Consider the following 72,089-nt stretch of genomic DNA (forward strand, 5'->3'; position numbering starts at 1 on the left):
TTTGACAAAGGGCGAGCACAACACATTCATACAGGTCGCAGTGTTACAGCTCTTAACATCTGACAATAGCCCAAAACCCTCAATTAAAAAAAGCCTGTAGTTCCAGCCAGCAGCGAAGTGTTGCGTTCCCCGTCACGTGGATTTTATAACGTCTCTTGCTATCCCATCTTCGATATCAGTTGTGAAGATATTATTAATATAATAAAACTCACTGTTTGTACGCCCCTAGGAGTTATAATGAAAAAATTTAAATTTATGGACTTATATACATCTTCAACAGCTATACAGGGTGTTTCTATAACTACAATTATTAAATTAAATGTTAATACTTAAATATTTATGTTTATTTAAATGTGAATAACATATTAACGTTTATTAAACATATTTAAATAATAAATAATTATATTTCCTAATACGAAAACTAATTTAAACATAAAATTCCCAAAATTGTCTTATAAATAAAGAAGTTCTGAAGTAACTAAGTAAGACTACTTTTTTGACGTCGGTGAAAAAGGAGGGATCGTTTTCCTTTTTTCATACCACAGTGGAGGTAAACACGTATCTATATGGTGTATCTGAGGCAATGAAACAAGGAAACAATGCGCTGAGTTGATTTATTATATGTTACACATACATATTAAAAAAGATATATATATATATAGTAGATATAGTAATTACTTCTTTTTTTATATATACCTATTCTGTTCTTTTTTTTATTTATAACTAGCAGCAATCGCTACTTACTTTTCTAAAATAAATGTAGCCTAAGTTACTCCTTATTATATCAGCTACCTGCCAATACAGTTCCGTCAAACGCGGTCCAGCCATTTCAAAGATTACCCGGAACAAACAGACAGACAGACAAAAAGTTATTTTGGTGTATGTACCGTATTTATATTCATATGCATGTAGTAAAAAACGGTTATTTAAATATTACAAACAGACACTTCAATTTTATTTGTATGTATAATGTGTTGTAAAATGTGTATCTGTTGAACGTAAATAAAGTAAATTATATTTTTATCTATCTGATGGTAAATACATACCGTAGTCTTTATGATATGTTTTATTTTATTTTTATATACATGTAAGTAGCCCGATGAATTGCGACTCTGTAGTGGCAATGGGCGGGGCACATAGCTCGTAGGACAGATGGCCGTGGGGGCAGTAAAGTCCTCGAGTGGCGACCACGGACCGGAAGATGCAGCGTGGGAAGGCCTCCAGCAAGGTGGACCGACGATCTGGTCAAGATCGCTGGAAGGCATTGGATGCGAGCAGCGCAGGACCGATCGTCGTGGAGATCTTTGGGGGAGGCCTATGTCCAGCAGTGGACGTCTTCCAGGCTGCGATGATGATACATGTATGAAACATTACACGTGAGACCCTCACGTGTGCGTTGGTAACACTATGTAATATCGTCTTATCTCTGGTAACACTAAAAGTGTGACGGTCTCGGTAGACTTGCAGTTTAGCACACCGCTTTACTTCCGATAGTTGCGGGTTCGATTCCTCATACGGAGCAATTATTTCTATTCATGAGAATGTTTGTATCGATCTGGGTATTTTCTATCTATATTATGTATTTACAAAAAATTTATTTATATTAGTTGTCTAGTACCCATAATACAGGCTCTGCTTATCTTGGGACTAGATGGCGTTGTGTGAATTATCCAGGTATATTATTATATATATTAAACTTTTTCAAATCTCAAAACAAATTGTGTTAAAACAAACACATTTTTAAATGAAATATAACTTTACTGGATTAACAGACTTAAATGTGTGTTCGAGGAACAAACTGCGCTAATATTTATGATCTCACACATGCTAATGGTAGCTAAATCAAACTAAGTCATAATAAATCCATTAATTAATTGAATGGACATCTACATAATAACCTCTAATTTGATAAAATATGTGTACTTAAAGACTACAAAAAGGTGTAACAGAAATGCAAAATCAAAATGCAATAATTTATTCACGCAAATATCTAAGAACATTTTAGAATATACTCATCGGTAAATTGTACAGAATATTATTGGACTTGCTATCTCTAATCACGATATTTGAGTCAGAATAATAACCCAAATTTATGACTTCATGAGATTCCGCAAAAGATTTTAGGCCTCCGGCTCTCATCACACTGTTAATGTTAAGAGCCCAGAAGTGGTGACCGTTGTACTTTTTGGAGTAGTTGACAGCAGTACTCCCGGACAGTGTGGCATCATAGTCTACCTGAATCTGCATGGTGCCTCGTGTAGCGTAAAGCTCAGCTATAACCTTCTGGCCAGGCTCCAAATGTATTTCCACTCTTGATTCGGATCCTACGGTCACTGTTTCTGATCTGGACACGCTCTCTCCCCATTTGGATGTGTATGAGAATGAGGTTTTACCACCGACGGATAACACTTTAATGTCGAAGCCATACTCGATATCCTGGCCGATGGACAACTCGCCACCCTTCTGCCAAGTGGAGGTGACGGTGTTCTTAACTTCCTGTTTAATTTGGGCCTTGAACGTACCCGATGACGTACTGTTGTTCTCGAAGTGTTGCCTCAAAACAATGCTCGGATTAGAGCTGACCTGTAGAACTCTTGCCCTTCGGGGAGTTAAGGTCCTGGTAACTTGGGGCCAGCCGTATGTTTGGTAGAGATCTCCCCAGGGTGTAGGGCTCCTGAGGAAGGCATCATCGGGACGCTGGCCGAAAAAGGCCCTGACGGCGTCCTTCAAGTTATTGTCGCTAAGTTGGAAGGTGTTCCTTTCCTTGTCGCTGATGATGGCTGTATTGCGTCCAGAAAACTTTACCTCTCTTTCCGCTTCGTTGTCTGAAGCGACAACGTTAACTTTAATATTCGCGTAAACTACTGGTACTAGTAACAGGAGTGCCAGATATTTCGACGCCATTTTGTTCTGAAAATAATTAATTTCAATTAGTATACTAAAAATAAATACATGATATTATTTCACAATAAAATTATTGTAAATATACTAATACATTTATTGTTATTAGGTAACTTATTTACACAAAATTGCCCCCTAAAGTGAACATATATTTATCAAGATCTTTTTCTGGTTTCCTTAACCTTCAGTGTGAAGTGAAATGTGTTTGCTTTAAACAACAAAAACAGTTGTTCGTACAATTAATGTATATGGTGGACTAAACACCTTGAGGACAACCTCATGGTGTTAAGTCCGTCATACATACTAACGTTGTTTAATATATTATTATGATAATTATTATTATTTTATTCATAATAGATTGAGTATTAATAATATTCACTTATTAAATTCATTCGTCCCATTGGGGCACATATTTTCGTAATTTTTTAGCCCTTCTGTTTACCCCTTATTACACAATAAATTCTGTTAAAATTTCTTCCTACTTCCAGCCATTTAAACCGTAATACACAAACAAACAGATAGAGCTTTCGCCTTGTTAAGTTTTACAGTTTTAATATATGTAAAAATTAGTAAAAATGTTAAAAACATTTTTGACACTATAATAAAAATGTAATAAATTACTCACTTCTATTATGTCTGCCCAATGAGTAGAAAAATACTAATGATATACATTTTGTGGCTGTTATATACTCTCCCCATAACTATATACAGGGTGTCCTAAACATTTAGTTAACTCAAATAATGAATAGAATAGAATATAGTAGAGAATCCTTTATTCAAATAAATTTAATTTAAGCACTATTGAATAATCATCACGAATTTTTTAATCTACCGCTAATTCGGAATGTTGTCTCATCACAAGAAGAATGAGCTAGAAACTTGCGTGTTGCTCTTCTAAATAATCGGTGTAACTTTAAATTTTTAAGTCGAAACGTGTGTATACAGACTACCAACTAGCACTAATTTATTAGGGTCAAATATAAATACACCATAATTTAAATCAATCGTAGTGGTTAGAGCAGACCAGTCCCTACAAGCAGCACTCGTTCACGAGCATAACGTATGAACCAGCCATCACTACACTCGACTATATTTTAGGGAGCCCAATTTCTCGGCCCACCACGTCGCCACATATCTGAACATTTTAGCGTGCATGACTAAATCCACTCGACCACGTCATAAAGCTACTTAACTGACGGTTTTTGGGGGTGGCTTGCTAAGAAATTTTGGTGGATGGACCCCTCTATTGATGGAAATGAAATGATAGACATGCCTTCGTTAGCTAAAAGGTCCAGAGTGAGTATACGTCAATGAAAACAAATAAAAGTTTAGTCAATTTCAATTTCACACCTTTTTTGGAGTTGAATTAGTGATTTTAAAAAAAATGGCTAACAAACAATAACAAAAGCAGAATAATTGCGATATAAAAAACTACTTTATAAATTATAGTTTTAATCTTTTTGTTTATAAATAGTTACATTAGAAATGCAAGTACTGTGCCAGCTATTGCAGTTAATTCATCATGAATAAATAATAATGTTTTTTTTTATGTCCATAAATTACATAGTTCCAGTTTCAATTGCCAATGGTAAAAATTGTTTTTTTAATAGCACAATGGACAACCGAGCTTGCGGCTCATCTGGCTGTAAGTTTAGCACAAGGGACAATGGCTCACTTTATGGTAAGTAACCACCGCTCATGAGCACCCGCAACAACTGGGGAATTGAAAGTGCGTTGCGTGTTAAGAAGGAATAAGCTTTTTTTCTTGAAAGTTTCAATACTGTATTGGTTCGGAAATTTCTGGGAGTTATTATTGCTGGAAGGTGATTCCACAATGTGGTTGTGGTTGTGCGAGATAAAAATTGTGAGATGGACATCTGGAGACCAAAGCTGCTTGTCCTGGGGTTATGATGTCTTGGTATCTAAGAAGGCATTAGGCCCCCTCTCATTGATATAGAATTATATTTAGTTTTAAGTTTAAAAGTGAAGTACATAATGTAAATTATCTTAGGTTAATTAATTAAACTGTTTTTTTATATGTTAATTAAGTGACATATAATAAATAAAAAAACAGTGATGTACATAAATAGATGAACGTCTATGAAGATAAAATAATAGCAGAATGGAATTAAAATAATATTGTATACAATAATAATAAGTTTATTGTGCAAACTAGCTCATCCGGCAAACGTTGTTTTTGCCATATAAATTAATATTGATACTAAAAAATAGGGGTTGATGGAGGAAGGGTGACAATTTAGGGTTGTATGTACTTTTAATGCTGTCCATAAATATATTTATGTCATAAATATGAAAATAAATGTGGTGGACCATCCTTATCACTTAGGGGTATAAAAAAATAGTTTACATCCTATTCTCACACCCACAGACTATAGATAAAAAAATCATAAGAATCGGTCAATCCGTTTCGGAGAAGTTTTATTAAACACTGAGACAGGAGAATTTTATGTATTAGATTTCCTTCGAAACTTTTTCTTGTCTACACTAATATCTAATGTAACATTATAAAGAGGTAAATTTGTGAGTTTGCGTGTTTGGAGTTATCTCCGGTACTACTGATCCTTCTAGGTTTTTTTTTAAGTATGATAATGGAATGATGCACTCACCTGCGCTAACGGTTTACGCTGGCGGGGCACCAGTGAAGGATGATAAGATGAGCATGAGGTCAGGTCAGTTAACCCATCGTGACAAATTAGTGAGGAATTTATCACGATGGTTTCCGGGGGGAACCGCGTGGAGGTCAACCTGACATGGTATATTGCTAGCAATGAGATTATCAATGCATATTACTAACAATCTACTTTCCCCTCTTTCCGGCTAGTTCAGGCTATGACCAATAGGAGCGGAGTTGCATTGAAAAATATTAAATAAAAACAGGGAAAATGTGGCGCAGAAGAAGTTCAGCGGGTTAGTAAGTTAATATAAAAAAATATTATATTACGAAACTGAAGAGTTTGTTTGTTTGGTTGATCGCGTTGATGTTGGGAATTGTTGGTTCGAATTAATAAAATAATTTTAGTGTTATTTAGTCCATTATTAATAGATATTATTAACCAGGTCTTAACACGAATAATTTTGTGGTAAATAAAGGTCTCTATAATTCTCAGTCAGTTCGTTCGAGAGAGGTAAATACCTTTATTCTTATTATTATTATTAGTGTTATAAGAGCGAAAGTAACTCTATCAAGAAAGTTTGTGTAGAAAATCGTCATCTATGAAGCTAGGACGACGACACTTTTTCTTTGGCATTTTTGGGTTAGATTTTTGAATATTTTTTGAAGTCGCGGGCACAACTACTATAAAATTATTCATAATAAAACCCGGTTAACAATATAAACAATGGATAAGCCTTTTATTGAGGAAGCTATATAACATCACGCTACGACCAATAGGAGTGGCGCTGCAGTGAGAAATATTGCAAAACAGGCGAAAATATGAAGCTAACCAAGACACACGTGCTATAACATATATAAAATTATGATGATGAACATCATTACTATGACACCACATTTAAAAAACTATTAAAATGGTCATAAAAAACTATTTTTTTATATTTACGACCGTATTATGCTTGGGACTTATGTGAACTTATGTGGCCGTGTGAATTGTCGTGACATATTTTGAAAAAAAATTTCTCCGTCATCCTAAAATGTGAACCCAAAGGCAGACAGTGAAAATTAATAATAAAACAATTTAATCTAGCCCTGTTTCTCTTGTAGTCATGTTTTTTGTAATACTATATATATTTTAAAACTTTGTTGTCTTCCGGTAACAATCAAATTTGGGCATATCAAGTTTTAGGTTCACCACAACATCGATAATTGACGATTCTGACTACCCCTACTTGTATAACGGTTGTGAAGGTTTTTTTTTTTGGACTATTCTAATGCTGTTGGCCGTAGCTGGCCTTTACAGCTTCACCGGACGTTAGGGGCGAGTGCAGATGGCACTCCAAACCCGCGGAATTTATTTTTTATATAGGCCATTTTTTGCCTGACGGATACGACTTTAGTCTGAGGGCACCACTAGGGGTTCGTCGTCGTAATTTCGATCCCCGTTTGAATTGGACGGGGGATCGATCGGAGGGGCGCCGGTTGTTAAGGTATTCTTTGTAGTTAGGAATAGCTATTTTATATATGTACAGGTATTGAGGGCATAAATGTTTATATTATACGTAAAATTCTTGTGTCACAATTTTATTTACCATACTTCTCCGAAACTTTTTGACTGATTTTTATGAAATTTTATATGCATATTCAGTAAGTCTGAGAATCCGCTACAATCTATTTTTCATGCCCGTAAGTGATAAGGATTGTCCACTCCCAATTTATTTTTTATATTTTGGACATTTTTTTATAATGTGGCATTAAAAATTACATATAACCCAAAATTTTCACGCTTCTGTCACCAATCCATATTTTTAATAGCGATTTTAATTTATATGGAAAAACAACGTTTGCGGGTCAGCTAGTATTATCTATTATACTATGACGTATTTTTACCAGATATAGATAGATAGATACATAATTTATTTGCTTGAACATTGTTTTATTTACAGTGTAGGTTTTAAAATGACACAATTGTCAACTGATACAAATAATAAACTGTAAAAAGTCGTCTGCATCCCAGTAACCAACCATGTATTCGAGTTTGCTTTGTAAGTTTGTCATAGGGTTAGATAGTGTTTTGTCATAGGGTGCAAATCAGACAGTGAAATTACAGGTTAAGAGGCATAAGGTTCTCTGGCAACGCATGTTTGGTTACGTTACGTTAAGCGTCGATCATCATTACATAGTATAAAACAAAGTCGCTGTCGCTCTCTATCCGTCCCTATGAATCTTTAAAACTACGTAACGGATTTTGAAGCGGTTTTTTTCAATAGATAGAGTGATTCAAGAAGAAGGTTTACATGTATAATACATGTACACCCGTGCGAAGCCGGGGTGGGTAGCTAGTAATAGTATAATTCAGTTTGAATAAAGACGAGCGATATTGAAATTTCTAGCAATGTGTTAATTATAAGGCTTTTTTGGTACTAATTTCTCAATGTGATAATGGCGATTTTATTACACGTTCGCTTTGCAGTAATAATGTTTTTTTTTATATTTAGCAAAACAGAACAATCACTGGTGAGATCATTAGAAGTATTTTTGTAATATTAAGTTGTAACGATACGGTGAATGAAGTTTACTTATTTTAAATAGTATTTATACATTTTAATATGACTAATAATGTACGTCCAAGTCTACAAAACTTACAATTCAATAAATGGAATACGACCATAAAGAAATATCGTAACTTTTTAAAGACATTATTCCGATAATATAAGTAGGTAATTTAAATAATAATAGACAATGTTCCAAGAAGTTTTTATGAAGATTTAATTCTTAACCGTACTATTAGTTTTAACTGCATCAAAATAGAAAATAAATTAAGTATTGCTATATTTTTTTCAAAAAATATCCAGAAAAATATATTACTTATAGTTTTTTATAATTATAATTTAATAGAAAAAGGAAATAAATAGATGAAAAATTAAAATAAATAAGAAATAGTGGCAATTTATTTAAACGTCCATATTTATGTACATATTAGAAAATGCTCATGGGTAAAGAGTACAGTATAGCGTTAGACTTGGCGTCTCTGATCACAACTTTAGAGCTGGAGTAGTATCCTAGATTGATTACTTCCCGGGACTGTGCTGAGGTGTTCAGGTTATCAGCTCGCATCACTGCGTTGATGTCCAGAGCCCAGAAGTGGTGGCCCTTGTAAGTGTCAGCGTAGTTGACGGCAGTAGAACCGGAGAGAGTTCCCTCATAGTCTACCTGGATCTGCATGGTGCCTCGGGTGGCGAATAGCTCAGCTACCACTCTCTGGCCAGGCTCCAGGGTTATTTCAACGCCTGATTCGGATCCTACGGTCACTGTTTCTGATTTGGACACGCTCTCTCCCCATTTGGATGTGTAAGAGAATGAGGTCTTGCCACCGACGGATACAACTTTAATGTCGAAGCCGTACTCGATTTCCTGGCCGACGGTCAACTCACCTCCCTTTTCCCAAGTGGAAGTGACAGTGTTCTGAACTTCCTGTTTAATTTGGGCCTTGAATGTAGCAGATGTGGTACTGTTGTTCTCGAAGTGTTGCGTCAATACGATGCTTGGGTTCGAGGTGACCTGTAGGACCTTTGCTCTCTGAGGAGCCAAGGATCGGGCGACTTGGGGCCAGCCGTATGTCTGGTAGAGATCGCCCCAGGGTGTTGGGCTCTTGACGTAGGCATCGTCAGGGCGCTTTCCGAAGTAGGACCTGACGGCGTTCTTCAAGTTGTTGTCGCTGAGTTGGAAAGTGTTTCTTTCGGTGTCGCTGATGATGTCCACATTGCTTCCAGAAAGTTCCACAAGGCGTTCTGCCTCGTTGTCTGAAGCGACAACATTGACTTCAATCTTGGCGTAGATTACCGGAAGTACAAACAGGAGTGCCAAAAATTTCGACGCCATTTTGTTCTGAAAAGATAAAAATAAAATGATTAAAACAACATTTAATAATTAATTGATATTACAAGTGCGTTTAAACAAAGAGTCAATACTACTGAAGGTGAGTTAGAAATATCTTCGAATCGAACAAACGATGGTTTTGAAGAAATATTCATTGAATAAATATTGTTCCAAAAATCAGCATCTTAAAATGAGCCGTTAATATTTCCAATTACCGTCTTATAGCTTCCCAATAATGGAATAATTTTTGTCACGAAACGTGAGATTATTATTCGAATTTTATGAATATTAAATTATTCAATATTCAAATGGCTTTCATGGATAACCGTTAGCTATCCACGGATAACTTCGATATACAATTAAGTAAATCCTTATCGATCGTTAAAGAGCCATTAAAAGTGACTCCAATTGGGAAACGATCCAGTGATAATGTAATACTCACTTTGAGGATGTACGCCCTTCGAGTAATAATAAAATTAGATTTTGTGGCTATTATATACCATAATCGTATGATATATGGTACATATAGGCTGTTCTTTATTTTTAATATTTTAATTAAAAAATATAATAACAATAAATCTGGATTATCTGGAAATTTCCAATAGGAATAACAAAGACCAACACAAACAATCATACTCATGAATATAAACGATTGCTTTGCGATCATCAGAAGTAAGACGATGTGATAAACTGCTGCTAGACCAAAGCTATCATCACGAGAGCCTTATGGAATGAGAAAGACCTGGTCCCTCTCATGTTGGAATCATATACCGCAAACTTGGGGACATCATGGATCTAGGACACTTGTAACAGAAATATATATAGTAATTATCTTTATATATTTTGTCAAATCTTGTCGTCGTCGCTACCACAAAGCCTTAACACCAAGATTTATAACCAGTGCGTCCTACCCGTTATGACATACTGTGCCGAAACGTGAACACTGACGATATGACTGGTCCACCAACTAAAGTCGCTCAACGAGCTATGGAAAGAGCTATGCTTGGAGTTTCTCTGAGGGATCAAATCCGAAACGAAGTAATTCGCTAGAGAACTAAGGTCACCAACAAAGCTCTTCGTATTTGTAAGTTATAATGAGCAAATCATATCTGTCACAGAACCGATGCTCGCTGGAGTAGACGTGTTCTAGAGTGGACATTGCGAATTGGCAAACATAGTATAGGACGACCCGTAGCTAGGTGGAGCGATGACATACGTAGGGTTGCGGATAGCAACTGGAAGAGCAGGGCTGAAGCGTGCCCAGTAGCGTGCCTTGGGAGAGGCCTATGTCCAGCAGTGGACTGATGATAATGATTTTATTGAATCATTAGTTATTGTGCGTCTACTTCAGTACTTAATGATTTTGTTAATTCCTAGTGAATTTGCCATGATGAGTTAACTGACCTGACCTCATAACCTCACCTTATCATTCTCCACTGGTGCACCATTTCATTATTGCAGAGCAACAATATATCTCCCTTCTTACTAATGTTATTAACGTGAAAGTTTGTGAGTATAGATGTATAGATAGATGGATGTTTGTTTGTTTGTTCGTTTATTGTTGCAGGCAAAAAATACAAATTTTTATGATGATTTTTATGATTCTTTACAGTACTATATCTTATACATCAGAATAACATAGAGACTATAATTTATAAACTTATTATGTATATTAGGCGAAATATATGATAAATGTCGTGTAAAAGTGAATCAGATGAAGTTGCGAGGATAAGCTAGTGTTATACAAAAAGTGAGGGAAGGGGATTCTTAATAGAAAACCAGACATGTACCATGTCTTGTCGAACACCACGAGGTTCTCCCTAGAAACCATGGTAAATTCCTAGTGAATCTGTCATGATGGGCTAACTGACCTGACCTCATGCTCTTCTTATCATCCTCCACTAGTGCCCCGCCAGCGTAAACCGTTAGCGCAAGCGATTGCACCATTCCATTAAGATCTATTTTAAAAAATACACTAAGTTATAAGTACAAAACGAAGTCTAGACGTTTATTAAATACGTACAAGTAGTTTTTAATAGAAATATATTAATATAATAATTATTTTTATATAAAATGACATGTTACTTTTTAGAACATACTGTATATAGCAGATTTGTTTCAGCTTGCACTGCAATAAGTCGCAAACGATTACTACGCAATTGTTAAGTTGCCAACTTATAATACATGTTTGCAATTTATTGTTCTAATTAATTTTACTTACAAATTATTTATGAAAATAGTTATATCAGTAAATTATTTATAAAACTAGTTATTAGCCCTGACTTTGTCTTCACAATATTTCATTTTTTCTTCCAAATCTGATTTGTCGGCAGCGTTGTTCTAGCGGTTTAAGAGCCGCTTTGCTGTCGATGATCGCGGGTTCGATTCGTCGCACGGTACAAACATTTGTGTTAGTATGATTGTTTATATCAGTCTGGATGTTTTCTATGTATTTAAGTAATTTGTATCGGTTGTCTAATAACCTATAAAACCAGCTCCAATAGAGGGTGCTGTGTAAATTGTCCAGGGTTGTTATTATTATTATAATTACAATTATAAATTATTTTTTAAAGTAAAATAGAACCTATATGATCAATCAGTGATACAGTCTACCTTTATATCAAAATTCATCAGGATCTGTTCAGCCGTTTAGTTGTAAAAAGGTAACAAACAGAGATAGTTACTTTCGAATTTACAATTCTTTTTTAATACCTTAACGGTACATCTGGTAGTGCAATTATAGATCACATTAAAAGTAGCAAATAAATTTATTATTGCATTCATACATACCAGTTAGAATAACCAAAGAAAACCCTATAACAAACTAGCTGTGCCAGGGGTTTACCAGCATGAAATTTATAGCCTATATGTTACTCATATGTTTAAGGGTATATTACTGTAAAGTTTCATCAAAAACCGTGTAGTAGTTTTTGAAAAAATAACTTAAATAATTGAAAGAATAATAAACTTTTTTTTCGGACTACTCTAATGCTGTTGGCCGCAGCTGGCCATTACAGCTTCACCGGACGTTAGGGGGCGAGTGCAGATGGTACTCCAAACCCGCGGAAGGACTTATGGAGCGGCTGAAGGCCAATTCTCGCCTGACGGATACGATTTTAATCTGAGGGCACCGCTAGGGGTTCGAACCTCAGCTCAGACCGTCGTAATTTCGATCCCCGTTTGAATTGGACGGGGGATCCACCCACTCCATCCAAATTCACAAACTTGCGTATATAATATTAGTAACATTTCACTATTTTCATTTTAATACATTTTTGTATTACTGGAACATAAGAATTTACTTCTTTGCATCTCCGGAATTAATATAGTTATTCGCATATTCATGCGAATACTACTGTCGTATCCAGAATTAAATAAATATGATATCAATGTTTTAATCACCCGAGAGCCAGTCAGGAATATATTTTGATATAAAGGTATTGGTGTCAGCTATAAAAATAATAATCTCAGGACCATTCAAACAGCGCCATCATTCCCAATTTAAGATAGCTAAAGCTTGTCTTACTAGATAACTGATACAAATACATAGATTTTTTTCGTAAATACATACACATTAGAAACACCCACACTGATAAAAACAATCATACTCATGAATACAAATGTTTGCACCGTGCGAGGAATGGTACCCGCGACCATCGGACGTAAAGCGGTGTGCTAAACCGCTAAACCACCGAGGTCAAAGCTATTCTTTTAATTCAGGAGTTTTGGATCCAAATCAGGGCCACGATTTCTTAGTAATTTACCTTTTTTTATAGAATTTATATTGTTCATATAGACAAAATGCCATTATTAGAAACCCGAGACAAGTAAAAGTTATCTTGGTCACTTGAGTCTCTGTTACAGCCTCCAAGCAACTGGTTTCGGTTGTAGAGCGTAGATTAGACAGTGAAATTACAGTAAATATGTAATCTAAACACTAATATTAATAATACTCAATATTTAAAAATTGCAAGAAATAACTAAGCTTAACCTTTAGTTGGAAGTTCTTTAAGAAAAGAAAATAAATTAAATATTGCTTATATTTTTATATTATTTATTCAGAAAAAAGTAATAGTTAATTAATAATAGTGATTTAATAGAAAAAGGTAATAAATAAATGAAAATATTATTCATATAATAATGAAGTCAGTCAGTGAAATATAAAGTCGTTTTGGTCACTTCAGCCTCACATATTACAGCAAGCAGCTGGCTTTGTAACATGTGTTTCGATAGTAGGGTGCAATTAGGCAGAGAAATTACAGGGTAAGATAAGATTGACATGAAATTATTTATTTTTATTTTATTTATACTCTTTATTGCACCACAATACACAAATTAAAGTACAAACATAACAATTAAAGTAAATACATTGACTGATACAAAAGGCGGTATTATTACTGGCAATCTCTTCCAGACTACCTTCCTTAGGGTGGATAGAGAAATAAAAGTAATGTCAATGCAGATAAAATATTTAAGAAAAAAATTTAGATTTGTTGAATTTTAAATGATTATTAAAAATGTTGGACATTTCAACCTGATATTGGTAGTTGCACTACTGTTACCCACTCACTAATAGCTATGATTCACTGTTGCGTTGACTGGTAAAGATCTCTTTTAGAGATAAGTCCTATGCTCACTTTGTATATAATTATGTTTACTACTGTATTTTAAAGTGCAATAAAGAATGTATAGTAAAATACTATTATTAGAAACCAGAGGTAAACTGTAAAAAGTTGGCTGTGTATGTACTCAATCTGATCTATTTCAGCCGTCAAGCAGCTTGCTTGATAAGCTGTGCTTCATTTGTAGCATGAAATTAGGCAGTAAAATTACAGGCATGACATGATATTCCTCTGGAATGATAAACTAACCTATAACCACAGATAACATAATATTACCTATAACTAAACGACTACTTGAAACATGAGCGTGAATAGCAATAGTTGTTCGAGCACTGGACTTTCATTTAATGTTAGACATAGACACCTATATATATTTATACATTACATATATACATTGTAAATAAACAGGCTTTTAAAAAGTACCTAATTCAATTGAGTTTCTTGCCAGTTCTTCTCAATTGTATCTAAATACTGAACTGGACAGTAGGGAAAATTATTATAATAGAAAAATTTGACGTTCATAAGCGGCTAAAATGTCCTACATGAATAAAAGATTTTTGAATTTTGATAACGCATGAGTATACAAAACAGGTCAATATAATAATATAATACGGGTATTACATGATAACGTGATATATCCGTAGCAATGAATTATCATGTTCAATATAGGCTTTATATTAAAGAAAAGAAAATTGGTATTACGGGTATTACATGATAACGTGATATCCGTAGTGCTGTTCAATATAGGCTTATCTACCATCAGGTAAAAATGTTGGGGCACTTGATACGACACGACGAACTAATTAATAACATTATTGAAGGAAAAATAGATGGAAAGAGAGGAAGGGGAAGACCAAGACACAGCTATATCAAGCAAGTTAAAGAAAAAGTTGGAGTCGTGTCGTATCAACAGCTAAAAAGACTGATAGAAGATCGTGGAAGGTGGCGGGAGCTCGACAAGAGCACAGCTCTTAAATTATGAATGATTGAACATTGAAGGTAGCCGCAACCATCGTACCATCAGGTAGCCGTCGACCAGTTTGCCATTGAAATTAAATAAATAATTACCTAATAAATTTGTTTCGATTAGTTTAATTAAGGAAACAACAAGTTTAGCTGAAACATTGAAAACTCATATATTGTGTTTTGCAAAATGAATTACTAAATTTTGCCTACACGTTAATATTGCAAGTTTTGCAACAGTTCAAAGTATAAAGTAGTATTTTGGCATTAGAATACATGTTTTATAATACATGATTTTGTTCCCTACTTTACTTGTTATTTAACCTATTCTATACATATAAATAAAATTGGAGTAGGATCTTTTATTTTAGAAAGAAAAATTATTTTAGAAAAATGTTTATAATATTCATATAACCGTTTTTTACTACATGCGTATGAATATAAATACGGTACATACACTAAAATAATATTTTTTACAATTTTTTGTCTGTCTGTCTGTGTTTGTTTTTTCTAATAATATATACAAAGATTTTTTTAGCTATTCTAATTACAGCTTGAAACGAGTTGGACCGATTTGAAGGGACGGGACTTCAGTCTTATTCGAACCTCGGCTCAGGCCGTTGTAATTTCGATCGCCGATTGAATTTGACGGGGGATCGAACTGAGAGAGCAGATTTTGTTCAAGTAAAAGTATAGCCCAGAAACTATGAAATTCTTTCACTGTTTCATAGGTACATTATTGCAATTATATATTTTAACATATGTAATGAAACCTATATAGGTATCTTTAAAAAGTCAGGGCCGGTGCTGTCGCTGTCTGTCCGTCTCTATATATGCTAAAATCTTTAAAACTACGCAACGGATTTTAAAGCGGTTTTTTTAATAGATAGAGTGATTCAAGAGGTTTTTATACATAATATATGTACACCCGTGCGAAGCCGGGGCGAGTAGCTAGTAATTTACATAAAATACATATCTATACATATAAATAAAATTAAGAGTGTCTGTTTGTAATATTGGAATAACCATTTCTTACTATGTAGTAAAAAACGGTTATTTCAATATTACAATACCATATATATATATATGGTACATATAACAAAATAACATTTTTTATAATATTTGTCTGTTTGTCTGTCCGTCTGTTTGTTCCGGCTAATCTCTTAAATGGCTGGACCGATTTTGACGGGACTTTTTTTGGCAGGTAACTGATATAATAAAGAGTAACTTAGGCTGCTTTTATTTTAGAAAATTCTATTATTTTATAAAAATAAAGTTAATTTCCACGCGGACGAAGTCGCGGGAACAGCCAGAAAATACAAATAACAGTTTTTTAATACAAGCATATGAATTTAAACACGGTACATACACCAAAACATTATTACCATTTTTGTCTCTCTGTCTGTCTGTTCGTTCCGGCTAATCTCTGAAGTAGCTGGACGGATTTTGTCGAGACTTTTATTGGCAGATTTCATTTTATAAAAATAAGTAAAACTAATTAACTATTCCACGCGGACGAAGTCGCATGTATAGCTAGTCTAACATACAATTTTAAGTAGAGTCATCGTTGAAAACTCATGTTTGCTAGTAAGCATGTCCTAATTTCATCAAATTGATGTTTTGCTTGCATTATTGAATAAGTTTAGCTGAATTTACTGCACTTGAAAATATCGCAATTCAGTATTATATAGTAATTATGATCAAGTGATGATTATTATGCTACGGTTATATATACCATTTGTAATTTTACAACAATGTCTAGATATTCTATTTTATTCTAGAATATAATAGAACATTCTTGATCAATAAACTTAAATTTAAACACTTTTGAATAGTCATTTTTGTTGTCACAAACTTTATTAGATATTGTTATTTTTACAAATACATCTTATATATAAAATTCTCGTGTCACAGTTTTCGTTCCCATACTCCTCCGAAACGGCTTGACCGATTCTCATGAAATTTTGTGAGCGTATTGAGTAGGTCTGAGAATCGGAATTTTTTTTTTCATTTTTTAGACAAAATTTTTAGTTTCTATTTTTTTATGATACGACATACAAAAATACATACAATCCTAAATTTTCACCCTTCTATCATCAACCCCTATTTTTTTATAGCGTTATTAATTTATATGGCAAAACAACGTTTGCCGGGACAGCTAGTATACATATATAATAAATTTTGAATAGAAATTACAATATCTATTCATATAAATAAAATTGGAGTGTCTGTTTGTAATATTGAAATAACCGTTTTTTACTACATGCATATGAATATGAATACGGTACATACACCAAAATAACATTTTTAACCATTTTTGTCTGTCTGTTTGTTCCGGCTAATGTCTAAAATGGCTGAACCGGTTTTGACGGGACTTTTTTTGGCAGGTAGCTGATGTAATAAAGAGTTATTTAGGCTGCTTTTATTTTAGAAAAATGAAGTTAAATTCCACGCGGGCGAAGTCGCGGGAACAGCTAGTATGAAATATAAAATTATACCTATGGCCAGTACGTCATCAACAAAAATAGAGAGATAGACAAGTTTTATAATTATTTTTTGTTATGGGTACTTTCATTTCACTTTTCATTTAGTAAAAGGCTATTAATTTGAAATTAGAAACAGACGTATGAATTTTATATTTATTTGTACAGATAATAGTAATTACAAAACCCATACAAAGTCAGGGATATTTGCTAGTTTTCATCAATACCTAAACTGTATTAGTATTAATTGAATCTGTAATCAAAACAATATTAGGTACTAAGACGTATTGATAAAGATTTCTTATTACAGACAAAACTCTAATTGTTATTTTATTAATGCTTGACTTAAGATAATTAAAGATCATATAAATCTTGGAACCTATAAAAGACGTTGTTGTTATCAACAACGTCTTTTATAGGTTTAATACTTATGTATTGGAATTTCAACGACATTACTGACGACTCTTTTATAATTCCAATATCTTGCAGATTTATCAAATTTTTATACAATCGGATTGTTCATGAGAATGAGCTAAAGATAGTAATCTCACGACAATTCACACAGCGCCATCTAGACCTAAGTTAAGCTTAGCTAGCTTAACTTAGGTCTAGATGGCGCGTCTAGAAGCTTGTGTTATGAGCACTAGATAACTGACACAAATATATATAGATATATTTTTTCGTAAATACATAGGTACGTAGAAAACTCCCAGACCGATACGAACAATCATACACATGAATACGAATGTTTGTGCCGTGCGAGGAATCGAACCCGCGACCATCGGACGTAAAGTGGTGTGCTAAACCGCTAGAGTCGTCGAGAGGTCGTCAAATATAGGTCCTTTTTTCCTAAAAATCGGGTTTTTCAGTTACGTGTAATTATAAATCAAACTTTGTTAAAAAATAGCCGAGTGTGAAATGTTTAAACTATTTATCTAATACTTATATCTTATCCATGATAAAATTTAATCGAATTTAATTACTTATTGCAGAAAAATGTCATAGTAGCATGTTTTTGCATAGAGAGGGTCATGCAGTCTTAAAGGGTCTCATAAAATGTTTGTGCGTAAAAAGAAGGTACCCAACACTTTTTAGAGATAAAAAGTAGCTATCTTAGGTGTTAATTCAGGCAATGGACTGTCTATGTACCAAAATGAATCAATAATGAAGTTATAAATATAATAGTTATAAAATTCATATACACATACTCGCACACACTCGCGCACTTAAAATATATAATCTGTATTTTTTGTTTCTGTATTTATTATTACCTTTTGTTATATATTATCGGAATTACTATTATATAAACGCAAAATTATTATCATCTGATGGCCGTAACAATGTAACTTGAACAGTTAAACTTGCTTTAACTTCTACGTTTCAGGCATAGTCTAGTGTGGAGTCATAGATAAAATGTTACGTTAAGTTTTCCGAAATAAGCATTATTCTGTTCTATTCAATCTATTCTAAAAATAAGACAAAATTAATGAGTAACAATTATTAAACAGTGATAAAAATATGACTAACAAGAGGCCAAAAGGTCCTGTCTTATTTTTTTGGTTTGAATCCAAATCCATTCAGCCATTTTCGCGTGTGTAATAAAGATTCAAACATAGAAACTTTCACATTTATAATAATAAGATTATCTTTATTTAATTTATTATTAAGTAATAAACCAATTAATGATCACACAATGAAACTGTAATAAATTGTTTTAGTAATTTAAATGTTGTCAAATTATCAACAGATGAGTACTATATAAGCGCGACTGTCCGATGTATAAACGTAAGTCAGTCCTGTATCACTATTCGGGTACTCACTGGGTGTCAGTGAGATCGTACCTACTATGATGTGAGTACTCACTGCTGTGACGTCACTGTGTCAGTGTCAGTCAGTTAGTAAATCATAGAGTATTTGAGAAGGTCCTAAAAAGCTAGCTAATACTAAACCATAGATATGATACATTATTTTTTCTTTTATCTAAAAAAGAACTGGGATTCTAATTTAGTTATTGCTTTAAATAATATATATCTACTCCTGAAACTAATCATCAATATCGATAATTTTTGATACAATTTTATAATTACAAAACAAACAACCAACTCTTTCTCTCCCCTGCTCTTTTACTTGCTGTGCTAAACAGGGTCCGTAATTGTCCTGCTGAATGTAAAGTTAACAACTACTTACTTTTATTTATAAATAAGTTAACTTCTGTATATTTGTGGTTTAAAATATGAGGAATAAATCAATTCATAATATAATTTGAAATATTTCTATTTGTGCATCACAATTTTATAGATTATTTTTTTATTTAAAAATATAATTTCACCGTATTTTTATATTTTATGTTAGAGCAAGTAAGTAGGTTAAAGATTGTTTGTTTGATTGCTAGCAAGTCAACTTCAGAGACCAATGGAGTTTAGCTCCAGATAAGTAAAAATTGTATTTGAAATACTTTTAGTAATAATGTTAATTTTATATCTTTACAGTTTCAAAATGACGTACATAATATTCCTACTTCCGGGGCTTGCTTTAGCGAACATCAACGTGCAAGTCTCCGGGAAGTTTAACCCTGAAGATTCGTCATTGATGACGGTCCTCACATCTGGAAAACAAGTGGGAATTATCACTGACACAGAGCGGAACACCTTCGAATTAAACGACAACAACCTTAAGAACAGCGTCAATTCTTACTTTGGTAAACGTCCCGATGACGCTTACCTTCGCAGTCCTACACCCTGGGGCGATTTATACAAGAGTTACGGCTGGGACCAGGTCAGGAGGACCTTGGTGCCGAGGAACGGCAAAATATTGAGAATCACATCCAAACCAGTTGTTGTTATGGAACAAGTCTTCGAGAATAACAGCACCAGACCCGCTCTCTTCAATGTGGGTATATCGCAAACTGTTGAAAACACCGTAACATCATCTTGGAGCAAAGGTGGGGCACTGTCTATAGGACAAGAGATCAGTTATGGCTTCGATATTGAAGTTGCTAGTGGAGGGGGCACCACTTCTCTTTCATACACTTCATCATGGGGAGAGAACACGGATAAATCAGAGAGTATTACTGTAGGAGCTTCATCAGCTATGGAGATCACATTGCAGCCTGGACAAGCGGTGATAGCTCAATTGCATGCGACTAGGGGCTCTATTGAGGTTGAAGTGGAGTATGAAGCTGCGTTATCTGGTGATACCGCAATCAACTACTCCAAAACTTATAAAGGACATCACTTCTGGGCACTAGGTATAAGAGATGTGATGTCCAGCGGAGGACTAAGCAACAAAAAGGAATCCAAAGAAGTTATCAGCATTGGATTCTATGCAAACTCAAAAGTTGTCGTACATGATAAGTCTGCTGGAAAGAGACTGATGGAATTACGATAATTTTGAATTATACGGATTTTAAATATAAAATTTAATTTAGTATTACATTTTATTGTTTTTTAAAACGAATTTATTTTATACAAGCTGTATTCTACCTATTTATTATGAATCACCAGGAAACTACATAAAATAAGATAAAAAGTATATCTCTGTATATTCTTTACCTCCCAGTAAATATTCAAATATTAAGAAAACACATTAAACATTAGAAATTGAAATAATCTTTATTCAAATAAACTTGATACTAACTCTTTTGAATAGTCATATTTTTTATTCTATCACTTATTCGGAACGCAGACTCATCCCAAGAGAGCAAGAAACTTGTGTGTTGAATAAATGTTATTTTAAATAAATAATTACACAAATATAAGTAAGAGGCATCCGATAATCATAATTAACTGCCATGTAACTGTATTTCATTATATTGTTATGGATAAAATGTATGTCGTACTGTGTTTGCGATGTATAATGATATAAAAATATTATGGACTGTTTGATATAGCTTTCATAAAATCAAGGAAAGTAGTCTTGTAGTGACACGTAATATTCAATATAAAAATATATTTATAAACTAGTTTCGACGTGGGACTGCTCCGCGTTTACTTTTAAAACTACTGAACAGTTTTGGTTGCAATTGAAATCTTAGCTAGTCAACTAACTAGATTCAGATAATGAATATCTCTTATGAGGAAATAATGTTCCACAATGACAAGTCTACGAGTACACCAAAAATTGTAATAAGTGGATTTCTTTCATCGGAATTGTTGGACTCATTTAGTTCGTGTTTTGATAATACTAAAGAAACTCAAATAAGTTTCAAGACGTGAAGTATCCTATGTATTAATAGTAATAGTATATATAACTAAGTGTCTATGCGCAAAATTACAGTCGTTCTTGTGTAAATTAGCGATACAAATAAAAAAAATATACCATTTATAATATATGACTAACCAATATATAACTTTAATTTGCATTAAACGAAACTGCTCTGCAACGATTATAATTTTTTTAACATATACTTGGCCACATTATTAGCAAGTTATATAGGATATATGACATATGGAGAGCTTTGTAAGATTACAACTAGACTTCTCTATATAATAAATAGTGTAAAATGAAGTCGCTTCTGCTGTCTGTTCGCTTAGATGTTTTAAACTACGCAACGAGCTTTGTAGTTTTCAGCAATAGATAGAGTGATTCAAGAAGAAGGTTTATGTTTTTTTCGTATGGGTGTACATGTATTACACCTGTGCGAGAAGTCGGGTATTAAATAAATTTAATTATTTTAGACATTTCTAATATTGTCTAATTTGCAACAAATACCTACAACATAATACCGACTATTCAATATATAAACGTAAGTCAGTCCTGTATCATCATTCGGGTTCTCGCTCGGTGTCAGTGAGATCGAATCTACAACAATGTGAGTACTCACTGCTGTGACGTCACTATGTCAGTGCCTGCCAGTTACAATAACGGCTACGTCATAAAAAATCAGCCTTACAATCAAAAGAAAGGCTAAAAATCAATTAATATATTGATTTAAAATATGAAAATGTTTATGAAACAATTCATATTTTTTAAATTTTATAATTTGTTTTTTTTTTATTTTTACAGGCTGAATATAATAACGTAGTTATTATGCAACGTTCAGTGTATTAATTTTACTTCAAAAACCAATGATAATCATCTACAGATTAGAAATCAAATTAGTATCAAAATATTGACTATTATATTTCTTTACAGTTTCAAAATGGCAGCGTACTTACTGCTCCTATTGCCGGGGCTTGCCTTAGCAAGCATTGACGTCCAAGTCTCCGGAAAGTTCAACGCTGACGATCCATCATCAATGAAGGTGTACACATCCGGCAACCAAGTCGGAATCATCACTGACACGGAGCGAAACACCTTTGGATTGAACGACAATAGTTTGAAAAACGCCGTCGACGCTTACTTCGGCAAACGCCCTGATGATGCGTACCTGCGCAGTCCTACACCTTGGGGTGATTTGTACAAGACTTACGGCTGGGACCAGGTCACCAGGACTCTGGTGCCGAGGAACGGCAAAATACTTGGTATCTCGTCTAAACCTACCATAGTTATGGAGCAGGTCTTCGAGAACAACAGCAGCAAACCAGCAGTCTTCAACGTGGGTATCTCCCAGACTGTTGAGAATACCGTAACCTCTTCGTGGAGCAAGGGTGGAGACCTGTCTATCGGACAAGAAATCAATTACGGTTTCGACATTGAAGTTGCCAATGGAGGAGGTACCACGTCGCTTTCATACACTTCCTCATGGGGAGAAAACACTGAAAAATCTGAGAGCATTACTGTTGGAGCTTCATCAGCTATGGAGATCACGTTGCAGCCTGGTCAGGCTGTGATCGCCCAACTGCAGGCGACCAGAGGCTCCATCCAAGTGGAGGTTGAGTATGATGCATCATTGGCAGGTCAAAGCGCAGTCAACTACGCCGATACCTATAAGGGACATCATTTCTGGGCTCTGGGCATCAGGAGCGTCATGTCCAGCGGTGGACTGAGCAACAGCAAGGTGTCAAAGGAAGTCATCAATATCGGTTTCTACTCGAACTCCAAGGTCGTAGTACACGATAAGACCCTTGGTAACAAAATCATGGAAGTGAGCTTTTAAATGTATGTAAAATAAAAATAAATTATGTTCTGTATTTTATATCGTTGTTTTTTTTTATTAAAGCAAATAATAAAAACCTTGGACTATTCACACAGCGCCATCTAGCGCCAAGCTAAGCAAAGCTTGACTTATGAGCACTAGACAATTAATAGAAATACTTAAATACATACATAATACACATAAGAAACACCCAGACTGATTCTAAACAATTATACTTACTCAGGAATACGAATGTTTGTAGCGTGTGAGGAATCGAACCAGTGACCATCGTAAGTAATGCGGTGTAAACACCACCGAGGCTATCCAATATTTCTCATATAAGCTTTTGCCCGTGGCTTCGCTCGCGTTCTTTATATTATTTTTAGAATCTCATTCCACTCTTTTTAAAGAGTACTGTAAATAGTACACCTAACTTATGTATACATATATATATATATAATGTATTTACAATATACCTAAGTATATCTATCAGTTGTCTAGTAATCAAACACAAGCTCAGCTTAGTTTGGGACTAGATGGCATTGTGTGAAATATACTTACATACAGTGATAATAATATAATAGTTTTAAAAATAATTTTGAGCTTACATTTCTTATTGGCTATTATTTACGACTTCATCTGTTAAAGATGTCTTCATCTGTTGGGATAAAAAGATAGAATAGGATCTGTTCAGCCGTTTAGTAGTGATAAGGTAACAAACGTACAGTCAAGCAGATAATAATATAACTAGCTGACCCCGCAAACGTTATTTTACCATTTACATTAAAATCGCTATTAAAAAATAGGAATTGGTTATAGAAGAGTGAAAAATTAGGGTATGTACCTATTTTTAAAAAAATTGGCTGAAAATTAAATGTTAGGGGTGGACAAACCTTACGACCTCGGTGGTCTAGCGGTCTAGCACACCGCTTTACGACCGATGGTCGCGGGTTCGATTCCTCGCACGGCACAAACATTTGTATCCATGAGTATGATTGTTTGTATCGGTCTGGGTGTTTTCTATGTATAATATGTATGTATTTACAAAAAAAAAATCTATGTATATGTATCAGTTGTCTAGTACCCATAACACAAGCTCTAGCTAGCTTAACTTGGGTCTAGATGGCGCTGTGTGAATTGTCCTGAAATTATTATTATTAATATTATCACTTAGGGCTATGAAAAATAGATAGTACCCGATTTCAGACTTACAGAATATGCATATAACATATCATAAAAATCGGTCAAGTCCTATCGAAGGAGTATGGTAACTAACACAATATTTTTCTTTGCAGTTCCGCTCCTATTGGTCGTAGCGTAATGTTATATAGCTTAAAGCCTTCCTCGATAAATGGACTATCCAATACATAAAAATTTTTAAATTCGAACCAGTAGTTCCTGAGATTAGCGGGTTCAAACAAACAAACTGCAATTATAATATTAGTAGATATAGATTAACTTTATTAGTGGAGTTTCAAACTTCACAGTTTGAAGCCTTAATAAGAACGGAAACATAATGTCTTGACATATAATTATTATAAGTCCAATATTAGAATTTTAACTTTTTCAATATACATAAGACATTTTAACATAGTAGGTATGTGTCAGCATTTTTAGGTGTAGGTGTTTTAGTTTGTAATTTGTTTTATGAAAGTGTCACAATTAATTAATAGGTGTACAATTACATAAATCAGCTTTATTTCATTATGATTTGATTGCATTCTTATTATATTTCAGACTAGCTGTACCCGCGACTTCGTCCGCGTGGAATTTAACTTTATTTTTCTAAAATAGAAGTAGCCTATGTTACTCCATATTACATCAGCTACCTGCCAAAAGTTCCGTAAAAACGGTCCAGCCATTTCAGAGATTAGCCGGAACAAACAGACAGACAGACAAAAATTGTAAAAATTGTTATTTTGGTGTATTTACCGTACACATCGTAAGCATGTAGTAAGAAACGGTTATTTCAATATTACAAACAGATAATCCAATTTTATTTATATGTTCTATAGGTACAAATAAATTTTGAGTATGTGGGTTAAGATTTGTTAATTATATGCCTATATAAATATTGCTTGAACTAGTAATTTTAAAATATTTATTAATTTTATTCACAATTGCACATTTAAAATTATTTCATCTTATACAACTACATATATTAATAATAATGTAATCTTATATATAAAATTCTCGTGTTACAATACTCCTCTGAAACTGCTTGACCGATTTTTATGAAATTTTATATGCATATTCAGTAGATCTGAGAATCGGCTACTATCTATATTTCATACCACTAAGTGATAAGGATTGTCCACCCCTAACATTATTTTTTTATTTTTCGTGCAATTTTTTCTATTATGTATCATTAAAAAATACAACCCTAAATTTTCACCCTTCTATCATCAACCCCTATTTTTTTTATAACGTTATTAATTTATATGGAAAAACGTTTGGCGTTTTAGACAAAAATTATAACATAGTTTTTATATTATACGTCATGCGACCTGTATGGTCGTTTCAATTTTATCTGGGCCTCTTTACCCCTTGGGATATTATCCGACAGATATAATCTTTCTTTATTGCCTACAAAGAAAGACTATTATCAGGATATTGGCCTTCTACACGCATGCAGAAGCTGACAAGAATGCAAGGTATAAGGTCTTCAAACTCTGTTGATATACAGGTACTTTAAACTTGATTCTGTTTTCTTCTTAGAAGTCATTACTGCTGGATTGGAATCTTGTTGGCCATTTCAATCCCATAAAAAACTTTATAATTTAAAAATATACAGGTAGTTTCATATTTTATTTGGTTTCTTTTTACTCCTTCTTAGAATATTATTCCACTGCCAGATTGGAATCTTTCTCTATAACACAGGTAATGGACCGTCAGCTTGTTTACCATTCATTTGGAATCATAAAAAAACTACTAAACTTTTTCACAAATATACAGGTTGTTTATATTTTTATCTGGATTCTCTTTACTCCATAGGATGTCATCCGACTGCCAGATCTAGTCTTTCTTTATTGCCTATAAAGAAATATTGTATAGGAGCAGAATATCCTTCTAAACACATTCAGAAGCTGGTAAGAATACAAGGTATGTTTCAAACTCAGTGTACAGGTCGTTTAAATTTTTATCTGGATTGTCTTCACTCCTTAGGATGCCATCCGACTGCCAGATAGTTTTTTTTATTGGTTATAAAGAAGGATGAGGATATTGGTCATCTAAACGCAAGCATAAGCCAGTCAGAAGGTAAGGTATAAGGTTTTCTTACAAGATAAAAACAACATCAGAATGTTCTTATTAAATTTAATTATTTACGTCATCTACAATATGAGTTATAAATAATACATAGGATTATGTAAGATGAGATACCAACACGATATTGTGTGGTAAATTTTACCACAATGATACGAAAATATAAATTATAACGAATTATTTATAAAAAAGAATTAAGTAACGTGGTAATTATACCAGCGTATTCAATAGCGCATTAACTATCAGTAATATACTGCAATTACACTAACTAGCATGTTACCGTGGGATACAAAAACTAACCGACGCAGTATACCGCTAGATAAACACGAATTTTACCTGTGGTATTTTGTTCCGTTACCGCTATAACAATATAAGGGCCATCCAATAATCACGTGATTTTTTTAGCATTTATAACCATCCCCCTCTTTTGGTAATACGTAGTAAGGTTAACATCAGAATATTAACCCCCCCACCCCCAAATCATGTGTATCTAGTATTATCTATTTAGTACCTACAAAGAATCTTAAAATTTTTACATATTTAAATACAGGTATGAATAATAATATACCTAGATAGTTCACACAGCGCCATCTAGTCCCAAGATAAGCAGAGCTTGTGTTATGGGTACTAGACAACTGATAGCTTACTTAGGTATATTTTATGTACATAGAAAACACCCTGAACGATACAAACAATCGTACTCATGAATACAATGTTTGTACCGTGCGAGGAATCGACCCACGACCATCGGATAGTAAAGCAGTGTGGTAAAGCACTAGACCACCGAGGCTGTCATAATAATGTATAATCTAATTTTATTCTAGAGAAATTAAGGTCACACTACACTAAGCGTTTCGTTTCATCAAAAATCATTTATTCATCGTCTCGTCATTTTTTTGGATCAATATTTTTTCCCTACTGTTTAGGAATCACGCGTTTGATTGAAAAATAACACATGTAATATCTTACTACACTCCTACATCCCCTATTTTTATCGACCCCCTCCCCTGTGGAGAAGGGGATTGTTAGTAATGTGGACTAATGATCCCAATGCCAGCAATGTACCCTGTCAGATCGACCTCCAAGCCGTTCCCCCTGGAAACCATCGTGATACATTCCCGGTGAATTTGTCACGTTGGGCTAACCGATCTGACCTCATGCTCATCTTATCATCCTCCACTGGTGCCCCGCCAGCGTAAACCGTTAGCGCAGGCGGGCGCACCATTCCATTATCATCCTTTAAAAAAAAAGACCCTCCCTATAGAGCCTCACGTGTTTAATGGACGGCCCCTGTGTCCAACCAGTGTGGTAATCTCTCTCATACTAATTACCACACCGGTTGGAATTACCACTAGCTCTGCTATCCTCACAACGGCGTGCCAAACGGAACTGTCTATGTAAAGCTATAATCACAAACACTTAATCTGTCTGTCTGTCATGAACAAGGCTCATATGAGTCCGTGACGTTTCTTGTACTCCTCCAAATTTAGGGACCGTTTCGGCCCAGTCTCTTTCACTTTTGTCGTCAGCTGCTTAGGTTGAGATGTCACCACTTCTGTAAAAAAATATGATACTATAATCGTATTTTTAATTAGACGAAGCTAACTGACAGTAACTAATGTCACTTTGTAAAATAATGTTGCCATATTTAAAGTAATTATAAAAAAATTACTTTAATTATGGAAATTTTGAATAGATGTTTTTTTTATATAAATAATTACAGTATAACAAGTAAGAGGCATGCGATAATCAACATAGAAATCGCTACGCACTCATTATTAGTGTAATCAGATAATATTGTCAGTGCTATGGATTTAAAGTTTTTCTATAAAAACATTATTATCGTTAACGAATTCTTCAATTTTATAGTAAGCTTTTTTGCAAAAGAACTGTTTTATTTGACATTTAAATCTTTTTTCTGGCAGATTAATAACCGACTCTGGTATTTTATTGTAACATCTTACGCAATTGCCATAAAACGAATTACTAACTTTAGCCAAACGACATTTAGGTAAAATCAGTTTGTTATTGTTACGTAAGCTTTTATTGGTGCAATCACTAACTCTTTTGAAACTGTCTATATTCTTCCTGGCATACATGATATTTTCATAAATGTATTGAGAAGCAACGGTAAGAATATTTGATTCCTTAAAGCACTCTCGCAATGACTCCCTTCACTACTAAAATTCTCTACAACCGAAACACATTTCACTAATCCGTTTGGCGGCTGAAATAGGTGAGATCGAGGTACTCAAACGACTTTATACAAAGCGTAGCGTCTTAAAGTGATAAGTATGTAATGTGTAAACTTACTAGGTACGGGTAAATCCAATTCTATATTGATGTCAAAATCGTGCAGTGAATATAAGCTGGCGTTGTCTGTTGAACTTGGCTTATCTTTATCCTTAATTTTTGTTTTATCTTCTTGTTCTTGCTGTAAAATAAGAAAAACATATATATAGAGTTCTTCTTTAATTTTTGGGCTATTGTCAGATGTTTTAGACATAGATCTATTGTGCTCGCCCTTTTTCAGAGTTCGCTACCTAGATCCATCAGGGACAAGAATTGAAGGATATTCTTAGGAGCGATTGTTTTTATCTCAAGATTGTGTGTACTTTCCAAAGGAGATATTTCGTTTATGCATGAGTGGGCTACAACCATATAGGATGTGTAATGGCGTAAGACTTCAGCTTTGCAAAATCTACTTAGATCTAGATAAAATATACTTTTATTTGCATTATTTAAAAGAGCAATACCCAAGTTTCTTGCTCTTTCTTCTTGTAACAAGACTGAATTCCGAATGAGTGGTAGAACTAAAAAATATGGCTATTTAAAAGTGTTCAGATTAATTCTTCTAATGGACATTACTCACTGCAACAAGTCTCTCCTTCTCCTGTCTCTCTTTAGCCATCCTCTCGTCTTTTTCTCTCTGTTTCTGCGCTTCCAATTCTGCTTCTTCATTCCTTAACAGTTCCTAAAAACAAGAATTATATTATAGCTTGAATCAAATCAAATTATCTTTATTCGTGTAGGTCAGTTTTGATAAGAAATGAGCTCGATCGATAAGCTGATCAAATGAGCTTGTAAAAACAAAAACAAACACCCAGACCGACACAAACAATCATACTCATGAATACAAATGTTTGTGCTGTGCGAGGAATCGAACCCGCGACCAACCCGCGACCATCTGAAATAGTAGAATTGATATTGCATAAATGTATTTCACTTAGCGGCTACCTACCTGCATTGCTAAACCACCGAGGTCGTCAAATATATAATAAAGATTTAATTAATAATTTGATGTTTTATAATTACAGTGGACCCCCGGTAGTCCGACAATCATTTTGCAGGGCAGTGTCGGACCACCGAATTTGTTAGATTATAGACTACTGTCTAAGAGGGGGACCCTATTGTCCAGAATTTTTTACAAAAGAGTACCTTATAATACGACAAATTATAGATCCAGTGATGATTCTTTATATTATATACATATACAGTGGACCCCCGGTTATCCGACAAACGTTTTGCAGAACAGTGTCGGACCTTCGTATTTGTCGGATTATAGAGTGCTGCTTAAGGGTCCTCTGCTTATATTCCGGAATTGTTTACAAAAGAGTATCTTGTCATCCGACAAATTACAGATCCAGTGATAAGATTCTATGTTATATATGTATGTATGTATATGCACTCTGAAGTATATTGTCAAAGTAATATTCAATAACAAATAATAGACAATGTCGGATTACAAGGGGGGCCGGATTACCGCGGGTCCACTGTATTTGCAACGAAGAAATCCACGCAACTCGTTGAGATTCACACAGTGAATACTAACCTGGCTCCTGTTGCCCTGGTGTGATTTGAAATTCATAACCGGCTTCGTGTGCCGCCTGGTGAACGGGTCGTCAGTCTTTTTACCTTTGTTAGCTTTAACCTGTCGAGTAAAAGGAATTTTTTTTTTCTTATCATTTTTTACTTTAGTTTTTTTTATTTTTATTTATTTTATACAGTTGCCTATAAGACTATATGAAAATTTGCCACGCACATGTATATTGTAGAATCACTGTTTAAATCATCATTAGATGACGCTGTTCAATTTGTGATATGTTTTCGTTTTGTAGTTACTGAGGAGTTGTAAGAATTATTATTAGTTGGAAGCTTTTGATCTGTGTACATATTGTTTTTCTTATTGTGGTAATTACTTTTGTCGTATTCTTCTGGCTTTGAAATGTACTTGTGAAGGAACGGCTAGTGTATAATCACCTTCCAGCAATGGTATTTTCCATAAGATATTGAAACCTTCAAGAAAGGAACTGATTCCTTCTTAAAAGGCTGGCCAACGCACTTACAATTCAGGAATTCAGGGGATTCCAGGAATCCAGGGGAATCCAGGAATCCAGGGGAATCCAGGAATCCAGGAATACAGGGGAATCCAGGAATACAGGGGAATCCAGGAATCCAGGGAAATCCAGGAATCCAGGGGAATTGTAAGTGCGTGCGTACTTACAATTCCCCTGGTGAAGGTGTGTGTAGGTTTTAATTCGGCCGAGTTATACTGTGTCATGCGTTTTAGTTCTCCAATCTTGCAGAAAATATTATGTTGAAAAAAGTATATGTTTTTATTGAAATTACGAGTTGTATAAAAAGTTTTGTTGTAGTTATGGATTTTGTATAAATATACATAGGTATGGATATGTCTAGTAAGACTTTATAAATTAAATACAAACTTCGCGTTCGGCTATATATGTAACAAAACGCCAAAGTTTAGTGTTGCCAGAGAGAACCAAGCATTACATATCTTACTTTCTTAAGCAAATTTTTAAGCATTTGCTCAAGTAAGTAATGTGTATTTCTCGTCTATAAAACATAATATCATTGGTAAGAGTTCTATTAGAAGTGATCAAGTAACAAGTAATTACTCGTTTATAAATACGAGTGGAAGTGCTTAACAAGTGATACAGTGCAAGAAACACATCCTATGGACCCTGATACGTGCTGGAGAACATTGCAACCCTTGGAGCATCGAAAGCCACGACTGACCTATACAACCTTACACACTTCCACTTTATCCCTATTTTTTTTACCTACATAGATCTACTGACTTTATCCCTAACACCTATACTTTTTTTAAAGAGATCTATTTACCTCTTCCATGATGGCCTTCTCAGCAGTCTCGACGTTGAGTTTCCTATTTCTATTGTTAATGTACGAAATACTTTGTATTGAGGATGTCCTCGTCTTGTCCAGTTGGTTGGCACGGTCTTCCAGCTCTTGGATCTTCGCATTCAAATCCATGACAAGTTCATCGTCGCCTCTAAAATAAAATTCATTGGTTATTTGACGGCCTCGGTGGTCTAGCGGTTTGGCACACCGCCTTATTATGGTCGCGGGTTCGATTTCTCCCACGGTACACATATGTATTCATGAGTATGATTGTTTGTATCGATCTGGGTGTTTTCGTTTTCGATGTATAATATGTATGTATTTAGAAAACAAAAACTGTATTTGTATCAGTTATCTAGTATCCACCACAACACAAACTTTAGCTAGGTTAAATTGGGACTGGATGGCGCTGTGTGTAGTGTCCTAAGATTATTATTATTATTATTTACTTATTCGACATGCTTTATTAGAATAGAATAGAAAATTCTTCATTCAAATAAACTTACATTTAAGCACTTAAATTTGAATCAATTTGAAAATTGACTATCAGTTCCATTTTTTTTAATCTACGCCTCATTCAGAAAGCTATCATAACACGCAATTTTCTCGCTTGTTCTTCTCATTACAAGAAGAACGAGCAAGAAACTTGCGCGTTGCTCTTTTTTAGTTTCGTGTGTCGTTACGTTAGCTGAGGTCTTCGTAGATACGAAAAACAACTATTTAATGTACCCTCTATGTATACATTTTTTAACATATTGGCTGAAGGGTGTGGTGTATCGGCGCTACCGTGGCAGATAACACCGTCAGTGCCGTAATTACACAGACAATTTCAATATCTAAATTTTACATTATTTCATATGTATGTTAGTCTATAAGGTATTTATAATATGGGCCTAGTGGCCTGAAATAAATAAATATACAAAAAGCTGATATAACATACCTGAGTTGTGCCACATCCCTCTCTTTCATCAGCTGTGTTTTCTTCATGGCATAATTGGTTGGGTACGCTCTAAACCTCTCCTTCTCTGCTACCATTTTCTCTATATCTTCTTCCTGCACACAAATGCAATAATCTTACCTACACTGCTATAAAAAAATATATATATAATAATCACACTTTATTGAATGAATTGATTTCAATGCAATTATATTTACATATACATCATATTCTGTTTTAACACATAGTACATTTTAAAATATATATGTTATCAATTTATAATGCAAAATAGATCTACGTATGTCGCAGTGCTGTATGTCCAAGCACCTGACAATAGTCCAAACACTAATATATCAATTTCTTTTATTTTATTACCATCTTTTTTCTCAATTAACGCAAAAGATTTGGTTAAAAATACCTTTGTGACATATTGATTTTCTGCTTTTAACTGAATTTCCGATATCTTATATATAAAAATTACGTGTAACATTGTTTGTCCGTGATGGACTTCTGAACTACTGAACAGATTGCAAATTTGATTTGCACATTGTGTGCAATTTGATCCAACTTCAAAGATAGGATAGCTTACATCACAATTTATGGTCGCAATATTATTTTATTCAAGAACCTTAGCCACAGAAACCTGTCTACCAGTATTAAATAGACATACACTACTTGAACTCTTTATATATATATATATATATATATATATATATATTTTAATATTGAAACTTAAAACAGTTAGATTTTATAGTTTCAATATATAATTCTACTTATGGAGACTGGTCTGTTTGGGTTACGAACACTGACTATTAAACTTAGTGTTCATAACCCGTAAATAGTAAAATGAATCTGTATTATTGTAACATTTATTTGAAAAGAATACGAGCTGAGTTTCTTGTCAGTTCTTCTCATCTCGAAATCATTCCGAACTGATGGTGGATTTGATATATCATAAGAGTCTGTAATAGACCTACATGAATAAAGATATTTTGAATTTAAATTTAAAATTTGATTTGATCAGTCATGTACACAGACAAAATACATACCTTAAACTCATACATAAGTGCTTCCTTTACATCACTAATCTTATTTCTAACGAAGTCCATTGTGGGTGGTTTCTTATTGGCCTCTTTTATAGCTTTATGCCATTTTTGAAACTCGCTGTCTGTGAATTCCTAAAAAAAAATTTGCTACATTATTTACTGTAAATACAAATGTATTATTTTTTGTTATATATTACTATTATCATCATATAGGACAATTATCACAGCGTCATCTAGACCCAAGTTAAGTAAGCTAGAGCTTGTGTTATGGGTACTAGACAACGGATACAAATATATAGATATATATTTTCTTAAATACATACATATTATACATAGAAAACACCCAGACCGATACAATCATATTTATGAATACAAAGGTCAGTACCGGAATCGAACCCGCGACAATCGGAAGTAAGGTGGTGTGCTACATCGCTAGACCACCAAGGCCGTCGAATAATATCGTATTACTGTTAGTTAGTCCTAATAATAAAAAAAATGCTACCTAGATACTTCTTACACATAAATACACATTTGAGCGTGGTTCAAAAGTTTCTAACAGTATATTTACCTGATTACTAACAAATTCCAGTCTGAACACCCGGTCCTGGGTGCCGTGTCGCAGCTTGAGACCCTTGTTTGTTCTCGTACTGCCCAAGTTATACACTTTTGCCGTTTCGTACACGTCGATTATTTCTGCAACCTGCGGCAAAGTTATATCATTACTAGATGATCAGCAAACGTTATTTATTTATGTAAACCTACATCAGTGTACGGTTTGATGCAGTCCTGACTCCCAAACTAGCGTGAACTGTATACCAGGAGTCAGTTTCTTCCCAAAACATTTTTTTTTGGTATTTAGGTATATGCAATCAGTACTGGTACTATAAGCAGGTGAGTTGTTAGAAGCAGGCGACGGAGGAACTCTATCCTTTGACAAGGTCCCCATGTTTCAGCTAGCTAGAAATCCTTCATCCAGCTCAAGGATATTTGATCTTTTTACCCTTTTTGCTGGGTTGTTGACTAGAAGCTTCTGAGCTAATTCGTTTGGGTGAATAGTAAGGTATTTGTATCAGTTATCGTATATAGCTTAACTTGGGACTAGATGGCGCTGTGTGAATTGTCCTGAGATTATTATTTTATGTGCTTGCGATATGATATAACAATATGAATATTCCCCGAATCCCAGAATTTGTTTTTTAAGTAAGCTATTTACGCCTTAGGGAGTAACCAAAACCAAAGCAAGGACTTATGGAGCGGCTGAAGGTCAACTCTCGTCTGACGGATACGACTTTAGTCTGAGGGCCCCGCTAGGGATTCCAAGCTCGGCTCAGGCCGTCGTAATTTCGACCCCCGTTTGAATTGGACGAGGGATCGATCGGAGGGGTAGTAAAATGTAAAATTGGTAACTGTCACCCGCACCATACTACAGCGCACACAGTATAAACAGCTCTACCTACTTCGATCAGTGGTAATGCGGTACTCACCCTATACACTGGATTTCCATTGTTGTTCCCTATCCCGATCCTCACGTAACACCCGGTGACGACACGAGCGAAGAACGGCAAGTGTACCAGCCGCTCTAGTTTGAACCTGGACAATAATTATTTATTTATTAAAACAAGATGATCCATTAGTGTAATTAACAGACACGAGCGAAGAACGGTTGTGATCGGCGTAATATGTTTCTCTCCCATTCATCCCTGTTCACAGTCATCTCATTATTTACTTACTTTCTTACCACATTATCTTTCACACAGTTTATCCATTTATTTTTCGACCTTCCTCTGACCTTATAAGCATCCACATTCTTATGTATGTAAGAAGCACTTATAGATGATGACGATTAGGCTTTGAAGCCGGCTACCGCAAGGGAAACCCCAAGTAGCGCCCGTGACTTGTGACACGAGTGTAGAATAGAAAATCATTTATTCAAATAAACTTAATTTAAGCACTTTTGAATAGTCATAACAATTTGTTTTTTATCTACCACTCGTTCGGAAAGCTGTCTCATCACAAGAAGAACGAGCAAGAAACTTGTGTGTTGCTCTTTTAAATAATCCTTGTAAGTTTACATTTATAAGTTGAAACGTGTGAATACAAACTACCAACCAGCATAAATTTTTTGGGTCAAATATAAATATGCAGTAAGATTAAATCAGTCGTAGTGATAAGAGCAGATCAGTCCTTCCCAGCAAGCAGCACGAGTTTGACGGATGAGCCAGTCATCACTGCGCTCGACCATATTTATAGGAGTCAATGAGTAGGGCCCACCACGCCGCCACATGTAGTGGACATTTTACAGTGAGCATGACTACTCATTCCACACGACCACTTTTCAATATCAAAAATTACTATATGCTTTATAGTCTTAAATAACCAATAGATTAACAATAGAACAGAGAAACAGTGTCAAACAGTTATTTCACACATTTTAAACACATGACGACCTCGGTGGTCTATCGGTTTAGCACATCGCTTTACCTCCAATGGTCGCGGGTTCGATTCCTCGCACGGTGCAAACATTTGTACTCATGACTATGATTGTGTGTATCGGTCTGACTGTTTTCTATGTATGTTATGTATTTACAATAAAAAATATCTAAGTATTTATATCAGTTGTCTAGTACCCATAACACTAGATCATACCATGGGACTAGATGGCGCTGTGTTAATTGTCCAGGATTATTTATATATATACCACATACCTGCTTAACCTAAGTTTGTTTATCTGCTCCCGTGTGTCCGCATATTTGATTTCAACTTCTTCACGTTTCTTTTCCTCTTCTTCTCCGCCCGACGAGGAAGAACTTGTTGAACTGCGGCGGCCTGTAATTTAGATCCGTGATTAGACGTGCATGGATATGAGAGAGATAGAGATAGACGATTCAAGTACTTCAATTTGAACATGAGACTAAGCAAGTGTAAAGATTCCCTCTAATATTATTGTATGTGTGTATGTGTTTAGTTAGGTAGTACAGGGAGCCTTTATCGTGGTGTAGCCACGATAAAGGCCACGCTCATCTATACTTATTAATAAAATTGGAGTGTCTGTATGTAATATTGAAATAACCGTTTATTACTACATGTATATGAATATAAATACGGTACATACACCGAAATAACATTATTTACAATTTTTGTCTGTATGTTTGTTTGTTCCGGCTAATCTCTGAAACGGCTGGACCAATTTTAATGGGACTTTTATTCGCAGGTAGCTGATGTAATAAGGAGTAACTTAAGCTACTTTTTTTTTAGAAAAATGAAGTTATATTATCGCGGATGAAGTCGCGGGTACAGCTCGTAGCATATAATATTAATGAGTGAATATGTAGAAAAATAAAGGTATAATAATTATTATTCACCTTGAGATTTGTTGTCCTCTGAATCTGATCCGGAATCGTCCGAGTATATATCGGATGCTTTCAACTTGACGCTCTGTTTGCTGGTGCCACCAATGATTTCTGCATCTGCGTCCTGTAATCAAAAGACATACACAAAAAACTATTATACAAACAGACAGATAGATATTTATATATTACTAGCTGTCCCGGAAAACGTTGTTTTGCCTTAAAATAAAAAAAAATTTAGGCGTGGACTACCCCTAACATTTGGGGGGATAAAAAATAGATGTTGGCCGATTTTTAGACCTACTCAATACGCTCAAAAAATTTCATGAGAATCGGTCAAGCCGTTTCGGAGGAGTATGGGAGCGAAAACTGTGACACGAGAATTTTATATATAAGATTGACGGCTTCGGTGATCTAGCGGTCTCACACCGCTTCACTTCCTATGGTCGCGGGTTCGATACCTTGCACGGTACAAACATTTGTATTCATGAGTATGATTGTCTAGTACCCATAAAACAAGCTCTGCTTAGCTTGAGTAGTCCCAAGCTCTCCAAAGCTCCCAACCTCAGGACAGTTCACGCAGCGCCATTACTAGATGGCGCTGCGTGAACTGTGTATCATTATTATTATATTATTGTATACGTAATTTATTTATATATTATATGTGGATATATTTTATATATTACTGTTATTATTTATGTATATTTCACTCCATCATGCGCCATCCACCACCTTCTGTCTTTTCTCCTCTACCCAAAGGTTGTCTGGCAGAGATCTCTAAAGAGATAAAAACCGAAATATTCTCCATACAGTGTTCCTATACACTTACATCGTCGTCCTCCTTGTCCTTGTTCTTCTCCTCCTCGAGGCGCCTCCGCTGTCGGTTGTGCTCGTCCCTGGTAGCCCTGGAGTGACTACTCTCGTAGGGCTGTTTGTTTGTTTGCACTTACATCGTCGTCCTCCTTGTCCTTGTTCTTCTCCTCCTCGAGGCGCCTCCGCTGTCGGTTGTGCTCGTCCCTGGTAGCCCTGGAGTGACATTACTCTCGTAGGGCTGTCACCTATAGTGTTTGTATGCACTTACGTCGTCATCCTCCTTGTCCTTGTTCTTCTCCTCCTCGAGGCGCCTCCGCTGTCGGTTGTGCTCGTCCCTGGTAGCCCTGGAGTGACATTACTCTCGTAGGGCTGTCACCTATAGTGTTTGTATGCACTTACATCGTCGTCCTCCTTGTCCTTGTTCTTCTCCTCCTCGAGGCGCCTCCGCTGTCGGTTGTGCTCGTCCCTGGTAGCCCTGGAGTGACATTACTCTCGTAGGGCTGTCGTGTTTGTGCTTACATCGTCGTCCTCCTTGTCCTTGTTCTTCTCCTCCTCGAGGCGCCTCCGCTGTCGGTTGTGCTCGTCCCTGGTAGCCCTGGCGTCACGTTGCGCTCGTAGGGCTGCCATAGCGTTCTGCCGTCGATCGTCCACGTTCCTTTTTCGTTCTGTCTTCGCACCGAAGAGCGGACTCGCCGCGCGTTCTGACGACTCTGGATTAGAGAAAGTTGTAGTTATAATCTTACTAATATCTATTATAAATTTTACGGCTTTGGTGGTCTAGCGGATTACATCGCCTTACATCCTATGGTCTCGGGTTCGATTCCTTGCATGTAACAAACATGAGGTGTAATAATTGTGTTTGATTGTATTTTATTATCACCCGTTCTGTCATAGCTTATCAAAAAAGTTACTTATATGTGGAGTACATAAACATCAGTATAACAATATGATTATTAATGTAAAACTCTTTTAATCCATAATATTGTGAGTGTTTGTATTGATCTGGATGTTATATATGTACATAATGTATATATTTATTAGTATATTGAAGTATATCTATCAGTTGTCTAATACCCATAACACTAGATCTATTTAACTTGAGACTAGATGGCGCTGTGTGAATTGTCCAGGATTATTATTATTATACACTCCTCCTTATAACTTTGTGGAATCATGCCTTTATGGGTAAATTAGTTTTACCATATACCATAGAGACTCTTGCCAGTTCTTAACGTAGCTAAACTGGATGGTAAATATAAAATATTGACATTCACAAGTGAAATATGTCCTATATAAATAAATTAACTCAAGCACATGTTTGTCGATCACATATCAATTTAAAAAATATAAATTATATTATATATAAATAAATAATATAATTAAAAATAAGACACCCATTCGTCTATGAGTAATCTTATGATGCACTGCATTATGTTCCTTCTGCATTTGTAGATGGGTCTCTTACACCACTATATATTTTCTCTTCTCTGTCTCGTTCTCTTTTTGTATATTCTTATTTTATTTCCGAATTTATACCTAATTTTGATATGAAGTAATTTTTAATTTAAATATGTCTTTTTATATATTATTATGTAGTATATATTATTTCAGGATATCACCTAAAATACTGCTTCAATACTTATATATACACATATATATAAAACTCCAGAAATTTCTCAAAATTATGTTTAAGCAAGTTAAAAACCATTATCTTAAAATATTTTTTGGTGCTTTTTGTTTTTTTTTTAGTGTTTTTTCTCTATGTATTGTATTTATTAATTTATTGTTATATAAATCACGTCAAGGTTGAAATGACAACAATAAATAAATAAATATATGTTTTAAAAATGTCTGTATGATTTGATTTGATTTTTTTTATATTTTTCCTCAATTTCTCCATCTCTCGTACCCTTACACTTGTTATATTGAAACTCCTCCAAGCTTATTCTTCACCATGGTTACCTGCATCTTTAGCATCGTCGAGAATTTCTCCGGGACTGGGTGGTGTATTGTCTTTCTCTACTTCCGGCTCTTTAGGCTGGTCATCCTCAGTTTCTATATAGGGAAAGTCTTTTTCGTTTAATAACTTTATATATATAATACTTATATTTAAAACCAAGTAGATTTAATAACTAAAAAAAAGGGTAAGCCGACTATTGTCCATTAAAATGTAAAATATAATTGAAACAAAAAATATAAATAAAGTATGTTTTTCAATGGCAAATTACCAGACTGCTAGTCATGGCAATCGCCTATACACATGATCAGCATCGACTTCAATAAATACATTGACGCGCTGCTATTCCTGAGTTAGCTTCACAGAACAGAGAAGTAAGTAGAGGTTCACAGAACAAAGTAAGTAGAAGTAATAAGTGGGCGTAACCCATAAGTATGCAATCATACATACTTAGATTTGCGTGTCAGTCTGTGAGGCGTAGCTATATTTCGAGGCAGTTAAGTGTTACATTTGAGTAAATTTATATTAATACAAGCTGTACCCGCGACATCCCGCGGCTTCGTCCGCGTGTTATTGACCTTGACCAAATAATGAAAAAATATTCCTATTCTCGCAAAATTGGTATTCAAAATCAGACTTATTGTAATATACAAGTACTTTTGAAAACAATAAGAACTGAGTTTCTTGTCAATTCTTAGCTCAAAAGCACTGAACTGACGGCAAATTTGATATATCAAGAGAGTCTGGATTAGACCTACATGAATAAAGATATTTTAATTTGATTTTGATTTCAAAACTCTCGTCTTTGATGAGGCGAGAGTATATATATATGAGTAATTTCTTATAAATTCATTATTATACAGGGTGTAACTGAAAGGGTCAAGCCAAAGGGATCAGATACAGCTAGTTATTTAAAACCTATCTATTTTATCTATTATTATATATCTACTTACTCCTTTGTTCTGTGGTTTTCTTAACAAGCCTTCTTACCCTGTAATTCCACTACCATATCTCACTCAAGCGAAACACAAACTTACAAAGCTGCAGCCAACTTTCAAGATATAACTCTGGTATAACATTAAAACTGATTATAATAAAATTACCACGTTTCTCCAGTCGTTGCCTCTCCTTCTCCTTCTCCCGTTGGCGGGAGTCGCGCATGGCTTTCCTGCGTTTCCTTGCGTCTCGTCTCCGTGCGATCTCCCCTGGTGAAGCAGAACGTTCCGCGGCTGTACGTTTCGCGAGACGCAGCTTCCGTTCTATCTCCCATCTGAAAGTGGAAGCATTTTTTTTCTTGCCAGTTCTCAATTGAATCGGTATATTAAACTGCAGATGTTAACTTTAAACTATGTTTCAATAATTGGACTATATTTCCAATATTATAATAATATCTTACGATTCTTCACACAGCGCCATCTAGTCGCAAGGTAAGCAGAGCTTGTGTTGTGAGTATGTACTAGACAATTGTTATAAATACATAGATACATTTTTTTGTAAATTTTGTAAATACATACATCTATTTCTATTTCAATACACATAGAAAACACCCAGACCGATTCAGACACACAACATGAATACAAATGTTTGTACCGTGCGAAGAATCGAACCCGCAACCATCAGACGTAAAGCGGTGTGCGAAACCGCTAGACCACCGAGGTCATCAAAATATCATCGAAATGTCGTCGAATTATTCCCGTGAATTATGAATAAACAGACAAAACCAGGTAACCAGGTAAGAGCTAGTTTGTATAATATACCTGGTCTTCAGCAGATCCCTCCTCTCGATTCTTTTGAATATCTCCTGCTCCCTCTCCTTTTCAGACATGGCCGCCAGACGTTTTCTGTCTTCTTCATCACCCATGAGATTCTCATCATAGCTGAAGAACATGAAATAAAAATATTAACCGTTTTTTTTTATTTGAATGGCTAATACTGTCGTTTGATGGTAAGTGGCAACTGTCTCTTTCATACATGAACAGCAGAGATATACTACAGCTGGCTACATTACTTGAGAAGAATGGACACGACGTGGAAAGGTGATTGTTAGTAATGTGGATTGATGACCCCATTACTAGCAATGTATCATATCAGGTTGACCTCCACGCGGTTCCCTCTGGAAACCATTATGATAAATTCCTGATGAATTTGCATTATGGGCTAACTGACCTGAACTCATGTTCATCTTATCATCGTCCACTGGTGCCCCGCCAGCGCAGGCGGGTGAATCATTCCATTATCATACACTAAAAAAATTGTATAAGAAACTCAACTGCGCGTATCTTTATTTAAATAATTTAATATATACTATTTTAAATTTGATGCGGCCATTATTTATACTTATGTATAAATATAAATTAGGAAAAATCAATAGTAGTAACAAAACGAAGACGTTTGAAGGTAGACGAATATGTCTGCCCATAAAAGATTTTATTTACGTTTTTATATTTTTATTTACGTTTGTACGTAAAACTCTAATATATGAATTCAAATTCAAATTCAAAAATCATTTATTCAAGTTTTTACATTATATTTTTTTTCCCTACCGTCCAGTTCTGTATATAGATCCAATTGAGAAGAACTGCCAAGAAACTCAATTGAATTACTTTTTTTAAATCCATTTTATTTACAATGCATAGGTATTTATATAGGTGTCTACGTCTAACATTAAATGAAAATCCCGAACATGAAAACTATTGCCATGCACGCTCGTCATTCAAGTAATCGTTTAGTGAGTTTAACGTGTTAAGTATATTTGATAATAATAAAAAACATATTTACCCGTCATTAAACTCTTCTTCAGAATCAAGGGAGTCATTGTCGGATGAATGTGACGACACTTCACCTGTTAATAAAACAAAAAAATATATATTTTTATATACTACTGTATATATTGTTATAGTTCTAGGACTAATTGCAGATAGGAAGAGAAAAGAAGAAGAAAAAATATACTACTGTGGTGACAAACAAGCATACGGCACATCTGATGGTAAATGGTTACTGTAGCCTATGGACGCTTGAGACATCAGGGTTGTCACGTGCGCGTTGCTGACCCTTAAGAAACCTTAATATACACTTCTTGAAAAACCCCATGCTGTAGTCTCGTGAGAAAACCTCGGCAGGTAGTTCATTCCACAATCTAAGTGTACGCTGGAGGAAACTCCTCCGAGACCACATAGGTTCTAGCGTGTGGGGATGAATTACCGGTCGATGGCGAGCGGTGCGATCGTAAAAATTATTGGGCATCATTGTAGAACAACTCCTCAGAATACAGTCCGTTATATATTCGGTAGAAAACACAAAGCGAAGCGGAGTCTAATTTTTATGTAACTAGTCTAGAAAACATGCTGACGGCCCATCTTGTGAAGAAATGGCAATGATTGTTAACCACGATGAGAGTTTCAAGACGTTTGTGGCACGGGTCCCCACCAATATGCTGCCCACCTTCATGACGGAGGACTACTGGCCGAAGGGGGTTTGCCACCAGTTGTAGTATAATAAAACAAATTAAAACTTTTTCCGGACTACTTTAATCTGTTGGCCGCAGCTGGCCTTTACAACTTTATCAAACGATAGGGGGCGAGTGCAGATGGCACTCAAAACCAAAGGAAGGACTTATGGAGCGGCTGAAAGCCAACTCCCACCTGATACGATTCTAGTCTGAAGTCACCATTAGGTTCCCATCTCGGCTCAAGCTGTAATGCACAACCACATTGAGGAATCACCTTCCAGCAATGGTATTTCCGAACCGATACGATATTGAAACCTTCAAGAAAAGAGCTTATTCTTTTTTAAAAGGCCGACAACGTACTTGTAATTCCCCTGGTGTTGCGGGTGCTCATGGGCGGCGGTAATCACTTACCATCAGGTGAGCCGATGGTCGTTTGTCCCCTGCGTTATAAAAAAAAAACCGATCCCCGTTTGAATTGGACGTGTATCGATTGGTGGTGTGACGGTGCTACCGTGGCAGATTATCGTGATCTTCTTACTACTCCACAACTTGTAATTTCAGAGAATAAATTTGCAACAACTTCTTACCTTCTTCAGGCTCACTATACACATCTTTCTTCTTTCCTGATCCAGCACTATCTGTACTCTGTCTCAGTTCACTCTTCTTAGGTTCTGGTTTCTTTCTTGCGTCATCTGAATGTTCTGATGATGCCTTCCTACTGCTTCTTGATTGACCTGTTGATTTTTTACTCGACGCGTTACTGCCGGCGTCACTTTCGGACCCTGAGCTGGATGATGATGATGATTTGGCTGTAAAATAATGGATCGTTTAATAATTGTAATTATTACATGTAATTTTTTTGGGCGACACAAAAATATAGCATATTGCTGGTATAATTAGGAACTAAATAAACAATAAATACTAAATTCTTTCTTTCTTTCTAAATATATATTTATTAATATTTTCTGATAATGTGTGTGACCTTGAATTGAATTGAATTATAATCTAAAAACTTGACGTTCATAAGCGGCTAAAATGTCCTACATGAATAAATGATTTTTGAATTTGAATTTGACCTATCTACTTAAATCTCATTTACAATAATAAAGTGTGGAAAAGATGTGTCATTACCACTTACCATCAGAGCCTACCTGATGGCATTGTCATTCCAGTTAAACAAAAAATAATAATAACAACCCTGAACAATTCACACACTACCATCTAGTCCCAAGTTAAGCAAATCTTTAGTTATGGGTACTGGACAACTTATAGAATTACTTAAATATACTGCTTTTTGTAAATATATACATAACCTATATAAAAAAACTCTCAAATAAATAATAATAATTATGTGTGAGGAATCGAACTAATAATCATTGGAAGAAAGTGTTCTAAACAACTAGGCCAGTGAGTCCCAAAGTGGTCTATATCAACCCCCAGGGTTCTATGACAAACTGCAAGGGGTCTATGACAGCGGTCATCTTGTTGTTTTTACATTATGTTTTTATCACTAAACTTTACTACAGTTAGAAATAGGTAAGATTGGGGGGTCTATCCAAAACCGAAACATACAGCAAGGGGTCCACGACACAAAAAAGTTTGGGAACCTCTGAACTACACAATGGAGTCCATAACATTGGAAATAACTACAGAATACTCACATTTCTTTTTATTATCATCATCATCCCATTCAGATTCACTGTCCGATGACTGTCCCTTAGATTTGGAAGGTGGTGGTGAATCACCTTTCTTTTTCTTCTTTGCCAAGTTCAGGAATTGCTGGAATTAAAAACAATATAAGTCAATTTCGTATAAGCATTTACTGATGATAATTTAACACCCAGATGTGGCAACAAATTCAAATTCTAAATATCTTTATTCATGTAGGTCCATTATAGACACTTGTGACAAGTTTAATTCTATTAATTATAATTAATCTATGGTGTATGAATGTGATAGTGTAATAATTACACTATTACTTTGAGAATATCTTAAATTCAAATACAAAAATAATTTATTCATGTAGGACATTTTAGGCACTTATGAACATCAAATTTTTTATATAATAAATATTTTCCCTAACATCCAGTATATAGATCCAATTGAAAAGAACTGGCAAGAAACCCAATTGATTTTTTTTAAGTCAATTTATTTACCATGTGTATATATAGGTGTCTATGTCTAACCTTCCCGTGCATGAACAACTATTGCCATGCATACTTGTCTTAGCTCAACATAACTAATATATTGAGAAACTTTATTATAGATTATCATAACCTAATACTGTATACTCTATAAATCTTTGCCTTGCTATATACCTATGGAATATTTAAAAAAAATATATTCTATATTCAAATAATAAAATACAGAAATAGGCCACATTTTGGTGAATGCTCAACTATCCAAACTGAGAATAATTTGGGAAGTGTGACAAAAATAAACATTATTGGAAAATTTACTTTAAAGATTACATCTTAAAGTTGATTTTCAATTCACAATTTTTAAAGTTAATACAATTCATTTTTAAATATACCATATATCAATTTTTATAGATTCTTTTACTTATATATGTAGACGTTGTAACTATTCCCATAGGATATAAAGTATAAAAAAAAACAAATAAATATACAATTTTGTATAATAACTACAAGTAAATATACAAACTCATTTTGAGTATTACAAACAAAACATACAGAGATTAAAAGAAGGATGTATATGTTCATAGCAGCTGCATCTACTGAAAAGACAAAGGAAAAAGAGAAAGTTTACACCCCAAGTTATATAATATAAGTATTGTTAACATAAAAACATGTTGATTATCTAACATAACAGGTTTCTTTGTTAGATTAATCAAAGGGACATGAATCATGTATCATAACAAATCAATATCTATCCATTTATCAAATATCAATATCTATAACATATTTTGATGCTCATTTTAGATCAAAATTACATGACTCACGCGTTTCATGTCATTTTACTTAAGATTTGAAACGTAAATATTGAAAATGCTGTAGCATATACCAATAACGTTTGAATTAAGAATTTAGAAGCTAAACTGGCAGTGTACAATTGAATATTTCAATAAATGCGCATTAGACGGATATAGAAGTGTGAAGCATTGATCTTGGCCTTAATAAGCATGTAGATGTTTCCAAGAAATTATGTCGTCGAAATATATTGTGATCTAACCTAGGAATTTTAATGTATCAACTTACCGAGTCTAAATCTGAACATTCGCTACTGGAATCAGAGTCGATTAACGGCTTATTTTTCCTTTTAGCCATTTTAAAACACTGTGAAAGTCAAAAAACTGTACGAATGTATAGATAATTGTAAAAAATTGTGATAGCTTGGTTTTTTCTTTTCTGAAGTTGTCGAAGTTGACCACAGCAGTGTGACCATCTTCAAATTTCAATTCTTACCAGTTTGTGCGCGAAAGATGCTAAAAATGTATAAATTGATATTAAATAATACATTGAAAATTAATGAAGTTTATTGCGTAACAAATTCGTTTATCACTGTCAGATTTATTGCAAAAATTTAAATATCTATGTTGTTTTATTAATTCAAATTTAACGTTCTAATCTAATAATAAATATATTTTACTAATAACCATATGTTACAACGTATGAAGTACGACTACTATAGAAAAAATAATAAATATCATATTCACGACACTAAGGAAAATAACATATTATTGTAATATGAATTGAACTGAATTATTCAAATTATTAGGCTTTAACTAAAAAATTGTACATAGTTATATAAGACACGACAATTTTATAACTAAAATATTGTTTTAATATGAAATGTCTACAATACAGCTATTTTTGTATTTACATTATTTTGTAATACCATGTATCCAACATGTAATGGTTTCATTTTATTGAACAGTAAATAAAATAAGATATAGCAAACAAAGGGACTATCATTTAATTCAATTGGAACTAAAAATATTTCATTGCTCGTTAAGCCATTTTATTAGAAAACTTTTTGCCACACAAAACTTTTAAAATAAATTATTTTTCACATATAGTTAAAATAATGCCAAAAAGGCAAGAAACTGCTAATGACAAGGAATAAAAAATTGTAAGTACTGAAGAAAAAAAATTGAGGAGCAAATGTGTTCGGATACAATTAAGAAGACATGAAGAAACATTTTTGAGTCATAGATCAACATGTATGTATAAATAGAACAATAATTTGATTTTATCAAAAGTTCAATTTAAAAGACTTTAATAGAATATCTATTTAATTTAAATACCTTTATAAGTTTTAAAAAGATTTAAAAAAACGTATTCAATTTGCTATCTTCAAATTTCAAACCTATTGTATTCTGTGGGTCTGTCAATCAATCAGTCATTACATATTTCATTATCATTCCAGTAATTTGTCATTCTAATTGTTTCTTCCTATAATGTAAAATTGATTGTATCATTTTATCGTTTAGAGTTATTATTTATGTGGTTATCCATTCACAAAATACGTAATTAAAAATAATACTTCATTTTATAAGTTACATCTGAGTAAGCTGCCATAAATAAATTTTAATAGCTGAATTATATTTTTTTAAACTGTACTAGTGTAAATTAGGCAAGAGAACTAGATCCAATAACGGTAGACGCCGTTCTATTTTGTGTCAACAAAAAATTATTATGCCTCATGATTTAAAAGAGCTGAGCGTGCGAAAAGCGCTAATGGTAAGTTTAAACTAAAATAATGTACAATAACTTATTGGATAGTAGGTGAAACTTGTTTTCTAGACTTTTCTGTGCTGAAAGTTGGATGTTGTATTTGGAGGTAGAGGTGTTTGATGGGTACAGTGAGGTGCCATGTTATTACCTAGCATATGAATATTCAGTGAAGAATTGATAATTTTAACAGTCAATAATCATTGTACAAATATACTACCAGTGTAATAGTAGTTATGAACCCAGGACAAGTCACTCAGTCTAACAACTTATATAAATACTTAAACGATTTTCATTTCACTAGTTGTCTAGATTACTTACTAAATGATTACTTAAATGACAAATGTGCATTGCATGTTTATTCATCCAGGGAATTTTCTTTTAATATTAAACATAGGCATCTATTTATCTTTTTTTTTCATTAAGGGGTTTGAGTTAAGTTTGTCTAGCGGTTTAGCACACAGCTTATCTTTCAGTGGCCACACATTTGATTCCTGGCATGGTACAAACATTTGTATTCATGAGTATGATTGTTTGTATCGGTCTGTGTATTTTCTATATATATTATCAATTTAAATATGTATATATTTGCTACCCACAGGCTCCACTTTCGCCAACACCATGTGCAGAGATCAGTGATGATGAGCTGGTCTCCATCTCTGTGCGAGACCTGAACCGGCAGTTAAAGATGAGGGGCCTCACAAGAGATCAGATTGTTAGGTATTTACAATTGAATATCAGCCTACTGAGTATTACAATGTGAATAGTATTTTATGGATGATAATGGAATGGTGCACCCGCCTGTGCTAACGGTTTACGCTAACAGGACACCAGTGGGGGATGATAAGATGAGGTCAGGTCAGTTAGCACATCATGACAAACTCATCAGGAATTTATCACAATGGTTTCCAGGGGGAACCGTGGGGAGGTCAACCTGACATGGTACATTGCTAGTAATGGGGTCTTGAGTCTTGTGTCCATATTACTAACAATTCCCTTCCCCCTGTGAATCGTATTACAATACTAATTTTTAATGAGGCACCATAAGTTACACTCTTTCCCGAGGAGATAAAAACTATCGCTCCTAAGAATATCCTTCAATTCTTGTCCGTGACGGGTCTAGGTAGCAAACTTTTAAAAAGGGCGAGCACAATAGATCTATGTAGGTGCAATGCTACAGGTGCTACAAACATCTGATAATAGCCTAAACAACCCAATAAAAAAAAAATAAAAATAAGTTATTTTGATAAATACCTAAATCAAATTTCTTTATATTTTTTTCTTTTAGCAATTCTCCTATCAAAGTCTCATTCCTTTAACATTATTTGTTTATTATTATTCTTAAATGTTTAGTAAAATGTGTAATACTCTTAAATGTTCTGATCGACCCCGTCCAATTCAACGGGGATCGATGTTACGACGGCCTGAGCCGAGGTTCGAACCCCTAGTTCGAGCCCTCAGACTAAACTCGTATCTGTTAACCAGGAGTTTGCCTTCAGCCGCTCCATAAGTCCTTCCGCGGGTTTGGAGTGCCATCTGCACTCGCCCCCTATCGTCCGGTGAAGCTGTAAAGGCCATCTGCGGCCAACAGCATTAGAGTAGTCCAAAAAAAAATGATTTGTTTACTGTTATTGCAGAATGAAACAACGTCGCCGAACATTGAAAAACCGTGGCTACGCAGCCTCGTGTCGCATCAAACGAATAGAACAGAAAGACGAGCTGGAAACTGAGAAAAGTCAAGTGAGTTCGACCATATATAACCTTCTAGTTTTAGTATGACGATACTTCCATATAAACTTTCGTCTCCCCTTTCAACCCCTAACAATATTTTTTTCGCATTAAAAAGTAGCTTATGTAAAGTACATAGGGTGAACTATCTGTGTATTTTTTATATTTTTTTGTGTAGATGTTTAATTCTGCGACCACACTATATTTTATTATAGTGTATATATTTTTTATATTTTTATATATGTATATAATTTATTATATATACAGAATTTATAATACAGTTTTGTAGTATAACATATGCTAATGGTAGCTGAGTAAACAAAATAATATTAATCTATTGAGTAATGAAACGAACTTCCACAGAGTAACACATAATTAGAAAAATTAAATAGCAATGCCCGCGGTTTCATCCGCGGTAAGTTTAAATGTAAAATATAGCCGATGTGTTATTCTGATGCATAAGCTATATTACTGTAAAGTTTAATTAAAATCCGTCCAGTAGATTTGGCGTGAAAGAGTAACAAACATCCATACTTATAGACATAATAGTCAAATATTACTGAACGGATTTTGGTGAAACTACAAATATAGCTTACAAGCTACTCGCCCCGGCTTCAAACGGGTGTACATGTATTATATGTATAAACCTTCCGCTATAATCACTCTATCTATTAAAAAAACCGCTTCAAAATCAGTTGCGTAGTTTTAAAGATTTAAGCATACATAGGGATGGACAGGCAGCGATCGCGACTTTGTTTTATACTATCTAATAATGATTAAAATGATAATCCTTACCTACTCCAGGAGTGGCACGACATGGAGATGATGCAGGAGGAAAACACTAGGATCCGGGAGGAGATCGACGCACTCAGAGGGAAATATGATGCACTGAAAAGATTTGCAATAATGAAAAACATACCCTTACCACCAGAACTAGAAATGGTCCCATGAAATTTTATTCCTCCCATAGACATAAATATTGGTTAAGACGTATTAAGAGATGATGGTTTAATTTGTATGTTTAATGCTAATTAAATAGATAATAATTGTATATATATTTGACGGCCTCAGTGGTGTAGCGGTTAAGCAAACCATATTACTACCGATGTTTGCAGGTTCTATTCCTCGCACGCTACAAACTTTTGTATTAATGATTGTATTGGTCTGGGTGTTTTCTACGTATATTATGTATGTATTTAAAAAAATGTATTAAATTATTTATATCACTTGTCTAGTACTCACAATACAAGCTCTGCATAGCTTGGGACTAGGTGCTGTCTGAATTTTTAAGGGATATTATTAATGTATGCCAGTAAAAGCAATTCTATTATATTTAGACTATAGACTAACTAACTAGACTATATTACATATAATAACTTTGTGAAAAGTCCTCTGCGTAAAAAAAAACAAACATTCACAAATTCGACACACACATAAATAAGAAACATAGATAATGACTATAACTATACTATAGTGGTCTCCCAATGGTCTAAATTCGACCATAATTAATTTAAATTATAAGTTTGAACATTATTAATTAAGGTTCTATTGTATGCCAGTCAAAACTAGGCCTATGCATAACAAAAATCTGCAGATTCTGCCAAACTGAAGAGGAAACGCTACACTACACATCCTATGTGGTTGTAGCCCACTCATGCATAAACGAAATATCTCCTTTGGAAAGTTTACACTCTTTCCCGAGGAGATAAAAACCATCGCTCCTGAGAATATCCTTCAATTCTTGTCCCTGATTGGTTTAGGTAGTGAACTCTGACAAAAAGGCGAGCACAATAGATCTATGTAGATCGCAGACAATAGCCTAAACAACCAAATAAAAAATATCAAAATAAAAAAGAAGGTTCTATTGTCAAAGACTTGAAAACATACCTCAATAATCTCAGGCACAGGCAATAAACAAAAAGAGTATATACACGTGTGTATATCGAATACATGGTGTTTTTTTTATTGATATAAAGCATATTTATGTTTTTATTTTAAGTTTTTATTAACTTATAATAATTTACAAAACAGTTATAAAACAAAATGTTGGTATTTACATAAACTATAAGTGTGTGAATAAAACGACCCAAGTCCGTAGTCTCCGTTTTTGGCCATTGAATATATGCGTAACATAAAATGATTATAAGGCGATAACAAAAAAATAGATAATGTTAACCTCTAAGTTTTAATTTTAATATTTAGCGTAAGTGGTATATATTTATTCAATAAAATACATGTAATAAGAAATAAATTTGTATCTATTTCATCCTATGAATTAAAAAAGTAGAACGAAGTTATTCCTTTCTCGAGTTTTTTTTATTTATATCCTGCAATCAGTCTTCCAGATTATAAAAAAATTGGCCGTTGTAAAATCTTATGAGAGGTGATTCTCTAATGAAAGTCCAGTCTTAGATATCCCATCTTACGCCAGAAGTCTGGTATTTTACGTCTATTAAGACGAGCCATATAATCAGGCAGTATCAGTTGAAGTAGCCCTGAATCTACATTGGAGGCAACACGGGGTCCGGGTGACATGTTCTGGGGGTAAATTCGAACTTAGATGAATACACTGCTCATCATTATAGCACCTTTGCCTTGATTATTGAGACGTTAAGTAAATTATATTTAATTTTTTGCCTCGCCTCGTAAATAATAATTATCCGGGGGTTTGTAGTTGAGTTTGTTGTAAGATTTTATTATTTTGGTACACAGCGACATCTATGCTTAAACTATGCAAAGTCCATTTTAGATTTTGTTATTGTATTTATGTAGAAAAGAAACAATTTTACGAGTAACGCGGACGATGTCTTTGATAAAGAAACGTATTCTTCTATATATAAAAAAAATCTACTCTATATCATTATCCAGGGAGAAACCTGGATAATGATATAAAGAGTAGATTTTTTTCCACAAAAAGTACATTTGTTATTACCAAAGTTAGGGAAGTTTTTTGATATTGAATGCTATTATAATATAAAGAGCTGTATGTAGGTATAAAGAATATTAATTTATTTTTACACTTTACATCAATTGTTATAGACAAAATGTTTAACAGCAATCTTTGCAGTGAGCTCAAGGCTTGTGTCGCAGGAATCAGAAATCTTTAAGTACAGAAACTAACTTAATACAGGCTTCCAGTACAACAAGGTACAAAATTAACCAATATTATATAGGTAAGTACTTTACAAAAAAAAAAAAAATAACTAGGTAAAGTTTGCGTGTAGACTAGGTATGAGAGCGTGCGTGCATTGTATTTATATATATGTTGTAGTGTATATACGGTGCAGAAACATGGACACTAACCGTAGGCCTACTTCATAAATTAAAAGTCGCACAGAGGGCGATGGAGAGAGCTATACTCGGAGTGTCTCTAAGGGACATGATCCGAAACGAGGAAATTCGACGGAGAACCAAAGTGGACGTCATAGCTCTCAAAGAATGTTTGCTGAAGTGGCAGTGGGCTGGGCATATCAGTAGAATCAGCGATGATAGATGGGGAAGAAAGGTTATGGAGTGGAGGCTGCGTATGGGTCGACGGAGTGTCGAAGATGGACCGACGATGACATAAGGTGGCCGGGAGTGGATGGATGCGGAAATGCGGAAGGCGGAAGAGCGCACATGGTGGAAGTCTCTGGGAAAGGCCTATGTCCAACAGTGGACAGACACAGGCTGCTGATGATGATATGTTGTAGACAGGTCTGCTCTTACAAATATGTTTTGTTTCTTTCTCTTTTTAATTCTCTCCTTTAATTTGAATGGCTTTCGCGAAACAAAGTCGGTGTTTTAGCCAGTGTCGTGTCAATTTTGCTATTTAACAGTTCGTAGTTACACAATATCTTAAAAATGTAATGCTAAACGACATATTTAAAAGTGCAACACTCAAATTTCCTGTTTATTGTAAAAAGAATGTGACAGAATGCAGACTCATCACAAAGTGACGAGTCAGCGTTTTAAATGAGTGGTAGAATAAAACAAAAATGACTATTTAAAAGTGCGTATATTAAGTTTATTTGAATGAAGGTTATTTCTATTTCTATTTCTATTCTAATATGCCTACCATTATAAGGACTTGGTGGGAAATTAGATAGTCAAGTTTATAAACTGGTAATATAATCTCATATTATGTACAGATGCTGCAATTTTTTTTTTATTTGGGTTGTTTGGGCTATTGTCAGTTGCCTGTAGCACCTGCAGCACTGCGACCTACATAGATCTATTGTGCTCGCCCTTTTTTCAAAGTTCGCTGCCTAGACCCGTCAGGGACAAGAATTGAAGATATTCTTAGGAGCGATGGTTTTTATCTCCTCGGGAAAGAGTGTAAACTTTCCAAAGGAGATATTTCGTTTATGCATGAGTGGGCTACAACCACATAGGATGTGTAGTGGCGTTTCTTCAGTTTGGTAAATTTATTTTCTTAAAGGACAGTTCGCATAGAGTGCTAGCGTTTATTTCCAATAAATATTTCATTGGTGAACCAGCTCAAAAAGCACTCGATGGGGTCACTTATACCTTACTCGCTGTAATTGCGTTGGGGTTATCGAGACGTACCCGAGGCGTATACGAAAGCAAAATGGTCTTACTTATTCTGATACTCATATTATTGTAATTTGCCCTGTAGGGAAATCTATCCTTAGTAATATTATAAACTAGCTGTACATGCGACATCGTCCGCGTGGAATTTAACTTTATTTTTCAAAGATAAAAGTAATTTTCTAAAATATAAGTAGTTATTCCTTATTACATCTCTCTGCCAAAAAAAGTCAGACAGACAAACAAAAATTGTAATAAATGTTATTTTGGTGTATGTACCGTATTTATATTCATATGCATGAAGTAAAAAACGATTATTTCAATATTACAAACAGACACTCTAATTTTATTTATGCGTATAGATTTCATACTCTTCCATTCGCGCAATTTTCTTAAAAAAGGGTACAAAATTTTTGCGTCAGTTTTATTATTTTAATATTGCTAACAATTGAGTGATATAATTTGTTGAAAATAAATGAAACTGAAATCTCTAGGAATACTAACCGTATCGAATAGATTGCTCTGTTCATCCCAACGTTTTGTATCAAAGGAAACTAAGGAAAATTAACTTTATTTGTCTAAAATATAAGTAGCCTAGTTACTCCTTATTACATCGGCTACCTGCCAAAAAATGTTCTGTCAAAATCAGTCCAGCCATTCCAGAGATTAGGCGGAACAAACAGACAGACAGAGAAAAATTGTAAAAAATGTTATTTTTGTGTATGTACCGTATTTATATTCCTATGTATGTAGTAAAAGACAGTTATTTCAATATTACAAACAGACACTCTAATTTTATTTATATGTATAGATTTCATACTCTTCCATTCGCGCAATTTTCTTAAAAAAGGGTACAAAATTTTTGCTTCATTTTTATTATTTTAATATTGCTAACAATTGAGTGATATAATTTGTTGAAAATAAATGAAACTGAAATCACTAGGAATACTAACCGTATCGAATAGATTGCTCTGTTCATCCCAACGTTTTGTATCAAAGGAAACGTAAACAACAAGACAAGGAACTCGGGCGGGGTTAAATTGGACACTGGGGGTGCTGCGGTTGGTCTCGTTAGCACAACAATGTGTCAAACGTGACGTCAATCGATTGATTTCAGTAGTTAAGAGGAGTGTGTGCAATAAAATTACTATTGTTGTATTGTAGGTATCCGTTTTACAAATATCTTAATATAAATATATATAACTCAAAGGTGATTCACATAGTGATCTATCAATGCACAGCCCAAACCACTGGACGGATCGGGCTGAAATTTGGCATGCAGGTAGATGTTATGACGTAGGCATCCGCTAAGAAAGGATTTTGATAAATTCCACCCCCAAGGGGATAAAATAGGGGATGAAAGTTTGTATGAAACTTTGTCAATTTTAAACCGATCGGGCTGAGACTTTGCATGCATAAAGCTACTATGACGTAGGCATCTCTTAAGAAAGAATTTTGATAAATTCCACCCCTAAGGGGATAAATTAACGCAAGCGAAGCCGCGGGCAAAAGTTAGTTATATCACAGATAATATAATAAACGTGAAAGTTTATAACTATGGATGTTTGTTACTCTTTCACGTAAAAACTACTGAACGGATTTTTTAACTTCACAGTAATATAGCTTATGCATCAGAGCAAAACGTCGATTAAATAGAAAGATACGTTATTGTCATGTGTGTGTATATATATATAGTTCCACCACTCCACAATTCCTTTCAGTCATTCAAAGTTTGACTGGAAGAAATCCCTCATTTGGGATAAGTCCGTCATTGTATATCTTATATATATATTTTAAGATCGTTGTATCTTTAGTTAATTTAAATGTATTTATTGTGCAATAGTGTTACAAACAAACAAACATTTTTCAAAACTAGAAGCTAGAATTGTCTCCTTTTATATAAGTCAATTAAATTAACCACGCCGTCTTGATCATTATCTAAATACTTTTAAAATGTTATATCATACTTCTGTGTAAATTTTAAACTTTAAAGGAAAGAATAAGTTAAATAAATTTAAAAACTTTCAAATATATTTTGATGCTTGTCTTGTAAAACATGTACATTTTGAATACTGCCATTTTTTTATTTAACCGACGATTTGGCTATTATGTTTTATTGAAATTTAACGAAGATGAAACCGCGGACATAGCTAGTACGCCATATCTAAAAAATCACATAGAAACCAAATGGCAATTGTAAGTAGCTTTGACGTGGACATTTTAGTGAGCATGACTACTCAAAACACTAGAGTGTTGGCGGCGTGGTGGGCCGAGTCATTGGGCTCCCTAAAATCTGGTCGAGCGCAGTGATGGCTGGCTCATCCGTCATACTCGTGAACGGGTGCTGCTTGTAGGGACTGGTCTGCTCTAATCACTATGACTGATTTCCTATTATTAATTGTTTAACCAGTGTATTATATATTAAATATTTTTGAAAGAAATATATAAAGAAAGAGCTTATTCCTTGTTAAAAACGGTAATGCACTTGCAATTCCTTTGGTGTTGCGGGTGCTCATGGGCGGCGGTAATCACTTACCATCAGATGAGCCGCAGGCTCGTTTGTCGCCTGTGCTATAGAAAAAAATATAAATAAAATGTATTCAAATAAACTTAATATATAAGAATAGAACAGAAGAATAGAAATCATTTATTCAAATAAACTTACATTGAAGCACTTTTTAATAGTCATCACTTTTTTTTTTATTAATCTACCGCTCTTTCGGAAACCTGCCTCATCACAAGAAGAACGAGCAAGAAACTAGCGTGTTGCTATTTAAAATAATTTTATTGTTACTTTACATTTTAAGTTGTGTGTGAATGCGAACTACAAATTACTATTATAAGATTATAATAGTAATTGGAGACTTACGGAGATCCGTAAGTCTGTTGCAAGCTGATTCTGTAGGAGAGAAGTCGCGGCAAGCAGCCTCCCTTCCGATCTATCCTCCGTCCAACTCAAACGGGGATCGAAATTACGACGGCATGAGCCGAGGTTCGAACCCCTAGTGGTGCCCTCAGACTAAAGTCGTATCCGTCAGGCGGGAGTTGGCCTTCAGCTGCTCCATAAGTCCGTCCGCGGGTTTGGAGTGCAATCTGCACTCGCCTCATAACGTCCGGTGGAGCTGTAAAGGCCAGCTGCGGCCTTTACATTATGGTAGTCCGAAAAGAAAAGGCAAGCAGCCTGTATTTACAACATAAGAAGTAAATTAATTAAGCACAAGCCAGCAGTTATTCAAAACAAACGCAATGTGATCGCTCTGCGACGCCTGGAGCTGATCTGAGACTCTTATTTTTGCCAAAGGAATTAATTAATATTTTCACAATGCTCGCCTTGAATCATTTGTTACGCATGAAATGGCCACGGAGACTACGGACTTGGGTCGCTTTATTAATTCACATTTATGTAAATACCAACATTTTGTTTTATAACTGTTTTGTAAATTATTATAAGTTAGTTGATGAATCGACAACTTGCGTCTTCCCTTGCATATATGGCGGGTGCATCATTCCATTATTATCAATAAAAAAACCGTACATATATGCAAATTATATATATATATATATATATATACGCTTACGGTCCTACACTGATGCCCCGCCATACGCTGGCGGGGCATCAGTGTAGGATGATGAGATGAACATGAAGTCAGCTCAGTTAGCCCATCTTGGCAAATGACAATTCACCACAATAGTTTCCAGAGGGAATCGCGAGGAGGTCAACCTCACAACCAACCAAACCTGACCAAAACAACTAAATATAAATATCATATATAAAATACATAACTATTCTTATATATAAAATTTTCGTGTCACAATGTTAGTTCCATACTCCTCCCAAACGGCTTGATCGATTTTTATGAAATTTTATATGCATATCGGTAGGTCTGAGAATCGGCTACTATCTATTTTCTTACCCCTAAGTGATAAGGGTTGTCCACCCCTAACAATTATTTTTATTTTTTTGGCAAAATTTTTTATTTAAATATTTTTTTTTATATGTCATTAAAAAATACATACAACACTAAATTTTCACCTAGCTTCTTCTTCTTGCCGGGTCAGCTAGTACATATATAATAATAGGTGTAATAGGTATTTAGAAAACAAAATTATACGCCCAGGACCATAGTTTTCGTGCTCTGACCCAGTGAACCAGTCAAAGACAAATTACTTTATTTCTTCTCCGTATTTATTTATTGTGCCTCCTTCTGCTCTCATTATTTTTTGTTTATAACTGTCCCCCTACTTGCCGAGTTCACTGTGAATCCCTTTGTATACACCTCTTTATAATATATATAGTGATCTACGTTAATTACTTTCGTTTCTACAACGAAAATGCTTAATTAAGAGGAGACCATTGTATTTATGCGGATGTCGGCTTTCCCGCGATTTTCTTGTTTTTTTTTAAATGTAATATTGAAGATTAAGGACACTCGTTTATACTGATATACATCTGTGGACAGTTACTTTCATGTTCTCGATATTTATACGAATTGATATAGAGTTTGCCCTACTTATATTTTTTAATTAAATTACTTAATATCTTATTGGAATGCAAAAAGGTTTGATTTGTAATTTTACTGCCTAATATGTACAGAACAAAAGTACAGCTTAGCAAGTTTCTTGGCGGCTAAAATAAGTGAGACTGATGTACCTACACAGATAACTTCTTATTGTCTACCTCTACTGAAAAATCGATTAAGTAGTACGTACTAATATTGAATTTATGAAGTTATATTTAGTAGTAATTATATATTTTATATACGTATATTAGTATGTTTATATATTTGGAAACACATATTTAATAATTTACATTAAGATAATCAATTATTTGCTTTGTTTTTTATTTAATATAGGTAACGAATTACAGATTATAGAGACTTCGTAGTTTTAAAAATATATGTCCTAGTAAATGACAGAAACAATTAACTTATTAAAACTCACGTAACCAAGATGGCGGCCATTATGCGGCTTTGGCGCGAAATTTTTACATCGTGCATTTAGTTATGAAATACAGGTGTTAGGATAATTTTAAACTTTGCGAAGATTTTGGGGGAAGGCTGGCCAACTTTTGGCGACTTTCCTTCACATTATGAAGTTTTTTTGTATCGTAACAACTTAGTTATGGCAACACCGTAACATTTTGTGTTTTACTGACTTTGAAAAGAAGTTTAACGATTTATTAGCTAATGCATATTGGTGCCTTATTTTTTTGTGTATAATAAAATAAAGGCTCATATAGTGTAAAGTAACAGTCGTTTATGTACACGAATAGTACTACGGATATCACGTAATCAACTGATCACGAATCATGATTATTTATTTTTTTATTTAACTTCAATGCACATAATACAAAATATAGACACATAATATATTTTCTACCAGTCAACCATAGGTGGTGTAGAGAATAATTGTTGGCGGTGCAAATATAATAAATGATAAACAAAATACAACAAAATAGAAACGGAACGAAAAAAAAACCTAAGAGATACAATAATATATTATGTAAATATATACATATAACTAGCTGTCACGGCAAACGTTGTTTTGGCTTAAAATAAAAAAAAATAGGGGTGGACTACCCCTAACATTTAGGGGGATGTTGTAAATAGATGTTGGCCGATTCTCAGACCTCACAAAAATACGCTCACAAAATTTCATGAGAATCGGTCAAGCCGTTTCGGAGGAGTATGGGAACTAAAACTGTGACACGAGAATTTTATATATAAGCTAATCTAAATATCTACCAAACAGTCTAACAGTCATAGAACTAAAGAGAGTAAAATAGAAAATAAAAATGGAAGAAAGAGAACTGAGAGGAGACGAAAAGTTTCAAATTCAGATTATATTCCCGTAATTTACGTTTAAAAGAAAATTTATTCGTAGCGATTATCATGACCATCGCCTTGCGATACTTGTGATTCCTCTCTTATTCTTGGACTTACTCTGTTATTTTACTGAATCTAGAAAATAGGAATATAGCTTACAAGGCAAGCTTGGCTGCAGATATAGGTGAGAAATACCCACGCAGACTTTGTAGATAAGATGAAACCGGCGGATATACTGTGTATTATTTATCAGATTTGAAGCAAGATATTTGTTCAACGTTCTCCGGACAAAACATGACATTTTTCTCTTTTATCTACAGTTCCTTTGTACAGTTCATACAGCTTTGATTTTGTCCCCGTTTTAACTTTTTTTTAAGTTCGTTAAAGCGAAGGACCGACAATCAACAGCCCTGGATGGAAGGACTGTTTGCAGTCTTTGCGATATGTTTCTAGAATGAATTATAGGTGTATAGATAGGTATTTCTCTGTGCGAAGTCAGATATGGACTCGGTATATAATATTTTTAATAATTAGATGTTGTTAGCGCTATTTATTGATTAATTTCGCTAGAGAACTAAGGTCACCGACATAGAAAGAAAGAAAGAAAATAGTTTATTTGGTACATAACAATAATAAAAATAATTTTTAAATTTTAATTTACATACTGGTTTTAATTACATAGTACCAAATAGGTCTCCGTAGGATATGTCGTGACGGGGTGCAACAAAACTGGTATTCTGCGGATACCTTCATACATATAATAAATATAATTATAATAATATACATATACATACATAAATCTAGGCGGATAACACAGAGTAAACATTTACGATATACTACCATATATAAATAAACATCAATCATAATACATACATACAATACATTGAAACGTAAAATAATCATAATGATCTGGTGACACTAGCAGGCAGTCATCTTGCATTACCCTGCATTTGGAGTTCATACATATCATAGCACAGTTTTTCGAGTAAGAAGTAGTAATTTAAATTATTTTTAAAAATCTCTCGTAAATAGTTCTTCGTATGTAAGTTGAAGTGGCAGTGGGCTGGTCATATCTGAATGGCGATTGATGATCACCAGACCATCTGATGGTAAATGATAGTCGCCTATATATGTACATATATTTATGTAGGATATTACAGCCACTTATAAACGGCAATTTTTTTAATATGTTTTCCTATAATTTCTAACACAAGTAACGTAGACATTTTGTATTGGTTTTACTATTATTCATTTATATTTATGTACTTAAAAACTTACTACATTGTATGTGAAACTGTTTATATCCTAAATTAAATAAATAAATATACGTATAATAATTATAAAATAACAAATAAGGTTATATATTTCTTCTTGTATCTTGGACTATGTAATTAAAGGTTTATTTATAGGTTGCAAAGCCCCTTGAGGCCGGCGCTGTATTAAATAGAAGTTACCTGTAAAAAGTATTCCTGTTTACAAACTCAAAGGATCTTTTGTCTTTTGTTTGTTACTGTTCACTGTGCTCCCAATTTTTATTTTTCTGTTTGTCTCGTTCGAGCTATGGAGTGGTTAATTATAGTGATTATGGACTTGGTCCGTCATAATTGCAATATTCATTCTAAATAGTTTTAATTTTTAAACTAGTGTAGCCAGCGTTGTTTTGCCATATAAATAGAAGCACTAATAATGCTATAAAAAAACGGGTTGATCGTAAAAGGGTGACAATTTGAAGTTGTATGTATTTTTATTGGTAAAGCAGAGGCTTTAGCCTGCTTTTAGCGGGCTTTAGAATTTTTATTTTTCTGTTTGTCTCGCTCGAGCTATGGAGTAGTTAATTATAGTGATTATGGACTTGGTCCGCCATAATTGCAATATTCATTATGAACGGTTTTAATTTCTTAACTAGTTGACTATTGCTATAAAAAAACGGGTTGATCGGAAAAGGGAAGTCGTATTGAAGTCGTATGTATTTGTCAATGCTAAATCCGTGTTTTTCTTTTTATTATTATATATTTTCTTTAAAATATTACACTTTTAACTCTATTTATTATAAATTATCTATAACTAGCTACTCGCCCCGGATTCGTTCGGGTGTACATACATTATATATATAAACTATTATAAACCTTCCGCTTGAATCACTCTATCTATTAAAAAAACGTTTCATAATCCGTTGCGTAGTTTTAAAGATTTAAGCATACATAGGGATGGACAGACAGCGACAGCGACTTTATTTTATACTATGTAATAATAATAATGATGATAGAAATAGAAATAGAAATAATCTTTATTCAAATAAACTCATTACAAGCACTTTTGAATAGTCATATTTTGATTCTACCACTCATTCGGAATGCAGATTCATCACAAGAAGAATGAGCAAGAAACTTGTGTGTTGCTCTTTTTGATAGATGTTTTTTTTATATAAATAATTACAGTGTAACAAGTAAGAGGCATGCGACAATCAACATAGAAATCGCTACGCACTCATTATTAGTGTAATCAGATAATATTGTCAGTGCTATGTATTTAAAATTTTTCTACAAAAACATTATTATCGTTAACGAATTCTTCAATTTTATAGTAAGCTTTTTTGCAAAGGAAGTGTTTTATTTGACATTTAAATCTTTTTTCTGGCAGATTTATAACAGACTCTGGTATTTTATTGTAAAACCTTACGCAATTGCCATAAAACGAATTACTAACTTTAGCCAAACGACATTTAGGTAAAATCAGTTTGTTATTGTTACGTAAGCTTTTATTAGTGCAATCACTAACTCTTTTGAAACTGTCTATATTCTTCCTGGCATACATGATGTTTTCATAAATATATTATATATTTGATTCCTTAAAGCACTCTCGCAAAGACTCCCTGGAACCCATGCTATAAATGGAGCGAATGGCCCTCTTTTGTAAAATAAATATTGTATTTATATCAGCTGCTTTGCCCCATAACAAAATACCATACGACATAATGCTATGGAAATAACTAAAGTACACAAGTTTAGCCGTTGCCACGTCTGTTAATTGTCTAATTCTTCTTACCGCATAAGCGGCAGAACTAAGTCGACTCGCTAATTTAGTAATATGGGCACCCCATTGCAACTTGGAATCTAATGTGATACCTAGAAATACAGTATCATCCACAAAATTAATAGGTTTATTGTCCAACATGATACGAATTCAAATACCAATTCAAAATAACTTTATTCACCAAGGTCTATTACAGACTCTTATATGTCACATCTACCGTCAGTTCGGAATGATTTCGAGATGAGAAGAACTGATAATAAACTAAGCTCGTACCTTATCATACAAATGTGGTACATGTTTACAATAATACGGATTCATTTATATATTTAAATTTGGGAGAATAGAGTGACCACCAGCATATGCTATTGCAAAAGCAAAAAGTTTAATCAGTGTTCGTAACCCGAACAGACCAGTCCCCAAAAGCTGCACCCGTTCAGGAGTATGACGGGTGAGCCAGCTATCATTGCACTCAACCATATTAGAGGGAGCACATTGACCCGGGCCACCACGTTTTTTTTTATTTAAATTTTGCCAGGAGTACACTGAATGTAAAATAATCATGTTACATAGATAGGCTGATGTCATAAATCATGGGGTAAAATGGGTTTAGTATATCACGCAATATGATACCGTAAGGTTACAGTACCATGCAGTGCCATTTTGTTTGCTGCATCCTACCCCATTGTTTTGATTTCAGCTGATTTTTAGTTAGATTATTTGCTATTCCGTTTAAAAAAATATATATGAAGGCCTCGGTTGTCGAGCGCTCTAGCACATTGCGTTACTTCCGATTGTCGCGGGTTCGATTCGTTACAAACATTTGTATTAATGAGTATGATTGTTTGAATTGGTCTGGGTGATTTGTATGTATATGTATGTACTTATAAAAATAAAAGGTATTTAGGTACATCAGTTGTTTATTTATTTATTGTTTAGTACCTATAACAGAAGTCTTGCTTAGTTTGGGACTAGATGGCGCTGTGTGAATTATACAGGGTTATTATTATTATTAGATACTCAAAGTTTGCGTGTTCTTATCTTGATCTGGCTGACATTTAAAAATATATTACAATTTCAAATGAATATCTTTTTTACAATCGTTGACCCCTCCGATCAATCTCCCGTCCAATTTAAACGGGGATCGATATTACGACGGCCTGAGCCGAGGTTCGAACCCCTAGTGGTGCCCTCAGCCTAAAGTCGTATCCGTCAGGCAGGAGTTGGCCTTCAGCCGCTCTATAAGTCCTTCCGCGGCCGCGGGTTTGGAGTGCCATCTGCACTCGCCCCTAACGTCCGGTGAAGCTGTAAAGGCCAGCTGCGGCCAACAACTTTAGTGTAATCAAAAAAAACACTAAATTAAACTTCACAATTTACTATTATATATTTACTTAGACTCCAAAGATTGTGAGGTCACATCTGGATTAATGATCTACAGCAATACACTATTACATCAAGGATCTCTACATAGTGTAACATGAAGTTATTCATCATTCTATCAGCAATAGATAGAGTGATTCAAGAGGAAGGTTCATATGTATAATACATGTATATCTATGCAATGCTGGGGCGAGTAGTTAGTATTAAATAAAAAAGTACATAGTCCGCCGGACAGCGCATAAGTTTGATTAAAATAGTGTCCGCAAAAAAAAATATTATAACAAAAAACTTTCCAACATCTCGCATTCGTCGCTACCTCCGAGAACGGCCGTAAAACATGAAAAGAGTGGAAAAAAAACAATAGACCAATAACTCAGTAGGTCCGCGTGAATTTTTCAAATGCCTATAGGGCCGCTTTCGGCAGCGTTCATTCAGTAACTCGGTGTTTTTCGCGAATTTCTCCTCTCTGACAAATATCAGGTATTACCTCCGCACACTGGTGCGGTTGTTACACAGATTTGGTAACAAATTCTATATATAGCTGTGCGCGCGGATTCTGCTGCGTGAAATTTATAGCCTGACTAGCTATCCCGGCAAACGTTGTTTTGCCATATAAATTAATAACGCTATAAAAAAAATAGGGGTTGATGATAGAAGGGTGAAAATTTAGGATTGTATGTATTTTTGTATGTTGTATCATAAAGAAATAGAAACTAAAAATTTTGTCTAAAAATAAAAAAAACAAAATTTAGGGATGGACTACCCCTAACATTTAAGGGGATGAAAAATGTTGGCCGATTCTCAGACCTACTCAATACGCTCACAAAATTTCATGAGAATCGGTCAAGCCGTTTCGGAGTAGTATGGGAACGAAAACTGTGACACGAGAATTTTATATATAAGATGTATAAGTTGTATTATTGTAAAGTTTCATTAAAATTCATTTAGTAGTTTATTCGTTATAATAAACTACTAAATGAATGCGCAAGGTAAATTGCCTTACATACGCAGGTGTATGTAAGGCAATTTACCTTGTTTAGGACGCGGTTATTATCATACAATAAAAAGATAATTGAAAGAAAGTAAAAAAAACGGAACTTTTTGACCAGAGCCGTGCCTCGCTGAGGCACAGTGCCTCCGCAGGTGTATGTAAGGCAATTTACCTTGTTTAGGACGCGATTATTATCATACAATAAAAAGATAATTGAAAGTAAAAAAAACGGATCTTTTTGACCAGAGCCGCGGCTCGCTGAGGCACAGTGCCTCCGCAGGTGTATGTAAGGCAATTTACCTTGCTCGGCTCGCGAAATAAATTCGTACGATAACGCGATTTACTTGATTTAATATCGCGCTTGTTTTTTGCACTACATTGCAATGTTCCCGGTTGACGTATGACCAACATCAGATTTGCATAGGCCGTGATGTGTGTACGTTATTGAGGTTTGACCGACTTAAAAAAAGGTGTACACACTGCTATATTGCAAACTACCCAGTTCCTGTTTATTTTATAAACTAGTTGTGGCGTAGACTTGAAGCCTTTGACGGCCTCGGTAGTCTAGTGGTTTAGAACACGGCTTTACCTCCAATGGTCTCGGGTTCGATTCCTCGCACATTATTATTTAAAAAAATTGTAAGATATGTGATACACTAGGATGCTAGCTAGTCTTCTTTAACAAGCACAGGGGTTGAATTAAAAATATCATAAAAATCGTTTAAAAAATGTTATTTAACGCGGCCCCTAATCAAAAAATGTAAACAATCATTCCAATACAAACAATCATACTCATAAATACAAATGTTTGTATTTATATCGTACGAGGATTCCAACCCGCAATCATGAAGCAAGGAGGTCACACCGCCTGAACATCGACATTGTCAAATCTCAAAACATAATACGGTAGTGGTTGCAATTTTCTCAGACTATTCTAATGCTGTTGGCCGCAGCTGGCCTTTACAGCTTCACCCGACGATAGGGGACTAGTGCAGATGGCACTCCAAACCAAAGAAAGGACTTATGAAGCGGCTGAAGGCCAACTCCCGCCTGACGGATACGACTTTAATCTGAGGACACCGCTAGGGGTTCGAACCTCGGCTCAGGCCGTCGTAATTTCCATCCCCGTTTGAATTGGACGATCGATCGGAGGCGAAGTCGAATTGAGAGATTAAAGTTGCAAACAAAGTCGCGGGTAACTGCTAGTCTAAATATATATAACTCAAAGGTGACTGACATAGTGATCTATCAACGCACAGCCCAAACCACTGAACGGATCGGGCTGAGATTTGGCATGCAGGTACATGTTATGACGTAGGCATCCCCATAGAAAGGGTTTTGATAAATTCCACCCTTAAGGGGATAAATTAACGCGAGCGAAGCCGCGGGCAAAAGCCATTGTTGTATATAGATAAAAAGTTAGAAAATGACGGTTTGTTTGCAATTTACACAACGATATAACGAAACGTCTTAAATGCAATATCTTTTGGAACTATTTCAAGAGATTACAGGAAAACAAATAGATTCACCATTTAGAATGGCAAAAATGGCGAAATTCCTCGATCTGATCTCACCCCTACTATTGGAATTAACAGTATGAATTCCCACTTTACTCATTTTGTACAATTCTTTTCGAGATATTTTCAATAACTCTGGACAATTCACACGAGGTCATCTAGTGCTATGCTAAGTAGAGCTTGGGTTTTAGTTTTAGTCTCGCGCTTTAGTACATAGCTTTAATTCTAGCGGTCGCGGGTTCGATTCCTCGCGCGTTAAACATTTGTATTTATGAGTACAATACAAACAATGATACTCATAAATCTGGGTTTTTTCTATATATGTTAAGTACGTATTTAAAAAAAATATTTGCGTATTTATATCAGTTATCTAGTACCCATAAGAGCTTGTAGGTCTGCTTACGTTGGGACTAGATGGCGCTGTGTTAATTGTCCTGAGTTGCTATTATTATTATTAAGACAAGAAAGCCACATACGTCCATGATAGCACTCAAGTGTTGCCATTCCGAAGGAGTAAGCACTAATGGCTCCATATCCTGTATCCGTCATCCGTGAGAACAGTTAGTAAGTGTTGCCAGAGGTAATATTAATGACGTAGCGCGCATTGCAGCGGGCTGCCATAACTCAGCCGTTCAAAACTGCCGGATAGACGGGGGCTATGATAAAACTTTTGTTACAATCGCTTCCACAGATAAAGCGCTTATATCTTTATGGTTTAGATTGTAATATTCTGTGGATTTTCATATTTTTTTTTAAAAATGGAACTGGTTTAATAAATTGAAAAAAAGAAGTTGGTAGTAACTGTCTCGTAGTGGACACAATGGAATTTGTTAATAACAAACTCTGATGCACAGTTTTTACAAATAATAAATTTAGAATAACAACTAGCCGTGAAACAATTAGAAACAGTAGAAAAAATAGATAATAATATCGACTAACTTGAAGGTATACAAATAATAAAAATTATAACGCCTGTTCTACACAATTAGCAAAAACTACGGCTACAATGTTGGCTTTATCAGTAACCATAGATAATATAATCTTATTAATATTATAACTGCGAAGGTTTGTGTGTGTTTGATAGATGGATTCATTTTTTTTTAATTGCAACTAGCTTAAAAAAAATTAAATTGTTAGTAACCACAGATAAGATTATTAATATTAAATTTGAAAGTTTGTGTGTATGGATAGAAAGAGCAAAGATTACTGAACGGATTTTAAAATAGTATATATCACAATACTCCGGGAAAATTCACACAACATCTAGTCCCAAGGTAAGCAGAGCTTGTGTATGGGTAGACAACTGATATAAATACTTAGACACATTTTTTTGTAAATAATATTATATTTAGAAAACACCCAGACCGATACAAATAATCATACAAATGTTTACCGTGCGAGGAATCGAACACGCGACCATCGGAAGTAAAGCGGTGTGACGTGGAAAAGTGGAGCCTTCTGGTACAGGCATTTTTATGCTTAAATTGATCTTTTAATAACTGTATAGAATTTAGAAAAAATTGTGTTACGCACATAAAGAATATTGAATTTTTGCATAGATAAATATATTTTGGTTTCTCGGGAATTGATTGGTTGTTTTTGTTTGCAATTGTTGTTAACATCTAACCCAGATATTTCAGTTTCCACCAAAAACTGTGCACGCTTTTGTTTCAACGGCAATCAACTTTCTATTTTTCAATTCATGTCGCTCGACTATAAAAGAGTTCCCTCTATAGTTCTATAGCTCGCCGATGTAACTTATTACCTATTTCTATGAATATCTATGAATTTTCGCTGTTTACATATCGAATTGAAATGAATATTTTGCAGTTTATTTTTATTAGTTCTATAAATGTCTCCTTGTGGGAACGATGGAAGAATAGTATTTCATATTTCGTTTATTGGCCATTTATATTTATACAAATTTAATTTAATTACAATTACATTTATTAAATACCTACACAATCTTATTAATATTATAAACACCAAAGTTTGTGAATCTGGATATATGTTTGTTGCTCTTTCACGCAAAAACTACTTAACATGTGTATGAACATTCATCATCATGAATGGAGGTATTACAATGAACACAGGATACTTTTTATTAAAAAAAAATCAAATATTTTTATAAAAGAACAAAAATATAAAATATCTATATTTTATTTTTAAAAGGCGATTGTTAGTAATGTGGATTTATGACCCCATCGCTAGCAATGGACCATGTCAGGTTGACCTCCACGCGGTTCCACTTGTAAACTAACCTGATAAATTCCTGATGATTATGTCACGATGGGCTAACTGACCTGACATCATGCTCATCCTATCTTCCAATGATGTAACGCGTAAACCGTTAGCGCAGGCGGGTGCATCATTCCATTATATGATGATAATGGAAAAACACTATACTACAGCCACAGATAACACAGTTCATGATTCCATTATCTTCCACTAAAAAAAAAACATACCATAGCCACAGATAACGTAAATAGATACCATAGCGTTCTGTGATGAAACATTATTACCTTTCTTAAATTGTTAATTACGTACTTTATTGATATCTGTCTGACATATCTCTGAAAGCAAATATTGTTTATTTGTATTGTCTTCAGCTTCGTCATTGTCACAAAGAGTATCTGCCATTACACTGTAATATTCCTGGAATTTTGTTTTGAAATTCGACACTGAATATTATTAACTTCGGCGCAATATTTGCTTCAAAAGTGTAACAATGGAAATTCTATTAAAACCCGGCAAATATCGGCAACTAGGGACTTCTACTGACTTTGCTCGGACAGAATATGTAAGCGTTTTTATTTTTAATTGTCTGCTAAAAACTACTGATATTATTTATATTGTTAACTGAGTCTTAACACTAATAATTTTATGCTAAATTAGCTGTAAATGCGGTTTCAGCCGCTTGTAATTTATAGCCGGTGTTATTCTGATGTATAAGTTATATTACTTTAAAGTTTTAACAAAATCCGTTTAGTAGTTTTTGAGTGAAAAAGTAACAAACATCCGTCCATCATTACTCTCAAACTTTCGCTTCGCTCGCGTTAATTTATTCCTTTAGGGGTGGAATTCATCAAAATCCTTTCTTAGGGGATAGTAGTTTCCTACGTCATAGTAGCTTTATGCATGCAAAATCTCAGCCCGATCGGTCTAAATTGACAAAGTTTCATACAAAGTTTCATCCCCTATTTTATCCCCTTGGGGGTAGAATTAATCAAAATCCTTTCTTAGCGGATGCCTACGTCATAACATGTACCTGCATGCCAAATTTCAGCGCGATCCGTCCAGTGGTTTGGGCTGTGCGTTGATAGATCACTATGTCAGTCACCTTTGAGTTATATATATAAATATAGTAAGAAGTAAGATAAAGTGCAAAGGTTGGTGAAGTAAGTATATTACACAGATTAGTCGAAACGTCAAGAGAAGTGAATACCTTTGTCTATACATATAAATAAAATTGGAGTGTCTGTTTGTAATATTGACATAACCTTTTTTTTACTACATGCATATGAATATAAATACGGTATATACACTAAAATAACATATTTGTCTGTCTGTGTGTTTGTTCCAGCTAATCTCTAAAATGGCTGGGCCGATTTTGACGGGACTTTTATTGGCTGGTAGCTGATGTAATAAGGAATAACTTATGCTACTTTTATTTTAGAAAAATCTTACATTTTGAAAATGAAAGTCAGTTAGGCCATTGTGACAAATTCATCAAGAATTTATCACCATGGTTTCCAGAGGAAACCGCGTGGAAGTCGACCTGACATGGTACATTGCTAGCAATACAATCATCAGTTCACATTACTAACAACCCCCTTTCTCCCCTGTGTGAGAAAGGGGCTTCTTACAAGGATTGATACTTTGACTTCGGTGGTCTAGTGGTCTAGCACACCGCTTTACGACCGGTGGTCGCGGATTCGATTCCTCGCACGGCACACACATTTGTATTCATGGGTATGATTGTTTGTATCGGTCTAGGTGTTTTCTATGTATAATATGTATGTATTTAAAAAAAATATATCTATGTATCTGTATCAGTTATCTAGTACCCATAACACAAGCTTTAGGTAGCTTAACCTGGGTCTATATGGCGCTGTGTGAATTGTCCTGAGATTATTACTATTATTATTATTATTATTATTATTATTATTATTACTATGAAAAACTGTTCGGTTCGGTTTAGCTGGGCTTCCCAGAATTTCTTGCTTGTCTGAACTTACCTTGAACCGGGTTACCTGTCTACCGTCAAAACAGATAACGATGCTCTCAATTATATGTATAATATATTCAGTAAATTGAATTAATATTAGAATTTCTTGTTTTGTTATTCTTTTATGAAATTATAATTTTATTAGTATAATTTATAGATTTAAAATATGTAATATTAAAGATAAAGCAATACAATAACAACATACTGTGTTAAATACTCTTATTGAAGTAACTACATAGATAACAAATCCAATTATATAACAAAAAAACGTTAATGCTTACACTAAAAGTCTACCATTGTCAACTAGCAAAGTCGATCCAGTTATACCTTTTGCTTTCTCACTGGCCACAAATAGAATTAAATCTACAACTTCCTCTGGCTCTGACACTCTTCCTAAAGCTGTTTTCCTTTCGAAATCATCCCACGATATTGGAGCATCAGCAGTTTGCAAGAAGTCAGTCCTCGTCGGTCCAGGATTTACTGCATTAACCCTTACTCCAGAAGGTGCAAGTTCCAATGCCGCTCCTAATGTGAAATGGTTGACAGCAGCTTTGGAAACACAGTAGGCTATCTGTGGTGGCGATGTAGATACCTTAAAACCAGCTGCACTTGACACATTTACAATGTTACCTTTAGTTTTAACAAGATGAGGCGCAGCTAATGATGTGAGATGTACAACTGCTCTCACATTGACTGCC

The 72,089-nt window shown here is 34.4% G+C and overlaps 7 protein-coding genes across 7 annotated transcripts in view; 3 read left to right on the forward strand and 4 right to left on the reverse strand.

Moving 5' to 3' along the window:
- Positions 1 to 2,001: 2,001 nt before the first annotated feature.
- LOC131843347 (spherulin-2A-like) lies at positions 2,002 to 2,904 on the reverse strand. The gene has a single exon (XM_059191974.1). The coding sequence runs from the start codon at positions 2,902 to 2,904 to the stop codon at positions 2,002 to 2,004; it is 903 nt and encodes a 300-aa protein (XP_059047957.1).
- Positions 2,905 to 8,512: 5,608 nt separating this feature from the next.
- On the reverse strand, positions 8,513 to 9,415 carry LOC131843346 (spherulin-2A-like). Its single transcript, XM_059191973.1, has one exon. The coding sequence runs from the start codon at positions 9,413 to 9,415 to the stop codon at positions 8,513 to 8,515; it is 903 nt and encodes a 300-aa protein (XP_059047956.1).
- Positions 9,416 to 19,976: 10,561 nt separating this feature from the next.
- LOC131843341 (spherulin-2A-like) lies at positions 19,977 to 20,867 on the forward strand. The gene has a single exon (XM_059191969.1). It carries the CDS (start codon positions 19,977 to 19,979, stop codon positions 20,865 to 20,867), a length of 891 nt encoding a protein of 296 aa, XP_059047952.1.
- A 1,753-nt stretch (positions 20,868 to 22,620) lies between these two features.
- Positions 22,621 to 23,517, forward strand: LOC131843351 (spherulin-2A-like). The gene has a single exon (XM_059191979.1). The coding sequence runs from the start codon at positions 22,621 to 22,623 to the stop codon at positions 23,515 to 23,517; it is 897 nt and encodes a 298-aa protein (XP_059047962.1).
- A 4,192-nt stretch (positions 23,518 to 27,709) lies between these two features.
- Positions 27,710 to 46,850, reverse strand: LOC131843307 (RNA polymerase-associated protein Rtf1). Its single transcript, XM_059191929.1, has 19 exons — positions 46,687 to 46,850; positions 45,130 to 45,247; positions 44,056 to 44,277; positions 42,799 to 42,862; positions 41,778 to 41,897; positions 41,124 to 41,290; positions 40,026 to 40,118; positions 38,583 to 38,773; positions 37,266 to 37,377; positions 36,609 to 36,729; positions 35,388 to 35,493; positions 34,472 to 34,603; positions 33,907 to 34,035; positions 32,861 to 32,973; positions 31,903 to 32,071; positions 30,593 to 30,691; positions 29,633 to 29,734; positions 29,074 to 29,194; positions 27,710 to 28,315 (listed from the first exon to the last, which is right to left on the reverse strand). Exons 1-19 carry the CDS (start codon positions 46,753 to 46,755, stop codon positions 28,209 to 28,211), a joined length of 2,355 nt encoding a protein of 784 aa, XP_059047912.1. The 5' UTR covers positions 46,756 to 46,850; the 3' UTR covers positions 27,710 to 28,208.
- Positions 46,851 to 47,885: 1,035 nt separating this feature from the next.
- LOC131843331 (transcription factor MafK) lies at positions 47,886 to 51,880 on the forward strand. Its single transcript, XM_059191957.1, has 4 exons — positions 47,886 to 48,171; positions 48,764 to 48,882; positions 49,800 to 49,902; positions 50,695 to 51,880. The coding sequence occupies exons 1-4, from the start codon at positions 48,127 to 48,129 to the stop codon at positions 50,839 to 50,841; spliced, it is 414 nt and encodes a 137-aa protein (XP_059047940.1). The 5' UTR covers positions 47,886 to 48,126; the 3' UTR covers positions 50,842 to 51,880.
- A 19,788-nt stretch (positions 51,881 to 71,668) lies between these two features.
- LOC131843333 (3-oxoacyl-[acyl-carrier-protein] reductase FabG-like) overlaps positions 71,669 to 72,089 on the reverse strand; it is a 753-nt gene continuing 332 nt past the window's right edge. Inside the window, exon 1 of the mRNA XM_059191961.1 lies at positions 71,669 to 72,089. This exon is cut by the window's right edge and continues 332 nt beyond it. Within this exon, the coding sequence (XP_059047944.1) occupies positions 71,669 to 72,089 (421 nt within the window).

Source organism: Achroia grisella, unplaced genomic scaffold (assembly GCF_030625045.1).
Source record: "Achroia grisella isolate CSIRO2021 unplaced genomic scaffold, CSIRO_AGI_Agris_v1 utg295, whole genome shotgun sequence".
Lineage (NCBI taxonomy): Eukaryota > Metazoa > Arthropoda > Insecta > Lepidoptera > Pyralidae > Achroia > Achroia grisella.

Bases quoted from the DNA above. Each gene is read 5' to 3' on its own strand.
- LOC131843346 (XM_059191973.1), bottom strand. From the start codon at position 9,415: ATGGCGTCGAAATTTTTGGCACTCCTGTTTGTACTTCCGGTAATCTAC.
- LOC131843347 (XM_059191974.1), bottom strand. From the start codon at position 2,904: ATGGCGTCGAAATATCTGGCACTCCTGTTACTAGTACCAGTAGTTTAC.
- LOC131843307 (XM_059191929.1), bottom strand. From the start codon at position 46,755: ATGGCTAAAAGGAAAAATAAGCCGTTAATCGACTCTGATTCCAGTAGC. The intron at 37,378-38,582 runs GTAAGCACAAAC...TTTTGATTACAG, and splicing joins AGGACAAGGAGGACGACGAT to GACGCAGATGCAGAAATCAT. The intron at 29,195-29,632 runs GTGAGTAATGTC...CTTATTTTACAG, and splicing joins AGAAGGAGAGACTTGTTGCA to CAAGAACAAGAAGATAAAAC.
- LOC131843341 (XM_059191969.1), top strand. From the start codon at position 19,977: ATGACGTACATAATATTCCTACTTCCGGGGCTTGCTTTAGCGAACATC.
- LOC131843351 (XM_059191979.1), top strand. From the start codon at position 22,621: ATGGCAGCGTACTTACTGCTCCTATTGCCGGGGCTTGCCTTAGCAAGC.
- LOC131843331 (XM_059191957.1), top strand. From the start codon at position 48,127: ATGCCTCATGATTTAAAAGAGCTGAGCGTGCGAAAAGCGCTAATG. The intron at 48,883-49,799 runs GTATTTACAATT...CTGTTATTGCAG, and splicing joins ACAAGAGATCAGATTGTTAG to AATGAAACAACGTCGCCGAA. The intron at 49,903-50,694 runs GTGAGTTCGACC...TACCTACTCCAG, and splicing joins TGGAAACTGAGAAAAGTCAA to GAGTGGCACGACATGGAGAT.